Genomic DNA, 72,089 nt, shown 5'->3' with positions numbered 1-72,089 from the left:
TGGAAAAAAAAATCTCGGCAAGTGTACGTCCGGATAACAGAGAGTTCCGGATAAGGGTAGGCCGGACTATATATTTTGAGAAGACGGGGGAAAGGGTCTTGTACGGCCAATCCTTGAATACGGGAATGCTGTATGGCACCAAGATACAAGGATCTCACTACCTAATTAAGTTGTCTCTGCTCCATCTGTAAACTCCTTCAAAGCCAGGCTCGATAAATTCTGGAATGCAGAGTGGTACTGTCATCCTTGGGAATGATACGTGTAGGATAAGAAGTTTTAAATCATGTCCTTCATGCACACTGGGCACTGACACTGTTCTAGCAAACTTTGAGGAGGAAGATCAATAGAATTTGGATGAGAGATTGACCTGGAAACTCGATTGCAGACCTCTGCATTTTTCCAGTACATCCGATAATAGGTAATGTCTTGATGAATTGAGATTGTCCTTGTTTATGGGGACAATTTTTTTTTCACTTACACCTGCGGGATATAGACAGCAATTACGGGATTGAGAGTGCTAAAAATAGATTAAGTGACCTCAATCCCCCCAGTTCACTGTCTATTTTTCACGACTTGCCGTCTTCCAATAATTTTGTTATGAAACCTGATATGTTTACATTGACTAGCGCACTTGATTGGTGTCAGCACTTGACAGGTGAATGACCTTTCCTAGATTTCTTGTGTGGAGAAATCTTTGAAAAATGAGACAGTCCCTGTACACTGGGACTAGTGCTGCCACCAAACGGATATCTGAACGGTTTCCGCCTGCGTGGACGGATAACGGTTTTCATTTTTCGGGTTCGGGTATCCGTGGACACTGATTCACCACTTTCCTGTCACAAAAACTCATTAAATTTAGTAAGACTCACCAACAAAATTTATAAGTTTTAGTCGCCAATATAATCACCAATATCAATTAATCTTCTTCGGTAATATATTCCCGCCGAAAACCATTGTTTTTATATCAGTTTTGAAACATGACCTTATATCAGTTTTGGAGCATGACCGCCCGTAAATGGAGTAAAGTTCCGTTCTGACAACGATGGCGATTTTACTATGGTGTCGCTTAAGATCGTTTTTCTTTCCCGTCTTATGTTTTGATGATTTCAAATGCGTAACTCATCGTATATTTTCTTACCTCGACTTTCAATGCGAGTGAAGAATGAAGATAATTTGAAACCATTTAAGCGTCAAATAAATGTTGACAGGGTTACTCGGGTGTGTGATGTTGTTTCCTGTAATTTATTCATCAAATGCAAAATGAATTCAACTTTTTCTCACAGCAAATTTGGTTACCAATGAAGATGATTATATTTAATATAAATTACAAAACACACATTTTCCTTTATTTCAGTTTAAATGGCATATCCACTATAAATTTTGATAGCCATCATCACGTAAACAACAATACTTAAAAGGCGGTATCGTGCCAGAAAGGTTTATGATGTGCGCCCGCCGAGTATGTGGTCGGTTGTGAATCGACGTGTTTTGCAGTAAAACTTACTGGTAGTGATTAGTTACTGTTACTGTGATTAAATCTTGTCTTGAATCTTTGTTAGAAGTGTGATTATGTTTCAGAAGTTGAGAAATGAGAAGCTTGGCTATAATTTGGGGAATGGGGAGAAACCCGACATGAAAATGAAAATATTCCAAGTATGATCCCTTTTGAAGGTGTAGCAAGTGTAATGTGACCAAATATATATCGGACGATTCACTCTAGACACGTCCAGACAGGACAGCACGTGCGTGAGCTGAATGATGTAGGCCTGTCTGGTTTTAGACTTTTAGTAATAGTAGACTCGCACTTACACTCGCCTCGGTCAAATTCATTGCATCTTATTTCATTCGATCGGAACTAAAAAATAAACACACATACTCTCGCAACCATTAAATGGGATCGTAACTAGGCCCGACTTGTATAACTCAAATAATAGTCATTTACTAATAGCTTACACAGTCATACGATCTACATTTGTAGCCGTAGCCTCACGCTAACTCACATTAGTCAAATCCGATTGCAAAACAGATTCAACCCAAAATATTCAGCTTCTCGTAATTTCGTGGTTTTCAGAAATATTTTAGCTAGCGCACACTGACTCTCGCCATCATCAGATAGGTTAAAAACTCAAATATAACTGAATATCTTAAATATAACTCAAATAAGTGCAAATGGATATTATTTTTTATATTTCAGGGTAAAATTTCGGATACCCGTCCGCCGTCCGGTTTTCAGTGTCGGGTATCCGAATATTGAAATATCCGTTTCAAGTCAGGCCTAACTGGGACAATCCCAATTTTCTGACCAGTGCTTAATAATTCTGTTAAGTTAAACATTCTTGTTGTCTGCTGTCGTGTTGATTATTAATATTGGCATGTATTGTAATAAATGAACTGATTATGATGATTTGTCAATTGATTTCAGATTACAAAGACTCGTGGATTTGCTTGCTGGAATGAATTGTTGATGACAATGGTAGAAAATGGACTCTGCCTCAGTGAATCCAACTCCTTCATTGATCCTTGAAGGTACATGTGCTTGTTTATTTGAATTGATATCCCTAGTTGGGAAGTAGAACTATGGTGATGACTTTACAGCAAAAAAATTATTGTGGTGATAATGATAACAATAGATAATAATTGTAGCTGAATCATCTAAGCAAATTGGTTGTTTGAGTTTCCAATCTCCAATACTTCCAAATGCTCCATATGCTCCAGAATACCGTTAACTGTGTACAAATGAAAGTATGAACAGATCAAACAATGCATAAATCAACTGTTCACAAATGTGTATGTATAGTAAGCATTTGATTTATTGTCTAATTATAACCCTTTGTCTTAACCTCTTGTACACTTCCATTATAATATCATGCTTTCATTGTCCTGTATTTTTATGTATTATATTATATATACTTCATAATTTATCTGAAACCATAAACCCATGTCTTTAATCTTTGTGATTCAACTTCTAACATTCTATTTGTTATCCTTCATGATCATCATTCAACTTTGATAAGTCAAGACTTATTCACCATTTACTGATTTGCATTCTTTGTAACGCAAGTAACTTTTTCATGTAGTAACATGTCTAACATTTATAAATCTTTATTAAGCACCATCAGTAATTCAGTATCAATATAGATTAATCAATCTTGCATCAACCTTCTCAACTTCCTATGTTATGCACTCAATTTATACTACATCAACCTAAGTGAGGCAAACGTTTGTTTGTATTTCTTTCATTCACGTATATTTTGTTGCTGTACAGTAATCTACATTTCATTTGGTATGCATATCAACATTTACCGGTTTACACGCTGCACTGGCTCGCGGTGTAGAATCGCCTTTTTTTTATGCATGTAACTTGCCCCGGCTCACGGGTCAGACACAGCAATTTTGCTCTGCCAAATTTGTACACGTAGAATCAGACCTGCGAGCCGGTGCATACACGGCAATTTTTCTCTGTGTGAACACGAAGTCAAGTTTGCCACCGGCTATTAGTGCGCATTTCTTGACGTAAATTTTATCCACTGATCTTTGTTTTTGCCCCGCAAGCTGGGGCAGCATGTAAACACGGCGCAGGATAATCCGCGAGCCGGGATAGCATGTAAACATGGTAATCGTGTCTGCCCTTGTAAATGCAACGTACATCGGCACATGTAATGTACACACAGTGATTTATCTGTCAAGGTTACATGTATGTAGGTATTAATGCACTTATACTGTACATGGAAAATCTGATCATTGCAACATTTATCTTTTAGATGTTGTTTGAAGGTTTGCATGGTGGCATGTACAATCGCTGATGTGGTTTACGGTACACCATGTGGAGTGTTATCGAAACAGTGGATAGAAGAAGAGAAGAAATGGATAGGCGAGAAAGTGGAGATTTGAGAGTAGAGTATTCTTTCTTGAAAGTAGTCCTGAAAAGGACTGTAAACCAGGAAAGATTGATGAGTTGAGAACAGCTTGAGTAGTAGAGCTAATGAGGAGATGCTGGCTTGAGTCGGCGAGTAGAGATGATGAGTAGTAGAGAGACTCGACGTTTCGGACAGCTTGACTGTCCGTCTTCAGGAGTGAGTGTTCGCTTTCCCCCACGTCCGCACGCACGCCACAAGTACCGCCGCACGCCGAGCGAACACTCACTCCTGAAGACGGACACCTACTCCAAACTCCAAACAGAGACCCAACTCCGGCCAACGAAAGGAAAATCAACCAACAACTGCTGACCCTACACCGATCCGACGCACTACCCAAGGCACTCTACTTCCAACTCAGATCTTCTTCAGCCAAGTCACCAATCCTATTCGGACAACCCAAGATACACAAGCCTAACACTCCTCTTCGTCCTATCATCTCCACCCGCGGGTCACCCTGCTACAACACAGCACGCCATCTGGCCAACATCCTCCAGCCACTCGTAGGTCAAACCCAGCACCATGTCACCAACTCTAAGCAATTCATTGACGTCGTCTCCAAGACCAAGATCCGGCCCTCCGACACACTCGTCAGCTTTGATGTCGTCTCCCTCTTCACCAGCGTACCTGTAGACCAAGCATGTGACATCATCAAGCAACGCCTGATCACCGACCCAGACCTCGCATCCAGATCCACGACCTCCTCCTCACCTGTCTCAACTCCAACTCCTTCAAATGGCGCAACAACTACTACAAACAACTACAAGGAGCAGCCATGGGTTCACCTCTCTCACCAATCATCGCTAACATCTTCATGGAACATTTTGAGCACCAAGCACTCAAGACTGCGGACAAACCTCCTTCACTCTGGCTCCGCTACGTCGACGACACCTTTGTCATCTGGCCGCACAGCACACCCGACCTTCACCAGTTTCTCAACCACCTCAACCACCAGCACCCCAGCATCAAGTTCACCATGGAGACCCAACGCGACAACTCAATTCCTTTTCTAGACGTTCTCATTACCAAGACACCATCTGGATTCCCATCTCACCAGGTGTACCGAAAACCCACCCACACAGACCGCTACCTCAATTCCCGCTCACACCACCACCCATCCGTCCACCAATCAGTCGCCGACACTCTCATCAGACGAGCCCACCAACTCAGCGACAAGACACACTTACAGCAGGAACTCAAGCACGTGACCAATGCACTCACCACCATCAACCATTACCCCAGGAGAAGGATCAACACTCAACCGTCCAGCCACCAACCCAGCACCAACAGCACCGGAAACCCATCCGAAACCAAGCCTATCGCCACCATAGTACTTCCCTACATCGGCAAGACTTCACACCGACTACAACGCATCCTTCACTCTGCCAACATCCTCGTCAGACACCAATCCTCTCGCAAGCTACACTCCATCCTGCACTCTCACAAGGACAAGCACCCATCTAACAAGCAACCAGGCGTCTACAAGATCCCCTGCGACTGTGGCAAAGTCTACATTGGAGAAACCGGCCGAGACTTCGACACCAGACTCAAGGAACACAAGACCCACCACCGACGCAGCGACTGGGACCGATCTGCCATCGTCAAACACGCACAACAGGAAAATCACCGCATAGACTGGGACAAGAGCCACCTAATCACCAACATCCGGCACTGGAATACCAGAAGGGTCAGAGAAGCCATTGAGATACATCAACACAACCTGACCCTGGCCTCCACATCAACAGCATCTGGCACCCAATCCTACGTCACCACCCAACTTCCAACCAATCCACAACCAACCCGCCGTCCACCGTCACCCCACCAAGCCCTCCTACCCAACACAGCAGTCTGATTGCATCTCCAACCAAACCAGCAACTTCGCCGACGCACACACCACCGCCACCGACACTTCGCTACAACCTCCGCCGACGACCCAACACCTCATCCGTACACCAGGCCACCCACTCACTCCCGCCGAAGCCTACCCGACGAGTCCGCCGACCAACACGCACAGAACGCCACCACTGATGTACCTACCACGCCGCCGACACACACACACGCCGCCGGAACTCACCCCGCCGTCTACACACCGCGTCCGCATACCACGCTAACTCGTTTCCCGCCAAAACCGCCGACCCACGCACAGAGCGCCACCTACGACGTCAGCCCGCCGCGACCGCCGGCCCAGCGCTTTCCCCCACGTCCACACGCACGCCACAAGTACCGCCGCACGCCGAACGAACACTCACTCCTGAAGACGGACAGTCAAGCTGTCCGAAACGTCGAGTCTCTCTACTACTCATCATCTCTACTCACCGACTCAAGCCAGCATCTCCTCATTAGCTCTACTACTCAAGCTGTTCTCAACTCATCAATCTTTCCTGGTTTACAGTCCTTTTCAGGACTACTTTCAAGAAAGAATACTCTACTCTCAAATCTCCACTTTCTCGCCTATCCATTTCTTCTCTTCTTCTATCCACTGTTTCTATAACACTCCACATGGTGTACCGTAAACCACATCAGCGATTTATCTTTTAATAATCATCATTACATTTATTCCTTGCATAACTCCTTTCTGCCTTCTTATCATATATGTGTAAACTTACATCATAATACACAACAATGTCTCCATATTAGACAGATTTCATTTACAGGAAATAAAAAAATTGTGCCATTTGCTTATAGCGAATATAGTAGCCTCAAAAATGCGCAATAAAACTTGTCTGAAGTTCTGACCCAATTGTGGCCTGAACTTATAGAGCTGAAGAAGTTCATGATGGCAATATAGTGATTAAAGGGGAATTCAGCCTTGGTCATAAAATCATGTGTTTGAAAGGATGAAAAATAATTAAAACAGAATTGTGAAAGTTTGAAAGCAATCGGACAAGCAATAAGAAAGTTATGGCTGTTTTAAAATTAAGATCCCTAAGACTATGTAGATTTCAAATTGGCAACTGGGTAAGAATATTATGACTAGGGGCAAGGACAACTTTCCCATAGGCCATGTACTTTATTATCAGTGATTTGTGGTTTTCTCTTAAGTACCCATTCCCCTGGGGCAGTAATCTAAATATAGCCCAGGTAGTATATTGTTTTATGTCCTCATGAAAGAAAATATAATTTGAAGAAAAACTTTTGAAAAAAATGTAATTTTAGCCAATTTATGTATTGGAGTAATTGAAAAGTAGTCCTTGCCTTACATCACTATGACATCACGTATGCGGCCAATTTGAAGTCTCCATGGTTATAGTGATTACCAATATTCACAGCTTTTGAAAATTCATAACTTTCTCATTGTTTGATTTTCCTTTTTCCTCTAAAAACAAGTTTTTGTTTGGGTTGGATTCCCCTTAAAGATGGCAATAATGATTATAATTACTAGAATTTTTATGTCTCATAAGGAGGAATTAGGTGGTCTCTGGGCAAGTCCAAGAATTCGCGCGCGTTACGTATGGGACATTTCAGAGGCTTTAATGACCTGAAAAATAGTGTTAAATGACTTTGATTAGATTGAATACCCTAATGATGGTAGACATCTAGGAGAAGAATAATCATGCAAAAAATGGTGATACATGACCTTGACCTTGACCTTTTAGGGAGAAAAGATGTGCCGTTACATATGGGACGCAGAAAAAAGACCATTTTAAAAACATTTTTTTCAAGAACTTTGAGAATTCTCTGAAAGTATTTCATTTGACAACTTGTAACTTTGTGTGATAGAAGTCACAATACTCTAGTATATCTAAGGTAAGTTTCATGTCATAAGCCAAATCCCTCTAATTACAGACTCTAATTAAACAAATTAATGACATGTTACGTATGGGACATTTTGTCCCCATAGAGTACGTACATAATTTTCCCCATAATTCAAAAAATTGAAATAATTTAAAATATGGAAATAACAAACGAGTCTCTTTCTTTTAAAATGTTCTATTGAGACATATTTGATATGACTGAAAGGGAAATTAGCCATTACAACAAAAAAAAATTTCTTGTTTTCATGGTTTCATGAATTTCTTATGTATTTCTATTGTTTTTGTTTTTTTTCATATTTTTCTATTTTCACAATTTTTTCGCTTCTATTGTTTTCATTTATCAGTATTCATAACAAATCAGTCTTTAAAAACTAAAGAAAAGGTAAATAATCACTTTTTAGAGCACTCTTGAACTTTGTTTTTCTCCATTCACTTTGTACACAAATCTCCCCATTGACATTGTGTGTAAATGTCCCATACGCAACATGTTGTCCCATACGTAACAATTTTTTAATTAACTTTTAATTAAAAAAAAACTCTATTTTTGAAACTTTTTGTGGTATAACATTTTCATACTTGATAAATTAGAACTTCCCAGAGATGCAACAATACAAGTATTGTATTATGAGAAATAACAGAAAAAAACATCCTCAAAATGTTACGTATGGGACATTCCATCCTTGGACAAGACCTAATTTGCATAATTAATTAGATGACACCACTTTTTCCCCCAAAAGTAATAAGATGATAGGGGGTCCATGTCCCACCTATGACTAAATCTCAGAAGTTTTGTTTTCATTTTCTATGAGTTTTTATAATTGTCCCATACGTAACGCCCATTTTACCAATTATGCAAATTAGGTGCCCCAAATTAGCATAAATATGCATATTATCAAATTTTTCTTAATGAAATTTTAGAATTCAACATTTGGGCTTTCGTACCCCACCAAAGATAACTTCTTAAATCAAAGATGAAATTTTGCCTTCTAGGGTGACCTTTTCTTGGACTTGCCCCTCTTTGTAAAAAGAAATATTTAGAAATGAACTCCTTGACAAACCTGATCATAAAATTGTGAAAATAAATGATTACCATGACAAAGGTGTTCATGATGATGATGATAATGGTGGTAATGATAATGATGATTGATTGATTGCATTGCATTTATTCTTTTTCATTCCAAAATTTAACAAAAGTTACAATGTATAGCAAAACACAAAAGTATAATATACAGAAATGAAAAAAGGGAACCCACTGGAAAGCAAAGCTTGTTAGTATGGGTTCCCTGCAATAAATAGTTGATTAAAGTATATCTTTGATCAATAAAATTCAAATCGTAAATTAAAAAGGTTTGTACAATGAAAAAGAATACTAGTGGGGTCAAGCTTTTTAAGCCTACTATGTTACAATTAACAAAAAATATTATATCATATATACCCCTGCTGTATAAAAAAAAATACATGAGTTCAGGAGTGTGTGAACAGACAATCACTTGGACAAGACAGGACAGATACTAAAAGCAAAACAAAGACAAAAACAAAAAAGGCACACAAACAAAAACAAAACAGGACAAGACAGAAAAAAAAGGAAAAGAAACAAAACAAAACAAACTACAAAACATAGACAAGCAGGAAAATAAGAAAAGCAATAGAACTAGACATTAAGGTGATAGGAAGAGAGAGAGAGAAAAAAAGAAATGTGAGAGGGAGGGGGAAAGAGAAGAAGGAAGAAAATAAGAAGGGAAGAAGAACAAGAGGTGGTAGCTGCTTATACAGAAATGTTTAAGTTCTGGGGTTTATACCCAAGGATAAGAATTTTCTTTAACCCTCGACTGAAACTTAAATGTGTTGGCTTGTTACGTAATGATTCTATAAGGGAGTTCCAAAGTTTGATACCTGTAAAAATAAATGTTTTATTTAAAAGGATGGTTTTCGCTCTTGGTGGATGAAAGAGCCCGGCGGACCTAGTAGGATAATGATGAATATCGACATTTTTTGTAAACATGGAATAAAAAATATTTGGAAGTTCATTTTTATCTAAACTATACATGAGTTTTCCGAGATTGTATCGATACAAGTCACCAATCTTCAAAATATTATATTTATAGAAAAGTTCGTCAGTGTGTGAACGAAAATCTGCATGACAAATAATACGAATAGCCTTTTTCTGTAAAAGTAAAATTCTGTTCAGGAGGCAGTCAGCACAATTCCCCCATGCTGTTATACCGTAGTTTAAATGAGGCAGGATCAAAGTTGAATACAAATTAAATAGTATATGAGTGGGAAAGAAAAATTTTACTTTGTTTATGATACCAATATTTCTCGAAATAATTTTACAAATGTGATCAACGTGCTCTTTCCAGGAAAGATTATTATCAATGGTTACCCCAAGAAATTTAGTACTGCCAACTCTTTGTAAATTAGTATTTTCAAAAATTATATTACCTGGAAGTTCATCTATGATATTACTAAAGAGCATATAATTTGTTTTTTGGAGATTAAGGGATAGTTTATTAGCTTTGATCCATTCAGATACATGTACTAGTTCGTGATTAATGGTGGCAAGCAAATGGCGTGGATCCTTATGGGAGAAAAAAATATTAGAATCGTCAGCAAACAGAATAAATGATAAATTATTGGAGGACTTACGAAAATCATTTATGTATATAAGAAAAAGTAGGGGACCCAAAATAGAGCCTTGCGGAACCCCACAAGTAACAAGTTTTGTTTCGGAGTTAAAGTTTTCGAAAGAGACAAATTGTTTTCTATTGTCTAGGTAGTTCCTGAACCACTCCAAGGCTATTCCCCTGACTCCATAGTAATTAAGTTTGTGTAATAAAATGTCATGATTAATGGTATCAAAAGCCTTGGAGAAGTCCAGGAACACCCCAACAGTATGTTGGAACTTGTCGATTCCGCTGGCAATCTTATCAACTATTGTTAATAATGCATGTGTAGTATTATGATTTTCACGAAAACCAAATTGCAAGGGATAAAATGAATCATGCAAATTAAAGAATTTCGTCGTACGAACAAATATCAATTTTTCAAGTACTTTAGACAAACAGGTCAGCAGTGATATGGGTCGATAATTACCTAACGCAGTACTGTCACCTTTTTTAAATACAGGTATAACTCGAGCTAGTTTCAGCGATGAAGGAACAATCCCAGTAGACATACATAAATTATAGATATATGCCAAGGGTTTAGCAATGGTATTACAATTCTTTTTTAACAAAATGTTATTGATGCCATCATGCCCCGAGCTTTGCTTATTTTTTAAGCCATGAATTATATCCGCAATTTCTGCCTCATCTGTAGGAGAAAAATATATTGAATTTGGGTTGGGGTCATGAAGAAAATCAGTAAAGTGGTTAGGAGAGTCTGGAATGAGTCTGGCAAGATTTGGGCCTATGCTGGAAAAATAATCATTGAAAGTGTTGGCCAAAGTAAGTGGATTTTCTATAATTTCGCCATCAACATTTATTTTTGAAACAATAGATTTTTTTTAATTACCATGCAAACCATTCTAAATTATTTTCCAGGTATTTTGTATATCATTTTTGAATAATTGAAACTGATTACAAAAATACTTTTTTTTACTTTTCCTAAGTATACCAGTAAGAATGTTCTTGTAATCTTTGTACTTTTTCTTGTTTTTATCACATGGTTTAACAATTGATTTTAAATAAAGATTATTCTTTCTATTAATGGATCGTAAAATACCCTTGGAGACCCATGGGGACCTTGGAATCTTTTTGTTGTTAGATTTTTTTTTTCGGATTAAAGGAAAACAGTGATCCATCTTAGAAGATGTTATGCTCATGAATGATTCAAAGGCATCATTTGCATTTTCTATAGTGTAGATTCCAGACCAGTCTGTGTTTTCTAGCTCTTGCATAAAATGTTCTATATTGTTTTCAGAAAAATCACGTTGTATGTGAAAAGAAGCCGAGTTTGCCGAGAAACCATTATTGAGTTGGAAATGGAGGAATATTGGAAAATGGTCAGATAGATCGGAAAGAATTATGCCAGATGACAGCGCAAGTCGTACATTTGTAAAGACATTATCAATAAGACTGGCCGAGTTGGTAGAAATTCTGGTAGGTTTAGTAATTGCTGGTAAAAAACCCGCAGTAAGAAATGAATCCATGAATTTTTGTATGAATGCATCTGAATCATATTTTAAGAGGTCTGCATTAAAATCCCCTAGTAAAAAGCAGTTTTTATGAAGCATGATGGGGTGATTTAGTAATTCATTGAAATTGTTCAAAAAGTCATCACGAAGATAGTTTGGAGGTCTGTAAATAACCCCAATTACAATGTTTTTATCACTTGGAATAACTACTTCAATAAATAAACTTTCTATAGAGTTATTCATGCGGTTCAATTCTGGCCTCAGCCTATACTCGTACTGTTCAGAAATATACAAACATATACCGCCACCTGTTTTTTCTGTCCTATTATTCGTAATCAAATTATAACCAGGAAGTGAAAAAAATGTTAAATCAGTTTCAGAAGTAAACCAGGTTTCTGACAAACCTATAACTGAACAGTTGAGTTTCGAATTAAGTAGAAGGGAATGCAAAGCATCAACATTTTTATTGGCACTGCGAATATTGCAATGTAACATTAAAAAATCATCTTTACTGTTGTTTAAATGTTTACTTGCAACTTGACTTTCTGAAAAATAATAGGAAGGTGCATGCTGATAGGTACTATCATTTGGATCGGAGACAGAATCAAGATTATTGTTTTGGGAGTTCATGGACTGGGCAACTAAATTGTGAAAAGCTTTATTTGAATTTTCATTGAAATTGGTATCTAGATCAGACTGAAAAGCGTCGTATAATTCATCATTATCCAAGTAGTGAAATGGAGCATTGGTGTTAGCAGCCATAGTTAAGGAAATAAAAGTGGAATAGAATGTGAAGAACAGTTACACAAAAAACAAGACAAAACAGGACACACAGTAACACATGAACAATCACACAAAAAGGCAAAAAACAAGAAAAAACGGCAAATGTGCTTGATTGGCGGCAATAAACAATACATTAGGCATTGGCCAGCTACCCCCAATTAACATATAAAAAGAAACTAAAAATAGATCCGAACGGGATCCTAAACAAACCGATGACATATCATGACCTTTTGGAATGATGGTCACCATGGTTCAGAAACCAAAAAGAAATATACATCCCGGTTGAGAAAGTCCTCAAGAATCAAGATGTTTAACATTCATTCAAATAATGAAAGATGAACTTAATAGAATTTGAGCATGCATGCTTAGCATAAAGTCTGCAAAGACCTTCTACAGATTATAACTAAGTGCATCATTCTAACCCTACAATTTAGGCAACAATCAAATGTGAAAAAAAAACGCGATGCTCGTGATTGTGAAGAATTCAAATCATAATCACATAGTGATTTCGTTGCCATGCGTGCAAAGCAATCAATAGCGAAATAAACGGGTGCCGTACCTATAAACCTGTCATAGCTATGACCGTACGATGCAACATAAATACGGCAAGGAACCGAACCACACAAGAGCATGAGCAAACCAGCACCCCTTGTTTTATGAGCAAGAAAAAAATGATTTTAAAGGGATAGAAAATGCTTGGATGTTCCAGGTATGATTGACGCACTGAGTGGGCCTACACATTAAAAAAAAAATTATACAACGCTGTTCACCATATGAACCACACAGCAATCGCTCAACAAGTGTTTACAAAGTCAATTTTCAATATCTGATCTTCATGAAATTAAACATGATTGTTTAAAAAGTTAAACAAACACTGCAAGGCTCACATAGGAAACAGCGCCGCACAAAATCTTAAACAGCGTTTTTACTGTGTAATACATCATGCATTATATTCAATTTTTAAAAACACTGGAAAAATCAAATGATCCCTCAGACGATCATTAAAATGTAATGAAATGACGATAGCAGCTCTCTGTGGTAAATGCAGATAATAGATTATAAATACAAAATGCACCATTTTTATGATACTAAAAATTATATGAAATACAACTCAGTATGTTATGCCTAAGAAGGTCGAGGCTCGTTAGCAGTGTAAAATGAAAACTTTGATTCAATCTCTAAGTCGTTTTTAAATCAACATGATAACATGGTAAAATTAGGTTTCATAGTAGATTTCAGTATCATTTTGATGATATATGATGTGAGAGAATTTCCAGAAGGGGGAAGAAAACTCCATATCATCAATCTTCTGTACCACCTCATTTTAAAGTAAATCATAACATCTGGGAAAAACTATTTGCTAGGCAATGTGGCTGGTGTAGTACACAGTAAAAAATATATATATATATACAACGCTGTCCACCATACGAACCCTACAGCAATTGTTCAAACAGTTTAAACAAGTGTTTAAAGTTTAATTTTCAATATCTAATTTTCAATAAATTAAATATGATTGTTTAAACGGTTAAACAAACACTGCAAGGTCCATACAGTAAACAGCGCCGTATAAAATCTTAAACAGCGTTTTCACTGTGTATCATTCAATACAAGGTAAGGGAAACTAAGAGAATATAAACTCTGAAAGAAATTTGAACAACATCTGCTAAAAATACTGGCTTTAAGACCAATAAACAACCATCAATCAGAAGAATATTAGAACTTATCTCCAGTATCACTTTGGAAATGATTAGCCATGTGGAGATAAAGACCTAAAGAAACAATATTCAACAATGTTTTCATTAAAAAATCCAACCTTTCTACAACATCAAGGAAACCTGCCTATGAAAAGCTTGACCCCTGCTATTGAAGGAATGGAATTGATGTGGCATATAAAACAAGTTAAAGAGACATGGGCGGAAATCCCAGGGGGGACAGGGGGGACGTGTCCCCCCTACTCAAAATAGTAGGGGGGACACAATATCAAATGTCCCCCCTACTATTTTTGGTCTTTTATGATGGTAAGAAATACATCATTCTAAATCGAAATAAAACATGTATTTTGGGACGAGTTGGGACGAGATGACCGTACTTTTGGGATGATAACCTTTTTTTTGCTTGTCAAATTTTCCCGCCCCTTGTCCCCATAGGCGGATCCAGGGGGCCGAGGGCCCCCCCTCCCCCCTATTGGCGGAGCAAAAAAAAAGAAAAAAAAAGGGAAGAAGGGAAGAAGGAAAAAGGAAAAAAAGGAGAGAAAGAGAGGAGAAAAAAAGAGAAGGACAACGAGTGCATAAAATAAGACGAGGGGAAGACTTGGAAAATAAAAAGAATCTTTCGTGCCACCATATAAAATTTTCGCTCGCGCTTCGCGTTCGCATTGCCTGTTAGGTGATTTACGTATCTTGTTCAATATGGAGCTCAAATATCAAGTTTGGAAGTCAATATACAAAACATATTTCATCTCGGAAATCGAACTTTCATTATTTTGTGTGATTTACACATTAGGTTTTTAAAAAGTGCTCTGTAAAAATGTCAGTTTTATGGTCTGAATAATTTTATCAACATTGCTGCTTGCGCTGCGTGCTCGCAAATTTTGATTTATCAGGTACTTATTATTTTTGTGTATTCCATAAAGTCTTCAAAATATCCTTTTTCAGGTCTGATTGTCAAGACGTATCAGCTAGCGCTGCACGCTGGCATTTTTATTGGCGAGTTATGTATGTTTCAATATTGATTATACAACAAACTACTTAAAATCCCCTTTTCATGACAGTTTATCAAAAATTTTAGCTCGCGATTTGCGCTCGCATTAATGGTTAAAAATATATTAACTGATGCATCCTATTCATAATTACAAAAGTGAAATTTCCAGTTTTATGCCATAATATCATCAGATTTCGCGCCCTCATTAGGCATTAATGAATATGATATTAATTTGATAATTAAATTGTCCCTTGTGTTTCATCTCGCGCTTAGCAAGAGGAATAGGAAGATAGTCATCATTTTCATGACATGTCGTAAGGATGTCCCGGTCCTATGTCAAAACTCAAAGTAATAATAATGAAAATTTTAGCACTTTTTTTTAAGTGCTATCCATATCCACCTAACAATTTTCCTACAAAGTGCTTGAAGTATAAAGCTGTAATTGACTCTTTTTTCAGATCGGAATATCAAAGTTTCATGATTTTCCTGATTAAAGATGTATTTAGAATGCCTAGATTCTAGGTCAAAATATAAAACACGCGCGCGCATGTTTATTCAAATATCTGTCTTGTATCATTTTGTACTTCTTGTTATGAACAAAATACTGGCAATTGCCAGTGAAGTTCTAATAAATTCAATTCAATTCAATTCAAATACTCAACTTGTTCTCTATTTAAATCATTACCCAGTTTCAATATCAAAATTTTTCTGCTCGCGCTTTGTGCTCGCATTATTAATGTAGGAAGACCCCTATTACTCATCATCCTTTTCATGATTTACAAAACATTGATTTTGATTGATTTATTTTAATTTAAACACGGTAAATAAACAGAGTGGCCCATTTTTAGGTCTAAATCTCGATTTTTTTTTCTGCTCGCGCTTCGCGCTTGCATCAATTGTTGAATTATATAGCTATCCTGTTCACAATTACAAAAATTGATTAAAATTTTCCATTCTTTCTTTAGAAATTTTCAAAATTTTTCAGCTCGAGCTTCGCGCTCGCATTCTTTGATTGTTGAAATATGTAACGCCTTCATGGCTAAGTGCAAGCAGTCCTTAACAGGTACCTTTTCAACAGGTACCAGTTCAAAACGTATATAAAAATGTTCTGCTCGCGCTTTGCGCTCGCATTATTAATACTCATCCTTTTCATGATTTACAAAACATGAATAGAGTGTCTCGTTCAGTAAATATAATAGGATTAAATCTCGAAATTTTCCGCTCGCGCTTCGCGCTCTTATCAATTTTCTACTTATATACCTATTCTGCTTGAGTTACAAAAAGTGCTTAGAATTTCCATTCTTTAGGTGAAAATGTAAAAAAAATCAGCTCGCGCTTCGCGCTCGCATTATTTGATTGTTAAATGCTAACTGCACGCAGTCTTTAACAAGTATCTTTTCCATCAGTTCATTTCTACTCGCGCTTTGCGTTCGTAGTAATTATTAAGTTGCATACACATTTTTTTCAGGATAACAAACATTGCCCAGAATGTTCAAATTTTAGTCAAAAATACATAAAATTTCCAAAAAATTAGCTCGCGCTTCGTGCTCGCATCATATAAATAAGGATTATGGAATTATATATGAATTTATAAGAATAAAGCTAAGAAGTGACTAATGAGAACTACCCCTTCAAAGAAACAAACACAAATCATCTTCGAGCTGCCGATTGGTGAAAATATGGCTGAAACAAATTTCCGCCCCCCCCCCCCCTATTGGCGAAGGCTGGATCCGCCCCTGTGTCCCCCCTACCTTTTGGGAGAGATTTCCGCCCCTGTAAAGAGACCATCATCCAGTACATTTAAACCAACCTCGAGCATAAGTTAGGTATTCTGTAGTATGAAGACACACAAAAAATAAAAAATAAAAATCCACAGGGATCCGTATTAAACACCATTCATCTATGGTAAACAGATGAAAACTATACCCAAGCGAAAGGTACATATTTTTAAAAATTTGTTTGCCATAAAATAAGAGTGACATTTTTATGTAAAAAATGATAAATTTATTTTATACAGTATCATTTCATCCTAATCGCCAAAGAAGACAAAATTGGTTTTTACATCACAAAATACTACATTTTAGGAAAACATTGTAATTCAACTCATAAGAAATTATTTTAGAAGTATTTTTTGTGTGAAGATACACATCTACAGTTGAAAAAAAATCTACAATTATCAAAATCGAAGACCGCCTTTATAGGAACAACTTCAAAATAGCTGCACTGGGTAATGTTTGTTTACTGAGGAAATAAAAATGGCAGAACCATTTAAAATAAATCGTTCAATCAAGTGACCTTAATCCTGTAGCATTTCACTTCGAATATCAAATCAGGAAATAATTATGTGTAATAATGACATGAGGGGGACCGTAAGGTTTAAAAAGAAAGAAAGAAAAAAGTCTTTCTTCTCTTAAAAGCGGAGTAAAATGTTTCTTTTAGCAAAAGTATCAGATATAAATTGCATGAGACCAATACTTAAAAAAGTTTGTCCTATGTTACCGAATTAATTACTCAGGAATAAATTAAATGAGAACTATCATCCTGTACATTCTTATTCCAAAACAACATATTCGTTTCTACTCTTGTGTAAAGACAGAATCTTACAAATTACACATTAATACAAACTCAAAACATCAGTTTCGAAATAGTTCCAAAGTGAAAAGTACAAACTTGCTGAGAAGACCTTTCTTTCTCCTTTCTTTTTTAAAGATGAGGATCGGGTTTAAAAAAAATACAACGGACATAGTCAGCGGAATAAAAAGAATCAAAATATTAGATATTAACAAACTTCACGTGTAATGCCAATATGAAGTTAGGTGTATTGACAGTTACACGAAAAAAATGCATTTTTTTATAGCAATGATCAACTTCATGCTTCAATTGAGAAATTAAAATGAAATATCCTGTAGCCATATTCCAGTCTTCTGTTGTAGCATCAAATGGGCTCAAACTTCAATCCGAGTATGACTTTTTTGTAGAATGTAGGTTTCATCTCGACTGAAATATAAGATGAGCAATTTTCAGAGGCCCTGAAAATTTCCTGCCATGAATGAGCTGAAATAACTTTTCTACTGACAGAATCAGAACATAGGCTTTCGCGAAGGTAGCAATAAACAGGTAGATTCCAAAACATTTCAACTTTTTTTTGAAGAATATCATAACGACATTGAAAACACTTTAGCGGTAGATATTATTTCCAGTTAGAGCACATTCAAATAAATTACTCTCTCCACTCAACCCATCTGGCAGGAGGTTCACCGTTGTTGCTTCGTTTCCTGGTGAGCAGAAGTTTAGGAATCTTATCAGATTCAAGTTGTGCGACCCTTTCAGAAGTGTCGGATAGGCTAGCCGTAATATCGGTAACAGATGACTTAACTCCCTCAAGTTCATGCCTAAAACCGGACAGTTCCCTTAACACGTGATCAAATCTCTCATTCATAACTTTGTTGATAGAAGAAAGCATACCTTTCATTTCTTGCTTGAAAACATCGAACTGTACAGAGAGTGGTGGGTCCGATCGCTGAAGCTCGGCGGAAGGGCTGGGTACCGCGGAAGCGGACCGTGGTGAGCCGTAGTTCGAAGCCTTGCCCGACACATCAGAATCATCGGCCACACCCAGATTCACCAAATCTTCTTTTCCTGGCTTATTTTGACGAGGGTTGTTTCGAAGCTTGTAGTCATTTTTACCCTTCTTCGTCTGACTATTCATAATTACTAGTTAGATAGGTGCAGAGACTCAGGGGAGCTGAAAAAATGCAATTTTAGTAGATTTTCTCGGAAAGCCGCCACATAAAGCTGTTTATCCAAAGAGCGCCATCAATGTTTTTTTTTTAGCATGATGGTATGGCATTGATTATGATGATAAAGTTAATGGTATGGTGATATAGAATAACGGTGATTTGAGACGATACAGGGGCAGAGAAAGGTTTTGAACATGTGATGTGATATAATATGAGATGATTATGCTGTGACATATTGAAAAATTCTTTGCTCAATGATCTTAATTGTTGATCATGATTATGAGAATAAATGATGAACATGACTATGATGATGATCATGATAGCAATGATGGTATTGATAATGATGATAGTACATATGGCATTGATAATGTTGATGGTATGGCATGATTATTTTTGGTGAAGATGTCTTTTTCCCCATAGGAAATACACACAAAATGAGAAAATTTGATTAAGATGCAGTTGTATAATGCATTATTATGCATCAAGGAAGGTGATGATGATGATGATGATGGTAACGAAGATGATGATGATGATGATGATGATGGTAATGGTAATGGTAATGAAGATGATGATGATGATGATGATGATGGTAATGGTAATGAAGATGATGATGATGATGATGATGATGGTAATGGTAATGAAGATGATGATGATGATGGTAATGAAGAAGATGATGATGATGATGATGGTAATGGTAATGAAGATGATGATGATGGTAATGGTAATGAAGATGATGATGATGATGATGATGATGATGATGATGGTAATGGTAATGAAGATGATGATGATGATGATGGTAATGAAGATGATGATGATGATGATGATGGTAATGAAGATGATGATGATGATGGTAATGGTAATGAAGATGATGATGATGGTAATGGTAATGAAGATGATGATGATGATGATGATGGTAATGAAGATGATGATGATGATGGTAATGGTAATGAAGATGATGATGATGATGATGATGGTAATGAAGATGATGATGGTGGTGGTGGTGGTGGTGATGATGATGAAATAATCATTAGCCAGTTATACATGTAGTTGATGTGACATTGAATACTAGTTAGTAGTTTGTACATGCAGATCAACAATTCTATGATCCCAAATCATCTCCCAGTTTACCGTTTTTTGTTTTATCTTTCGAACACATTCTCATTCTTTAGGATGTTGTGTGTTCTGTGACAGTTCTGAGCAATCAGTTCAACGTTATGGTAAATTCCTTCACCATGAAGAAAGTGGAATCTGTGCTCATTACTATTGTATGGTGAGAACTTTAATTTATCTTTTAGATACAGTTCTGTTTTTCATGGCGTTTGCTTGTTTCAATGGAAATTCTTCACATTACAATTTACAGGAAATAGTTTTCTTGATATCATATCAGAATTAGCTCTACATTTTTGTCTCGCCTGCATAGCAGATTGAAACTATCGGTACTGCTTTTCCAAAGGTGGCAGTGCCAATATTAAAATCTGCAAGGTTACGTTTTTTTTTTTTATGTCATAGCTTTGAAAGTACTAGGACCTAGTTCATGAAACTTGGACATAAGATTAATCAAGTGTTACTGAACATCCTGCCTGAGTTTCAGGTCACATGACCAAGGTCAAAGGTCATTTAGGGTCAATGAACTTGGACCATGTTGGGAGAATTATTTTCAAAATCTTAACCGAAGGTTAAGTTTTTTAAATGACATATTAAACTTAAAAATGTATATGGACCTAGTTCATGAAACTTGGGCATAAGGTTAATCAAGTATTAGTGAACATCCTGCTCGAGTTTCAGGTCACATGACCAAGGTCAAAGGTTATTTAGGGTCAATGAACTTTGGTCAAGTTGGGAGTATTTGTTGAATTACTATCATAACTTTGAAAATATGGATCTAGTTCATGAAACTTGGACATTAGGTTAATCAAGTATCACTGAACATCCTAACGAGTTTCAGGTCACATGACCATGGTCAAAGGTCATTTAAGGTCAATGAACTTTGGCCGTGTTGGGGGTATTTGTTGAATTACCATCCTAACTCTGAAAGTTTATGGATCTAGTTCATAAAACTTGGGATATAAGAGTAATCAAGTATCACTGAACATCCCCTGTGAGTTTCAGGTCACAAAACCAAGGTCAAAGGTCAGTTAAGGTTAGTCTAGTTAAGGTCAATAAACTTAAGCCATGTTGGGGTAATTGTTTAATTGCCATCATACATGTAACTTTGAAAGTTTATGGATAGAGTGAATGAAATGTGGACATGGGTGTAGTTGACAAGTCTTAAAGGTCAAGTCCACCCCAGGAAAATACTGACTTGAATAAATAGAGAAATATCAAACTAGTATAGTGCTAAAAAATTTCATCAAAATCGGATGTAAAATAAGAAAGTTATGACATTTTAAAATTTCGCTTATTTTTCACAAAACAGTGATATGCACAACTTGGTGGGTCAGTCGATGATGTCCATCACTCACTATTTCTTTTGTTTTTTATTGTTTGGATTATTCAATATTTCATTTTTTATAGATTTGACAATAAGGAGCAACTTGACTGAAACATATAGTATTAAACAATGCTAATCCGCCTAATGCCACATGTTCAGGGAGGAATTAATCGCTGTATCACTTGCCAATGAGGAGAAAAGTAGCATATTTCATATTTGACATAATAAAATACAAAAGAAATAGTGAGTGGATGACGTCATAGTCTCCTCATTTGCATACCAGCCAGGATGTGCATATAACTGTTTTGTGAAATAAAGCAAAACTTTAAAATGTCATAACTTTCTTATTTTACATCCGATTTTGATGAAATTTTCAGTGTTATGCTTGTTGGATATTTCTCTTTTTATTCAAATCAACTTCTTGTTGGGGTGGACTTGTCCTTTAACTTAGTCACCGTTCAAATGTCATTTATGGTCAGTGAACGCGGTATTATGTCATTATATGAATGGTGTTTTTGTGAATGATTATTTTATAGTAGTTTTCAAAGTTAGCACTGCTGCTATATTAAATCGCGTAATGCAGGCGAGACTGCCAGAGGCGTTCCACTTGTTTTAGAATTTCACTAAATATTCATGAGGATGGTTCTTCATTTTTCTGCTTTTACAACATGAACTGAATGTCATGATGAACTTTCTTTTGAATATAATGATGCATTTGTGTGTGTTTGCAGCTATTTGCTTGTGGACTCAGTCAGCGTGGTGAAAGCCATGAAGGGATTGAGGGATTCTTAATCAAGGATATCTTAGCTGAGAGAAAAAGGGCACAAAAACTGGTAAGTCAACAATAAGGAATTTCAGTATGAGCATGTGCAGATAAAGGTCAGCAGAACTGAAACCCATCAATATAAAGCTCTTTGAAGATTGTGTGACATACTATAGCAATGCTCAATTCATAAAACATGGATTCAGAACATTGAACTTCAATTAGTATAAAAGAGGCCCGTATGAAATAACTTGTCTCTTGTTGCCCATATCTGGCTGCCGTTTTTTTCTGTTTGTGACTTTAAGTTACTTTGACCCACTGCAGTTCTACAGTAGAGTAACAGAGGAAACAATGCGTCCATGTCTATGCATAAGGATTATAGAGTTATTGGCCGATAAATTGAAGCAAGGAAATTGAGAGATCCTGCTCAGTACTATTATTTCCATAGCTTTACTTGGTTAATTAAAGGTTTGAATATAGATGCTATCTAGCCCACTAGCCCAAGGGGTGGGGGCCTATTTAGCCCCCCTAACATTTTTTTACCATTCCGCTGCTGGATTTAATTTTTTTTAAGCCCTGAAAGTCTTCTAGTTTTTATTCCCCGTGGCATAGTTATTTCGGATGAAAATTTATAATCCTGTGTTTATCATTGTATTTTACTGTAGAAATGTAAGTACTGTAAGAAGAAAGGAGCTTCAGTAGGTTGCTCAGTGAAGGCATGTCATCAGATCTATCATTATGGATGTGGTGTAGATGAGGAAGCAATCTACCTATTCTATGACAGTTTTGTGTAAGTTTTCTACTACTTTTCTAAAGCCTCATTTAGATATTTTGTGGTGTGATAAAACCAAGTATTTTTTACCATAGTATTTACATGTAGATGTAGCCTGCATATTGCCTTACTATTACATGCTTCAAGTCTAGAAAAAATTATCTAAAATTGCATGGTACATGTAAAACTTGTGACATGATAATTTAGTTGTGATGTCATGATCCATGCTACATGTATGAGGGAATATCGCAGTGACTTCAAAAGTCATTTTCAATCGCTTCACAAGTTTATCTGGGCAACTTTGGACATATTATTGTGCTGTTGGTCTACTTTTTCTTTTTGCTTGTCATATCTCATTGTTTTTATTCACAAAATGTTGCTTAGTTTTGTGTACGATGTCAGATTTGATTCAAACTATTGAATTGTTTTAAACTATGCTAGGTTTCCAAACTTTCCATTATCATATGTGGACCTGGAGGCATGAAAGATAAAACAGTTTGTGGAAAAAGTATTATTCAGTCATGGAGACCAAGTCGCGGACAATTTGTGTGCAGATTTTAATTGTGATTGTGCTATTAAAGGAGAATGAAACCCTTGAAACCAGCTGAATCCATATCAAAGAGAAAAATCAAAGAAAAATATTGGTGAAAGTTTGAGGAAGACTGAATGAATAATAAGAAAGTTATGAGCATTTGAATATTGAGATCACTAATGCCATGTAGATCCTCCCATTGGCAATGCGACCAAGATCTGTGATGTCACACACGTACAACTCCCTCATTACTTTAGTACTTATTTCACTTATATTCTCACTTTTATAGAGTCTATCACAAGGTGCGGTGTTCTCTTTATGAGAGGACAAGTAGAGAGGTTTCACAACATTATATCATTGATGAATCGTTTGTCATATGATTAGAATGAGCAATAAGAGATGTTTTGGGGAATATTTTCAGCGTCCAAAAGGGGAGAGTTGTTCATCTGTGACATCATAGATCTTGGTCGCATTGCCAATGGGAGGATCTCCATAGCATTAGTGATCTCGACATTCAAATGCTCATAACTCTTCTATTGCTAGTCCTATTTTACTCAAACTTTTGTTGATCTTATTCTTTGATTTTTCTGCTTTCACAAAAGCTAACTTGCTCCAAGAGTTTCATTCTCCTTTAACAGCCAAAATCTGAAGGGGGGTGTCTCAAATCATCCCTCTCCTGGCCAGTCTTTATGAGAAAGGCAAAATGGAAATTATTATTATTATTAACTCAGATCTTACTGCGCGAAGCATCGTCCTGTTCAGAAGGTATTACCTTCCTCTTGCTCACCAAGTAAAGGGACATGTCCAATATGTATGGAGCCTGTAGAGACCACACCAAGCAATAGTGTACTCAAGACACCATGCTGCAAAGGTACTTGGCTCCATAGACAATGTGTCCAGGTTAGTAAACTCCAGCTTTGGGCTGCACGATAATGTAAAACAAATCAATTTCGAAATAGCCCCATACCATATTTCATAGATCTCCTGAATAAAGACATGCCCAATCAATAAACCCATTACTGATTTGAAAGCAATACCATAAGTACTTACATATCAGGTTTGTATTTTTATTGATCTTTTACAACTTGCTTATTTTTTTTTAATTCTTACATTACCACTTCTTCATTATCTTATGTACATGTATATTAATTTGTATTGCCTTAATTAGTATTCTTGCCTTATTAACTATATACATATTTCTCATGTAAGTTTTTACAAAGGTTACTGCTTTTTAATGTTTGAAATATGTAATGAGTCTTTTAATTGTTTGTACCTTGTATATATATGACCAATTTTAGCCATTTGGCTGTGACTCATGTTTTTAATAAACCTTGAATTAAAAAATACCTACATGTAGGGTTACACAATGATACCTAGGGTACAAGCCTTGAAATAAGCAGCTGCAGACCAGGGGCAATTTAAAAAAAAAATTGCTCCCGGCTCACGGGCTTTTTACAGGAACCGGGGGCAATTTTCTGGAACCGGAGGCAATTAAAAAAATATATACATAACGGTGAACCACACCGCAAATTTGTTTATAGTAAGCGCAGCTCCTGCAATTTTTTAATTAGTACATGAATAGCATGCTAAGTATTAGGCTGACATTTAAGAAATCAGATTTAAATGTTTAAGTGTGTTTTTACACCCTCACTCCACATCCCCTTTACAACCACACACACATGGGCTTATCTATTTTTCATCTTTAATGAACCACGAACAATGAACCCCCCCAAAAAAATCTAAATAAATGAATAAAATGAAAATATAAAAAAAAAAGAGAGAGATGGAGAAAGAGAGAATTCAGATCAAATAATAATAAATTTAGAAAAAAAAAATAATTTTTAAGTTTTTTTTTTCATGGTTAGAATCACGGATGTGGGTGAGTGTTTGTGTGTGATTGTGACAGTGAGGTGCACTTGGATTGTATATAAATTATGTTAAAGAAATGAAATCAATATCGTACTCAGTCTATTCAAATTCCAGCACATAGCCACAGGCTATGTACATGTATTGTAGGTTCATGTACCTTAACTTAAGTTTTTCACAAGTTATTTGAAAACGCAGATCTCCACAGAAAATGCCTTTCATTCTGGGAGAGTCTAAATTCAGGATAAAAGACTCGCACATCGTACGTGCTGTGAACAGGGATTTATCTCCTGTGCAATTCGAATTACTATGTCGCAGAATTGTGATATCCCAACTGGAAATGTGTGCATTAGAAATTGCATATGGTGAAGTATGGAAAAACCGCTACTGGAAGCACGCGCGCACATGTATTACAGAAAAAAAAGACGGACGTAGCTCACTTTTTATGGTACCCCGGTACCGGTACAGAAAAAAAGACGCACTTGGCAATTTGAAATTGTGCTTATCATAAATTGAAAGTTACTTGATTTTGGCTTTTCAGATATTTAAATTACATGTATGATATGGCTTCACTGCTCACTCACGGCGGGCGCAATTACCTGGAAAATATTTGCGCCCGGTCGTCAAAATTTTGATGATTTTGGGGCTGTATGGGCGTAATTGATGGCTTTATGAGCGCGAATTTGCGCTCAGCGCCCGCTTATTTCAAGGCTTGCTATTGTAGATACTTTAGCTATGATACCAACTTTCCAGTGAGCCCTACATAACATACATTTACCCATTTTTGTATGCTGATCTCCTGACAAGAAGGTCTTTGTTATGACATTACTAGTGATCAGGATCTACCATAAATGAAGTAGGTGCTCCACCAATGAGTCACCAGACTCACCATATCTGGTATAGTGTTCTATCAAAATATTCTATCATTAAAACTTCAATGACTTTGGGATGAGGATGTAGTACATGTCATGATTGATATTGTAAATGAGTCTTTATTTTTCAGACATCATTAGTACTACATGTTGTAATAAATGAATGGCAGTAGGTTGGAATGGGTAGACATCCTACTCATCAGGTTCTAATGGAAAGGGTCATGAGTGTCAAATCTGACCAAGATTGTTCAAATATCTTTTTATGATTTTAATGAAGCTCTTTGAATTGGATTTCAAGAGGAATTAACACCCCCCTCCAAAAAAAAAAAACCCTTTCTGGGCCCCATTGCATAAAAGTTATGTAACTGTGCCATGCAATGGTAACTTGCATGGAATCCTTGATTTTGATTGCCTGTGGATCATCATTACCATGGTAGTTATCATTGGAATGCAAAGTTAATATAATAGTATCTTTTATGCAATGGGGCTCTGGTAGGTTTTTATCAAAATTGGATGATAGTAAAGACATAAAAAAAACTACCAGTAATTGTTTCATATGTGTCTTCAGATGCAAGCTTTGAGTGCTGGTTACTTCTTCCGATGTGCCATCTGTAACAATGAGAATGAGTTTCAAGACGAAATGAAGAAATTTGGTATCTACCTACCAGAAAAGTAAGGAAATTGATGTATTCTATCAATACATTAATGAGTTTTTAGGACTTTGTCAAATCAGAAATATTCTTTCTATTTTTTAATAAAGGTTTTATCAGATGGAATGCAGCATTCTTATAAATGGATGCCAGGAACAGGAAAATGCACATTGATTTTCATGTTCCAACTGAATAATAATAATAATAATGTTTGTAAGTTCTGCATATTATTACCCTAGTCTAGTTAGTGTACAACATGGACATTTACTTACAAATTAAATCCTTTTGCCATTAAAATGGTATAAGCATGTAATTTTCTTTCCAAATTCTTTGATTTTAACAAAAGTTTACCATTAACTGCTTCTCTTAAATCAGTATGTGACTTTTAAACCTTAAATCAAGAATTGAGCTGTGGACATCTGGATTTCCTCATTTTCTTTTTTGCATGAAGTGAATTTGCTACAATGCATGTTTTTTAATATTTGAGATCCTATCTGTTAAATAGACAAAAGTACTATTAGAATATGACCCTTTTCAAATGATATATAATTGATAGTCTTTGTTTGTTTTCCAGGGATGCTGATTGGGAATTTGGAAGTTCAGCATACCAAGAACTCTATGAGAGACACAACCAATGTGATGTCAGTAAATGTAGATGTCCAAAAGGCAGAAAGTATTCTACACAATCAGGGTAGGTTGTCTTTCATACACTATGGTTTTAATCTGATTTAGATGTAATAAAATACAATACTCTGTGTCAGAGGATATAAACGAAACAAATATACTACTGGTACACCCCTTTACCTTTAAACCAAGAGTACTGACGTAATGACAGAGTGCATTTCATGTATGTTGTACTATGCACAGTAAAGGGACTGCCATTTGACTGGGAGTTCTTAAACATGATCCAGAAAACCAAAGAATATTATATCACTCAGTTGATGTATTCCTCATGATATTTTTTGTTTTCAATTTGATTTTTTTTCCATCTCAGTCAATGGGAAATTGTACTATGTGATCTATGCGGTTCAGCTGGGTGTCATGTGTCTTGTGGTGGATTACTAAGTGCTTTAGATGACTGGGCATGTAAAGATTGTACTTCAACTTTCACCAGAGGTATGTCTACAACTACAAAAATCCAGTTATAGTAACGTCCATTTGACCTCTCAGGTGTTTGTATGCATAAATGAAAAATGTTTGTCATATTCCAGTAGTAAGTGAGTGGGCAATTCCATGAAATAAACAACCTTTATGTATTTCCACCCCCCTCCATATTTTAACTTATTTTATTTTATTACCTATTTCTTACATGACATAATAATTTACTCTGATAATCTCACAGCATGAGAACTTTACATACGAGCCAGATTGGGAAACAAGTGAAATCAAGGTCCCCACTTAGAAAGAGTTGCGCTTGATCTGATCAATCACAACTATGGAAAGCCATCAACATCTAACATATATGTTTGTTCAAACTGTTTTCTAGAAATAATTTATATTCATACGTTCACTGTTTTCTTGACAAATATTTGAGATTGATCGGATCAATCGTAACTCTTTGTTAGACAGGGCTCTCGATGAACCCACTGATGGGGGGAGGGGGAGGGGGCTGGATGTTGATATTTTATTGAATTGCCCAAATGGGTAATTGTCCTGTAAAATATGCATGGTAGACCTATCTGGTTGATGGGTCTTTTTCAAGCAATCATACTAGAGTTGCCCAATTGTGCTTTTGTGTGTCAGTAATTTTTGGCATACTCAGGTTTTTAGTCTAAATTCCCATAGTGATTGGTCAAGAAAATTATATTAAAACATTCTTAATCTGCGGTGCATATCAATGAAGTATTTACACTTTAACCCTAAAGCCGCTGGGGGGGGGGGGGGGTTGAATCAACGCCCCCTCAACAATTTCCGCGACAATTCCGCTGCGTGAAATTTTTCGACCGCGCCACTTGCTGACTTTTTACTTTGAAGTCTCGCGCATTTTTTAGACCAAATTTATGACCTGGGTATGCGGTTGAAAAGTTACGCAACATTACATAAGTGCATGTCAGACCCAAAATTGCTCCAACACGTGATTCTGTGTACAGAGTCAATGTGAATTGTGTTTTCTCATCTTATTCATAAAGATATGATTATTTTTACTGACGTCAGCCAAAATTAATTGATTCTAGCATAATTATGCTTCAAAAAGGTTCTTCTATAAATTTGGCAAAAAAAAAGAAAAACAAAAGAAATTCCCCAAATGCATAAGAAATTTATTTTCAAACCAGAATTGTTTTCATTTATACTTGTTAGCAATGGTATAAAGGTTAGTAACACCAATAATTAGCATTCTAGGAGTTAGTGAATTAGAGCAAAAAGTATGTTTTGTGCATAATTTAGCATAATTAATTTGTATTTAAAAAACCTTGTTATTTTGGAAAAAATAACCATACAGCCTTGTAGAACACACCCCACACTATTATCATGCCAATTTTCACAATGCTCATGGGATCGGCAGCTGAGATCTCGGGGGGGGGGGGGGTGTGGTTGAATAAAATATTGACAGAATATAATACTTATTGAACACTGCCTTCTTCTATAAAGCTGACAGATATTGTCTGTCACAATAGTGCTGTATCAGATAAGAGGGTGATTAAACAAGCTTACTGTGCTGAACATTTCTCATAATTTAGGAAATAATAATAGTTTAAAGAACAAATCAGATCTATTGTAACTTGTTGGAACAACTCGGCTATCGAAATGAACTATGAAATTCGAGGTAAACATTTAAAGTTTTGCTTAATTTCACAAAACAGTTATATGCACATCCTGGTCGGTTTGCAAATGAGACTGATGATGTCATCCACTCATTTTTTCTTTTGTATTTTATTATATGAAATATTCTAATTTTCTCAGTGTCAAGTGAAACAAAGATTAATTCCTCCCTGAACATGTGGAATTAGCATTGTTTTAATACTGTATGGATCAGTCAAGTTGGTTCTTGTTGTAAAAAATGAAATATTGTATAATTCAAACAATAAAAAACAAAAGAAAAAGTGAGTGATGGACATCATCGGCTGTCTCATTTGCATGTCACTGAGATGTGCATATAACTGTTTCGTGAAAAATATGCGAAAATTTAAAATGTCATAACTTTCTTATTTTACATCCGATTTTTATGAAATTTTTAGTGTTTTGCTAGTTTGATTTTTCTCTATTTATTAAAATCATCATTTTTCTGGGGTGGACTTGACCTTTAAGGGATGAAAAAAAAGGAATTCTAATAAGTCACCCCGTTCTTATACCATGCCGTCATATCTTTCACAGATTTTGATCTACTTTTCTGCAAAATTTGACTTCATTTTGTTTTGTGTAGTTCTATACACTCTCTCAAGCATAACCTCAAGGAATAAAAGCGATTAAAAAATATTATTTTACTCTGTTCATGGCTGCATGTAAAACAGATCTCGCGGTGGTCGTGGCATTCAAGGGGGGGGGGGGGTTGTCGGGCAAGGAAAAAAGTTAGAAAGGAAAAACATCAAATCAATCTCCACTTTCATGTGCAAGTTATTTTTCATGATATTATAAAGTAAGTGATGCTGACTGAAGTGAATACCTTATTCAACAGTCATAATTATTGCCATTTGCTTAAGAAGGCTTGTACCTATATTTAGATGTGGGAGAGGCTTCAGGGTATTTCATTTTTATAACATTTTTTAAACATTTGTTTTATACCCATTGTATATCTAGTATGGTATGATGACAATTAAACATGATTAGAAAGCAGGCCTGAGTCATATTAATTTTGAAAAACATTTAAACGCCATTTGAAAACGGGCAGTTAGGGTTAACTGGCAGGGGGACAAAAGAAAAAACCTTCCCCATAGGTTTCTGAAATTTCACATCTTTACATATATGAAGTACTTATTTTCCATATTTGCTTGAAATTATTTTGTTTTAATTGGAAACTATCAAGAAAGTAAGAAATAATCCCTTCATTTTTTACACTGAAAGATCCATTTCAGTTGATGTCAAGCTCAATTTACTGACATGAATGCAGGCCTATACCCCAATTACCTTCCTCACGATCATTGCTGGGCGCACGTGATTTGCATAAACACTTGAAGCCAAATAGTGTATAAAATTAACTAATTTTGAAGCCAAAATCTCCATCATTACTATTATTATTGGTATGGAAACTTACAAAATAAAGGTAGTAATAAATTTATAAACCATACACTAGTCCAATTATTTACATCCAAAATGAAACAATTCCAATTTAAAACTCACCTAAGATTCACCTTTTTATCATGGTTATGTCAATAAAAAAACACACTCCAAAATCAACGTCGAAATTGATCCTCACGTATATCATGTATTGCTTAAATCCTTGCTACGGTCCTACATGTTTGAAACATAATTTGAGTATGTTTCGAGATTGCAAGCAGAGCATTCACCGTTGCATGACATAATTTGATGTAATTTCTCGCTCTACGTTGAGTCTCATTTGTGTTATAAAGACCTATACAAGGCCTATATGATTTTCTCTCAAAATTAAAGACCAGCAAGCGAACACTGTCACCAGATCATGAATATGTATATATGCTTTCCATAAGCATGAGATTTGCGCTACTGTTGTGTCATCAAATAATTGAGGGGTGAGCCTTGTTTGAAATATAAAATCTCATAAAATGTAATGTAATATTTCTTATTACATTCTGTTTCATGAAAATTTCAGCACATGAAAGGCCACCGAAGTGCACAATAAGACAGACAAGATTCTTACTTGGATCTGCCAGGTGTCGATGTGTATGAGAAATTCTTTGAGAATCTAAAGTACTAGGGGCGTTAATGAGATGCAAATTAGGGCCTTCTACTGCACCTGGATGTCTACATGTGGGACTAGAATATCATATTCTTGCAAAGAAATGTATTTAATGCCAATAGATAAGAATGAGTTATTGAATCATTTATTTGAACTTATTTATGCTTTATATTTATTTCAGGTTTTATGGAGCAAAATGCTGCCAATGAAGGATATGATACTTCAAAATCATCATCTTCCCTTGGAACACAGCAGAATAGAACCCCAGGTCAGAGTGGCACTCGAGCAAGATCAGCCATTAGGTCCCAAGGGAAGCGTCCACGTCCTCCCCCAACAACACCCAGACCTGTAAAGAAGATGAAACAGAGCAGTACCCCAATCATTCCACCTTTATCACCTGTGTCTACTCAACAATCTTCTCTTTCAAGTTCTCCAAAATCTACACCCTTTCAAACTATGAAGTTTCCTAGAGTGTCATTGTCACCAACATATGAGTGGGGAAATTCTGGGCATGGCAGTTCCCGAGAATTATCCGTTACCAAGTGCAGGGAACTGCTTCCACAGTTAGATTGCTACGTGACCCTGGAACCCCCATCTCAAAACATAAATCTTCCTAATCTCAGCATGCCATCTCTATCTCCAGCTGCCAGCTCATCCAAGAAGAGCAAGAATAGCAAGACTAGTAATAAATTGAAATACAAGAAGGCCAGGAAATTAGATCTTAATTCTTGTAGCCTTGCAGGTGAGACTGGAGCACAAGAATCATCATTGTTGAGTGAAAAGGGTGATATCCTTCAATCTGCTTCTGGAAATATGTCAACACAAACTAACGTTAATCATTATACTAGCAACCAGTCATCTGTGAAGTTGAGCTGGGGTAGCAGAATCCTGGATTCAGTTGGATCTTTCCTGTGGAGGAGGAGGTCACCATCTAAAGCATCAGCTAGTTCAGGAGAAAGCCAGGAAACGCAAGCATCCTTGAATGACAGCAATGGCTTTCATAATTCAACCCAATCAGAGAAGCTGCTGGACTCAAATGCTTTACTTGAATCTTCCTCCTGCTTAGATTCTCCAGAATCCAGTTCTCCTGTACCTCTCTCAAAAGAGATCAAGGAACAGATAGTTCCTGTAGACACTGAAAACATTCCAGTCAAAACTAAAAACATGCTTCATTCTCTAACGTCCTGGAAAGATGATACAACATGGAAAGAAGCCAAACAGGATCTTGTTCAGTTATTTCAGGTTGACGGTAGGGCTACAAGAAGTGCTTTGAAGAACGTTGAAAAAACACCATCTAAATCTACAGGAGAGGAAAGAAAAGCCAGTGGTTTGAGCAGAGAAGACAATGCTCAGCAATTACCTCTTCCGAATAAACATTATGATACGAAGAACAACAATGGTCATGCCTCCTCTCTCCAAAAATCTATCTCTCCTTTACCGCTCTCTAAAGAGATTAAGGAACAAATAGTTCCTGTAGACACGGAAGGTATTCCAGTCAAAACTAAAAACTTCCTTCATTCTCTAACGTCCTGGAAAGATGATACAACATGGAAAGAAGCCAAGCAGGATCTTGTTCAGTTATTTCAGGTTGACGGTAGGGCTACAAGAAGTGCTTTGAAGAATGTTGGGAAAACACCTTCTAAATCTACAGGAGAGGAAAGAAAAGCCAGTGCTTTGAGCACAGAAGACAATGCTCAGAAATTACCTCTTCCGAATAAACAATGTGATACCAAGAACAACAATGGTCATGCCTCCTCTCTCCAAAAATCTAACTCTCCTTTACCGCTCTCTAAAGAGATTAAGGAACAAATAGTTCCTGTAGACACGGAAGGTATTCCAGTCAAAACTAAGAACTTGCTTCATTCTTTAACGTCCTGGAAAGATGACACAACATGGAAAGAAGCCAAGCAGGATCTTGTTCAGTTATTTCAGGTTGAGGGTAGGGCTACAAGAAGTGCTTTGAAGAATGTTGGGAAAACACCTTCTAAAACTATAGGAGAGGAAAGAAAAGCTGGTGGTTTGAGCAGAGAGGAGATTGCTCAGAAATTACCACTTTCCGGTAAATCATGCAATGCTGAGAGCACGTTGTCCAATGAAGATGATGCAGATGTTGATCAAATGAAAATACCAATTTCTCATTCACAGGAAGTAGAATCACAAATAAATCCATCAAACTCTACACGACAAAAAAGAAAAAAAGGTGAAAGTTTGCTGAATGATCTGACATCATGGAAGGATGATTCAACCTGGAAAGAGGCTAAGCAAGATCTTTCCTTACTCTCACAGGTTGATGGTAGAGCAACAAGGAATGGATTGAAGAAAGATGGGTCAACGCCAGCTAAGAGAAAAGAAAACGAGATCAATGCAAGCTGTCCTGATATCAATCATAAACCAATTGTTTACCCCCAAAGGATATCTAATATTCAAAGCTTAGCATCTCCCAAGGTTGACTCTCATGGTAATTCTGAACCTGCTAGGGCTGCTGTTAATTTGTCAGAGGAGAGTGAAACCCCTGTTGTTGCATTATCTATCGAAGGCCTACGGCATGTGCAAAGCAATTTGGTGAAAGATTTGACATCTTGGAAGAATGACACATCTTGGAAAGAAGCAAAGCGTGATCTTGATCATCTATTTCAGATTGATGGGAGAGCAACAAGGAGTGTTTTGAAAAAAGATGGAATAAAGTTGGCAGATGATACAGCACTATGCTCTCCATCGCCTAAAAAACAGAAACTTACCCTTCATTCACCTTCTCCCCTACATCAATCATGTCATAGATATCGCACCCCGAAACGCGATTCATTTACTGGCAAATGGAAAAAATCAAAAGGATCAACAAATCCGAAGTATATGGTCAAGCAGAAAATATCAGCCAGTGATGCTCCTGCTAAGAATTCCCATCCAATTTCCTGCAACAAGCAGAGTAATAAACCACAGGAACCAGACAAGCCAACAAATTTGACAGTTTCAGCAGAGGGATCCAAAGAGCTACATGCTCTTACTTCATGGAAGGATGATATTACATGGAAAGAAGCAAAAGGTGATCTGGTCAGCCTTATTCAAGTTGATGGGAGGACAACAAGAAGTGTCATAAACAAAGATGCGAGGGCAAAATCCACCCCAATAACAATCCTTGATACCACAGGCATTGAAATGCCATGTGATTCTGGGCTGACTTCCTCAAAGAAGAGTAACAAATTAGACCCAAAACATGATGAAGATGGTGCATGTGCAACAGGAAACAAGGATTCTGGTGAAGCAGTATTAGATCATGAAGCAGAATCATCTGTTGCATCCATTAATGAAATCAAAGAAACAGGTGAAATGAATGTGAATCGTAGAGGATCATCCAGTGTAAAGAGGCATAAGAGAAATTCCTTGGGAATTCTGACTGCTTGGAAGGATGATCAAACCTGGAAGGAATTCAGAGATGATATGTCCAAGTTGCTTGAGGAAGATGCCAGAATGACACGTAACAAAGCACAGAAACATGGTCTCAAGGGTATCAGTTTCTCTCCAAATAAAGTTGGAAAGCAGACCATATCCCCTTGCATAATCAAGGATCGAATGCCATCTACCAAGCTCATTTCAGCAGAGACAGTTCTCGATCGATGCTCACCAAAACATACAAGGCCATCAATTGAAAATTCTTCTAAAAGGTCAGGGAGGCAAAACCAGGCATTGAGTGGTTTAATGGCAGGATCTAGAAATGGAAATTCACAAATGGAGAAGCCAACTTGCAATGATATTTCACCTCATTCCTCCAAAAAGATGGAAATCAGTGTAACAGGAATTGACATTGCATGTAATATTGGTACAGAGGAAGCTTGTCAAAAGGGAAAGTCAAGGAAAAGCTTACTCAAAATCTTTGCTATAGATAATGATGTAATGTCTGAGAGCAGTAGAGGCAAGAGTGAGCATGGTGATAGGGAATTTCCTGATAAAACTGCCAGTGGTGTACATAGAAATGAGAAAGATGCCCAGCTTGATGTATCATTGTTAACAGAGGAAGAACTAGAGGATGATACTAAAGTTAATGAAAGCCCTGGTAAAATCCACAAGAGGTCTAATATTGTTTTAAACACTGGCAAAACTTCTACCAAGTCAGCTGACAGTAAGAGTAACTTAAGTTTGCAAGATGTAGGGAGACATGTGCAGCTGATTGATCGATCATCACAAACAACTGCTAGTATAAATGAAACTGAAGCCTATCTTGCTTCCATGGGCCAGCATTACAGAGAACCAGGTAATCTGTCTTCTACACTCATCCAAGATGGAAAACTAAGGAGTAGATATACGCAGACATACAATGTGATGTGTGTAACTCCCAACATAGAGCCTGCTCCCAGCAGTGAAGGCGAGTTATTCAATAGAGAACTTGCAAAATTGCCTGAAATGAGTGATGGAAAAATCATGCCACAGAAAAACAATCGGCAGTTAAAAAATCAGAGAGAATTTCCTCAATTGACACGGGAAAAGGAAAAGGGAATTAAAAAGAAAGAAAAATCTGATAGAGGACAGACAGACTACATAACCACTCCACAAAATTCAGCAGCGGCTGAAGGTGTAATGGATTCAGGTGATAACCAGACTGCATTCACAAGTTCAGAAGCAGAGTCTCAAACAGGAAAGATGTGCAGAAGTTTGTTGAAAGAGGAACTAAAAAAATCAGTTCAATCTTCAAAATATAGAAGAACTAAAACTGAACTCTTGAAATTGTGGACAGGAGATGATGTGTGGAAAGAAGCAAAAGATGATGTCCAGATTCTCTTAAATTCTGAAGAAAGAATGAGTAGAAGCACCAGAAAGGAACCAAAGCCTACCCACTCATCGCAAAGTCCAACATTGGCCCAAGGAAAGACAGATATTGGCTCTTCAATGGATACCATGGGGCTAAATCTATCAAAAGATTTACGCAAGAAGAAGTACTGCTGTTCACACATGCGGAGTCCCTGGAAAACTACATCAAACAATGCCATTACCCATGAAACATTAATCGAACCTGATGAATGTCAGGAACCCTCACCTGTGTTTGGGAAAAAGTCACATCCTGCCATCAACAGAAAATCAGATGGTGAAAAAGCACATTCAATCTCCAGAAGTGATTCTAAACAGCGAAAGAGTACACAAGATATTGATTTTCAAATCTCTCCTGAAAGCATGAACAAGGTGTGGAAGCCTAGAGTTTGCTCAAGTGTTAAAAGAAGTAAAGAAGATGGGAAAGTTGACAGCCCATTATCATGTTCAAAGGAATCCACTACTTTGAGACTGCATCTTATTGCAACAAGTAAGGCAAATAATCAAAGTCAGGAACATACAGCTAAAAATATTGGAAGACCTAGAAAGGAAGCTGAGTCTTCTGAGATTAAGGAAAATATGGGAAGGCAGAGAAAACAAGTTGCGGATGTCGCAGATTCTGATATAAAAGAAAGTCCTAGCAAACAACCAAGTGATACTTCTGAGATTAAGAAAAAGATAGGAAGGCCTAGAAAGGAAGCTGAGTCAGAAAAGATGCAAAGGTCTTCTGAGATTAAGGAAAATATGGGAAGGCAGAGAAAACAAGTTGCGGATGTCGCAGATTCTGATATAAAAGAAAGTCCTAGCAAACAACCAAGTGATACTTCTGAGATTAAGAAAAAGATAGGAAGGCCTAGAAAGGAAGCTGAGTCAGAAAAGATGCAAAGGTCTACTGAGATTAAGGAACATATGGGAAGGCATAGAAAACAAGTTGTGGATGTCGCAGATTCTGATATAAAAGAAAGTCCTAGCAAACAACCAAGTGATACTTCTGAGATTAAGAAAAAGATGGGAAGGCCTAGAAAGGAAGCTGAGTCAGAAAAGATGCAAAGGTCTACTGAGATTAAGGAACATATGGGAAGGCATAGAAAACAAGTTGTGGATGTCGCAGATTCTGATGTAAAAGAAAGTCCTAGCAAACAACCAAGTGATACTTCTGAGATTAAGAAAAAGATGGGAAGGCCTAGAAAGGAAGCTGAGTCAGAAAAGATGCAAAGGTCTTCTGAGATTAAGGAACATATGGGAAGGCAGAGAAAACAAGTTGCGGATGTCGCAGATTCTGATATAAAAGAAAGTCCTAGCAAACAACCAAGTGATACTTCTGAGATTAAGAAAAAGATGGGAAGGCCTAGAAAGGAAGCTGAGTCAGAAAAGATGCAAAGGTCTTCTGAGATTAAGGAACATATGGGAAGGCAGAGAAAACAAGTTGCGGATGTCGCAGATTCTGATATAAAAGAAAGTCCTAGCAAACAACCAAGTGATACTTCTGAGATTAAGAAAAAGATGGGAAGGCCTAGAAAGGAAGCTGAGTCAGAAAAGATGCAAAGGTCTTCTGAGATTAAGGAACATATGGGAAGGCAGAGAAAACAAGTTGCGGATGTCGCAGATTCTGATATGAAAGAAAGTCATAGCAAACAACCAAGTGATACTTCTGAGATTAAGAAAAAGATGGGATGGCCTAGAAAACAAATTATGGAAATTGCTTATTCAGGAAAGAGAGAAAGCCCACACAAGAAACTTGTTAATGCATTTGACAAATCTTCAAAGACACCAAAGAAGAGAAAGATGCCTGGTGAGGAAGAATTATTGGAGAATGTAGTTGACAGAAGTATTAAGAAAGCTAAGAGGAGGTTTGAATCAGATACAACACAGTCAACTTTTGCCAAAGCAGATGACTTAGAATGCAGTGTAGTGGCTCTCCAGAAAGATGTACCAGTTAGAGAGGAAACTAGTACCTCATCTACTCAGACATATGCAACGGTCAAGGAAGTGGAGGACTATGTTACTTCAAAAGGAAAAGTCTATTTGGAACCATGTTTTGTAATACCCAGACCAAGCCTTATAAAAATAAAAGCAACTTGTGATATGAGAACCCAGACTTACAACTTGGAATTATCACCCTCCTTGGAAGATGAAGTCAAGCCTGTGTACCCACCCATTGAGCATGATAAAGGGGACGCCAAAAGACCTTCAAGAACACCACAGAAAATGGTGGAGAAGAGATGTGTTAGTAAATCACCTTCGATTCTTGAGAAGTTGAATCCTCACGAACTTTCACCCATCCTTTCAGCGGTTCCATCTAGCACAGGTGATTTCCCTTGTGCAGTAAGAGCTCATTGTTTATGTCAAACAGATGTACCAGTGGAAGAAGTTGAGGCTCATATTCAGGCAATGGGAGAATGGTACAGGGAACCAAGTATCATTGTGACAGGATCACAGGATGGAAGAACAGAACCAAAGAACAGCGTCAGAACACAGACATATAATATGAGCCTTCCAGAAAGAGAACTTCCATCATTCAAAAAGAAATGGTCAAAAAGAGTACAAAATCAAATGAAATCTACACAGACGCTGGCCACACTGGAGGAAGTTGAAGCATACGTTGAAGCAAATAGACACATCTACACAGACCGAAATTATTCTTCAACACTGAGCTACTTTGTGAGTGGCTCATCCCTTACTAGACACATGCCAACACAAACCTTTTCTTTTGTTTTGGATAAGGAGTCTCCTGATAGGTATTCAACAAGTGAAAAGCAGATAAGGTCTGAAGATATCAAAGGAAACTCTGAAGCTGAACAGAGAAAGGGTCTGAATGCTACAGACAATACTCCTAATTCCTCAAGACAACTTGCCAAACCTGAAATAAGGAATTCAGTGAGTAATAAAAAGCAGATCAGTTCACTTCCCAATCAGCGAGGTAATCAGCTACAAGAGAAACCACCTGGGGCAGATTGTCAGGTCGCTAGCAATGGTATCTCCCATAGATCAAACAAGAATTCTCTGTCTTCTGGACTCAATACTAAGAAACAAAACTGGTTCCGTTTGAAGCCCAAGAAGTAATCTCAAACAGGATCATCATTATATCCCTTTTTTATCATGAATTTGTATTTGAAGATTGTGTCTCATTTCTAGCTTGTTACTGTGTAATATACATTGCATAGAATTGTCTTATTTCCTTTTCAAGATTGACATTCGAAATTGAATATTTTTCATTGTTATCAAGAATTTTAGTTTCCAATCATGGCTGTGGATATATTTTTAACTTTTTTGTCCTAACTTGATTCATGAATCATTGGTGTATGTACTTATTGCTCATAATCAAATGTCATTTTTTTTTTTTTGGGGGGGGGGGTTAATTTGGGGGACCTTTTATGTTGGAATATGCTGAGGTTGTATGCCACATCTACAAATAAAATGATGTTTTTTTCATTTACTCAGAATATGTCTTTTGAACCCTCTGAGTATTTTGATTTTTTCTCTTTAAGACAAGCAGTTTCCCCGAAAAGGATTACATACTTGTACATGTTCTTGATATCCTGAATTTAGCCACTTTATTGCAAATTTTCATTTGATGAAAATATAATTTGTCTTAGGCTCATAACTATGAAATATAAAAATATCTCTGTTCCTTTCAGTTTCGTAATCTCCTTGTCATTAAGTAATTTACCCAGATATAATGTTAATCTTCCTCAGTAAAATATATTGAGACCACCACTAAAATAGCCTCAATTATAAGTCATGGGATTTCGTGAAAGGCAGGGATCCTTTAACTGATATAATACCATGTAAAATTTAAGTCATTCTCCAGTTGGGGATATACATGTTCAATTATTTAATTATTCTCTTTTTTTATATGTATTTTTAAAATAATATTTATTGACGGTTTAACATCAACACTAATTGAAAACATATCAACAGGTGTTCTTAATTACCCCAAGTTGAAAAGAGATGTTTATGCCTATTAGATATATGATTTTATCATGTGAAGTCTCTTTGTCTCATGGTTACCTTTGCCCTTCTCCCCGGACCGTAGCAGAAAGGTTACATGTATATTGGTTATGTTTCCAGACAATGGTAACGACCTTGGTAGTATTGCTCAACATCCAATCAAAATCAAGGATACTATAGAAGTAACCATTGGATAACAGAGATACCATAGTGCAACTTTTGTTTATCAGTTTTGTGGTCTTACTGCTGTTGAATTAGGGAAAGGAAAGGGAAGTGATTTGATGCCATGTACATATTAATTAGCTGGACCTTAAAGATGCAACTGTATTACATGGATTTCCTCTGCTTATCGCAATGCTCGGTTCCAGCCAATTGTAATGTAATTTACTCCTGTTGTACATGCTACAACTGACAAATTACACTACCTTAAACACATCCCCTCAGATCTCTAAATCACAGAAATTTACATGTGTTTCTGCTGTGTATAATACAAATTATAAAAAATATCTTTCTTTTTTAGTATTCAGATTACTGAAGACAATTTAATTTGGGGGAAATGAAGACTTGTGTTTACTATTGATAATGACTAGTCAAATATCATTGGCTAACCCATAATTCCATTTTCTATCCATACTTTATTTTGTAAGATCCTGGGTTGTCAATGATTCTAGAACTCAGGATTACCTGTCTGGAATAATGTGAGTCACTTATTTTCTCCAAGATTTCTTTGTAATTGCGTATGTATCCTTTTTGTCAATAGATTATTTTAAACTAGTGAAATTTGTTATTTTTTTCACAAGTTGCTGAAATGTCAATAAAAACACGACCTATATCTGTTTTGTTGAGTACATGATGCTACAGATATTAGCTCGCTTTCCAAGAACATTCTAGACAAAGTCGTTACCTTCAAACATATTTGTTTTCTAAATATCTCATGAAATCAGTTTAATCTTTTTAAGATAATTCTTGATGTGGACATGACTGTAAAACATGTTAAATTTATTATGAGCTTCGGTAATATTTTGTTAATAGTTTTTTGCTCTCTGATTTGAAACAAGATTTCTTCAAGATTTTCTTAAATTGATAGCTTTCTGTTTTCTCCCTGTGTGTTGAACTTCTGAAATAAAGGTATTAATGAAATATAATAATGAACAGATGATATAAAGAAAGTAATGAAATAATTGAAAAATGGTTGAATTTTAACCAATAAAATTCATTTAAATTGCCATTCTTAATTCAAAGAATCTGTCTTTGATGGCTCTCCCCTCTCTCCCTCTTTGTATACCCTGACAAACAAAGTTTGAACTTAGGAATCGGCAGTCGGGCGTGTGGTCAGTTGCAAATCATGCTGGTCAAACCACTTACTCAGTTTTTAGCCAATTCTCAAATTTGGAACACACGTTGGCCTTGGGGGTAAAGATGTAGAAGACATATTTTTCACATGTGTTAAAATTTCCCAAAGGAAATTGTGTTGCCATGGTAATGGTACATTTTTGCAAAAAAATAGGTAAAATCTTGTGGTTCAAACTACATCTGTTTTAACTAATTCTCATGAAATTTAGCTCACACATTGGTCTTGGGTAAAAGATGGGCAAGACATTTTTTCCATGTTTTGGAAACTGTGTTGCCATTGTAACAGCATATTGTCAGGAGAAGGAGAGATTTGACTCGGGAAGTTGTATATAACACTTGTTTGGCACAATCTAGTATAAGAATATTCATCGACTTAAGGTCAACTTCTGCAAGTTTACTGTATATACATGTAGTTGTTGAGTCTCTGAAAAGAATAGGTTTTCATTATTTGATCCTAACAAATATTTAATGATCATTGGTAATTTACATACGATGTGTATGATTTTTGGTGTATGATTATAAGTATGTATAGGATCACGTTGATGTCAGAAAATTGGTACATGCTATTTTGTATGTTATACAGAGGGCTTATATAATTTCAACAGTTACATGTATGTGTTATAAGATTTTGTAAAGTGCCTTGTGATCATTACCAAAAAGGTTAAAAAATAAATCTCTAATGTTAATCATATTTCAAAGTATCAGTGAACAAATTTATGGCTCTAGAAGAACCCCTACAAAATAGCAAGGGTATTGGACCTCTTTTACAAATTGATTTGTATTAGAACTGATATTCAAGAAAAATAATCTTCATGCTTCTTTTTTTTCTTTTTTACTGTTGATGATTACAGGGGCGTGTTGCATATAGGTTAATTTAGACCCAACTCTGAATATAGAAAGAATCATTATTTCAACCTATTGGTAGCATGCACCTGAGTCATGTCTTTAATATTTTGTAATTATTGCAGAACTGCAATCCTCCTTTCTTCACACCTCAGATTAGGGTATACCAAACATGATTTCAGTGAATTGAGTTACATTTATTGTATCCCCCGAACAGAGTTCGGAGGATACTATGGATTTGGCCGCATCCGCCGCCGCAGAGATTTTCTTGTGAGCACTCTATCAGCTGCATTTCTTCTCCGATCATCTTCAAACTTGGCATAAAGGTAGAGTATGGTATAGCAAAGCCGCCTATCGATTTTGGTGTGGGCGGAGACATCGTTGCCATGGTAACAAGAGTTTTTCTCTCGCCCACCAGAGGTAAAGGCGAGACTTGGGGATCCAAATGTCGTCCGTCCGTCACAAACCTAATGACACATAACTCCACAACCGTAAGTCGCTTTTCAACCAAACTTGGATGGTAGATGCACTTGGGGACCTGCATCTTATGCTGCAGTCGGAGGTCACATGGTAAGGTCAAAGGTCATTTTTAGGTCAACGTTAAAGTTTACATGCAAAACTCTTCTGACACCTAAATCCGCAACCGTAAGTCACTTTTCAACCAAACTTGGATGGTAGATGGACTTGGGGGACCTGCATCTTATGCTGCAGTCGGAGGTCACAGGGTAAGTTCAAAGGTCATTTTCAGGTCAACGTTAAAGTTTACATGCAAGACTCTTATGACACCTAACTCCGCAACCGTAAGTCACTTTTCAACCAAACTTGGATGGTAGATGGACTTGGGGGACCTGCATGTTATGCTGCAGTCGGAGGTCATATGGTAAGGTCAAAGGTCTTTTTCAGTTCAACGTTAAAGTTTACAATTGGTGATACTGGACAATACTTTAGGTTCTGCAGAGTCACGCTGCTATGTCATATTATTGTCATCAAATTTGGTACCCACAGGCAAAATGTGGGCAGGGTCATTGTCGCCATGATGATTGTATTTATTTGTCAAATTTCTGTGTGAGCTCTATATATCGCAATGACGGATGACACGGTGGGTTCGGGGGATACATGTGCTCGGCTGTGCGACCCGCCGAGCATCTCTAGTTTACACTGAATTAATTTCTTACAGAGTTGCAACCTGAAGGTGGTATTAGTTAATAACCATGATTGATCATTAGTTTAATTAAAGAGACTTGATAAATGCTGAATGGCCAAATACATAAATCAATATTCTGGTATGAATGGAGTTTGTCACTCGAGTGTAGTGAAAGGTTGGGAATTTGGTTGTATGTATTATGGTGCAAGTGATATAGAATGATTGTAAATATGCTTAAAATGTGCATGTATGATGATGATTTTGAGGTTTGGTAAATATGTTAAACACATATCTTTTCTTACTTGCTTATCTTAGATTGAAGATAAATGTAAATATCAGTCTTGAATAAAAAAGGGAAAAGTATAATAAATGCAATGGAGGTAACCTCAGGATTTTTTTTTATTCTGCTTAAATCATGTCCATTTTTCTTTGAAATATCACATAGAATTATGAAAATTATGAAATGTAATCATTTACTTGGAGTACAATGGTGTGGTAGGGAAATATTAATTTGATAATTTGATGAGATTTTAGAAGGTAGTTATTTATGTAGACCATTGCCTTCACTTTGATAGTGCCTTTTCCTTTATTTTCATAATGATTCTGCATTTCTCGTACATGTATATTTTGTTTTGCTTGTGCATAAAAAGCCTGAAGATATTACCGAGAAAATAAACATGCATGATTTTATGTTTTGAATAAATGGCATGACTAATAGATTAAACATGTGTTTCCTTTTTTTTTTTAGGAAAGCAATAAGTGTATGAGAAAGTCTATCCTTGTCTGATTGACTTTGACGTACCCTTATTTGCTTGCTTGAATGATTGATTGAATTCTTAATAAAATCATTGGATACCTGATTGACTGATTGGATTGAAACATTTCATGTTTCATTGGTTGACTGAATATACTGTGTAATTAATTGATGAAATTGCTGCATACTTGATTGATTTAACACACACTTTGTTGGTGGATTGATAGAACATCTTATTGATTAAATCATTACAGACTCTTGTTTGTTAACTGATGGATGGAATATCTTAGTGAATTGATTTTTAATTGACAGGACAGTGCGAACTTGATTGGTTGATATATTTAATATATCATTAAACGATTGAGCCATTGCATCATGGTTGGAAGATTAATGGATTGATTGATTGAATTCTATATTGATCGATTAGTTGATTGATTGGATACTACATCGATTGAATACTACATTGATTGAATACTAAATTTGGTTGGTCGGTCGGTTGGTTGCATTTGGGCAGCATGTTTACCTTTGCTGTGCAAAAACTCTCTTCAATTAATATTTGTAAAAAGTAAGGATTTCCCTTCCATCTCAAATCTACTTTTTATATTCCAGATGAAAACATTTTGTTTGCCAGATTTTTTTACTAGTATCTGAAAAAGTTGTTGTTTGCAATTATTGTTGTGGAGCGTTGTGGCCCATTGGATTAGTCTTCTGACTTTGAAACAGAGGGTCGTGGGATTGAATCCCAGCCATGGCGTAATTTCCTTCAGCAAGAAATTTATCCACTGTGCTGCACTCAACCCAGGTGAGGTGAATGGGTACCCGGTAGGAAGAAATTCCTTGAATGCTTTGAGCACCTAGGCAGCCCAGCTAAAGCCGGGGTAATAATAATAGCAGGGCCTGCTGGGAGAACAGTTTTCAGAACTGAAGTGGCTTCCCTGGGTAAATATACCTACTGTATATCATTATCATTCATACTTGCTATACCTATTAGATGGGAGTTTGTTCTTTGGTTTGGAAAATTTAAAACTAGCCCGGGCTTATCTTGCACCCTTTGTGTAATACATGCAGTAAAATGTTGCTCCATCTTAAGGCCCTGCAGGCGGGTCTGCAGGTAGATTCAATGGCCCGTCTGAAGTCCGGTTTAACTAAGACCATAGTTTTCAATTCAATTTTATTCAACCATAAAAATATGTATATACAAATCATACAGTGTACATAATTATGTAATAAATGGTACAAAATATGGCTAGGACCATAAAAAAGCAAACTGCTTGTAGAGAATGGCCCCCAAAACAATTATAACATTGACAAAATTTACAATTAGAAACATAAGTCTTAACTCTGTTCTAAAATTACGGGGAGCCATATATGTCAAAATTTTAATTACATTACATGCTACTTCTGCTTTTTCCTAAATCTTCAACGATGAAGACAATTATCTTATTTATCCTTGCCAGACAGTTAGGAATGATTTGGGAGCTAGTCAAATGAGCTGATTCGTAGAATCTCTTCTGTTACAGATTTGTCACAAATTGGCTATCTAACTACAACTTTAGACCAGAGTCTAGATTTAACCTGACTTCAGTCCAGGTATGGGGCAATATCTTTTAAAACAAGCAGCCTGTTGCATAATACTTTTTACCTGAGAAAACTCCGGTAAAAACTGAAAACTAAGGTTAGTCTGATTTCTGCCATTGACTTTAATACAGGGCAAAAACTCGGGTAAAAAATACCCGAGTATATAAAAAGAAATAGTGTTGTAGCGTACACTACAGACGATTATCCAAATTAAGGTGAAAAAATTTCATGATAAGTTATATAGACACTAAATTCTTCCCTTTTCCTCCTTGTTCCCTCTTTGACCCGCTCCCCCCGGCCCGGCCCCCTTGTAAAAATAATGCAGGAAGTCCTTGCCCTTTAAGCTTTATCCCAACTACGGTGTAGGATGGGGAGTCGGGTGTCCGGACACTTTATATTTTTTAAGCCTTCTTTTTTGTCTTTGGATTACACTAAAAATAAGAATTCAATAATTGTAATCATCTTCTATTTTGTTCTCTGTAATATTTCCTAACACTTTGTACTAAAAATTGATGAAACTTCGCTTGTAAATTTTTCCAAATTACTTTCTAAAATTGATCGTCCGGACACACAACCTGTCCGGACACACAACAACTGGCCGGGGTACGTACTGGTACCTGCGGCGGCCCGACCAAGTCGTCTCTAGTCTTAATCCACAAAGTCTAACGTTAGGCTTAAGTCGTCGTTGTTGGCTGTTTGGTAAGTCATATTTTCATTATTTCGTTAAATCTGTCATCACTGAATTGATTGATTTGCCGTATTTTAGGCTTGAATTTGATGGAACGATCTGAAGGAAATTTACTTTCACTTCAATTTTCATGTGCCGTACCGTAAACGTTAGGCGGTACGGTACCATACCGTACTCGTTTATCGTCCTGCCCGGCCGGCCGGAAGGCAGAGCCAGTAAACGCCCCGAATGCCTACCAAGTAGGATGGGGGGTCGGGTGTCGGGACACTTTATATTTTTGAAGCCCTCTTTTTTGTCTTTGGATTACTCTAAAAATATGAATTCAATACTTGTAATCATCTTCTTTTTAGTTCTTTATAATATTTTCTAACATTCTGTACCAAAAATTGATGAAACTTCGGTCTTCGCTTGTAATTTTTTCCAAATGACTTTCTAAAAATAAAATTGATCGTCCGGACACACAACTGCCCTGGGTATACCAACCGCAAACTGTCCCTGGGCTGGGCCTTGGGAATGGGATAGCCAGGAGGCTTATAACGTTAGAGTAAAAATCATTTACCCAATACGTTAGTATTTTAGTAAATGATTTTTACTCTCTAGAAGCCTCCTGCCTAGGCTGGGACTGGCCTGGGGGCCGGGGCGTGGTTAGACAGCTGGAAGCTGTTTGTTTCGAGGAGTTTTTTAACAATATACCGGTATTCTTTTTTTATTTCTCATAGTTTTACATAACCCGAGCTCGGTATTTTATAGATGGCAAATATAGCGATCTTCAACGCTTATATATAAGCGTCGAAATTTGTAGCCATCTCCTTGTATTAGTCTATATTATACGACGTGTCAAACTGTAGCGAACTAGTTCGCAATTTTTCAGAAAGATCTCCTCTATATATATACGAGGGGCATTGTAGCGAACTAGTTCGCTATTTTTCTAATCTCCTCTATATATATACGACGGGAAATTGTAGCGAACTAGTTCGCTATTTTTCGGATCTCTTCTATATATCCAAGGAGGAATTGTAGCGAACTAGTTCGCTATTTTTCGGATCTCTTCTATATATACGAGGAGGAATTGTAGCGAACTAGTTCGCTATTTTTCTGATCTCTATATATACAAGAGGGGGAATTGTAGAACTAGTTCGCTATTTTTCGGATCTCCTCTATATATATACGATGGGCATTGTAGCGAACTAGTTCGCTCTTTTTCGGATCTCTTCTATATATCCAAGGAGGAATTGTAGCGAACTAGTTCGCTATTTTTCGGATCTCTATATAATTTTATAGAGGAGATCCGAAAAATTGCGAACTAGTTCGCCAAAATTTCCCGTCGCATATAGATCCGAAAAATAGCGAACTAGTTTGCTACAATTCCCCCGGGCCTGGTGTATGAGATCCAAAAAATAGCGAACTAGTTCGCTACAATTCCCCCTCGTGTAAATATCGAGGAGATCCGAAAAATAGCGAACTAGTTCGCTACAATTTGACAATATGGCACCAATATATACAGCCAAAACCTGCAGATTTTCACTTTGAAGCCTTCACAATAATGTAAGCTTTGGAAAAAATGCCAAGCTAGTTCGCTACAGTTTGCCATATTGCATAGTATGAGATCAAAAAAATAGCGAACTAGTTAGCAACAATTTCCGGTCGTGTATATGTAGTCAGATAAAAAAATAGCGAACTAGTTCGCTACAGCAATGCCCCTTCGTATATATATTTATAGAGGAGATCCGAGAAATAGCGAACTAGTTTGCTACAATTCCCCCTGGTGTATATATCGAGGAGATCTGAAAAATAGCGAACTAGTTCGCTACAATTCCCCCTTGTGTATATATCGAGGAGATCCGAAAAATAGCGAACTAGTTCGCTACAATTTCCCGTAGTATGTATATAGAGGAGATCTGGAAAATAGCGAACTAGTTCGCTACAATTCCCCCTCGTGTACATATCGAGGAGATCCGAAAAATAGCGAACTAGTTCGCTACAATTTCCAGTCGTATGTATATAGAGATCTGGAAAATAGCGAACTAGTTCGCTACAATTTCCCGTCGTTTGTATATAGAGGAGATCTGGAAAATAGCGAACTAGTTCGCTACAATTCCCCCTCGTATATATATATAGAGGAGATCTGGAAATAGCGAACTAGTTCGCTACAATTTGACACGTCGTATATTATAGACTAATACAAGGAGATGGCTACAAATTTCGACGCTTATATATAAGCGTTGAAGATCGCTATATTTGCCCTTACCGTGTAATTCACCATACCCACGGTAGTACTTTAGCTTTAAGTATGGTTTAAATAATTTTAAGAATAAATAGTTAAAACAGAAATTAAGCACTTACCACGATTATATGGATGAAGGTCTAACGAGTGGCAGCTTCCTGACATCCCGGGGGGGGGGGGGGGGCACTCGGCCAAAAAAGTGGTAGGGGTGTGCCGCGGACGAGACAAAAAACGGGGGCCTTGGAACGGGCTTCGGAACTACAAATGTTTGTGAAAACGGGGGGCCTTGGAACGGATCGCCAGCGTGTGAGTGCGTATGCATCCCTGAGCATGATCGGTTAAGGGTTAGCATTGAGGTGAATTTTTTTTTATAGATATTTCTATCAAAATTGCTTTTAAGATAATCTTTGATATCTCAGGTTACAAAGAACTCAGTTTCATGAAGATTGATAAATCCGAAAGTACTGGAATAGTCCATTTTATTCGTGGGGGTGCTATTACCTCTCATCACGGACGGACATTTTTACTTAAATTAAATTCTCTCTAGTTTTATTGTTTTTAAAGTTATTCTAATTTGGTTTGGATGTTCTTGCACTCTGAACATTAATCTATTATCAAACATAAATTAGTAGAAAAAAAATTTTGGGAAGTACTTTTTTTTTGGTAGGTGTGAACATTTCCATTTTGAAATTTCCATCCGTGATGAAAAAAAATATAAAAAGTTTTTTTATTTTTTATCAGAATAGAAATAAAAAATAAAAAGGTGTAGAGGTATCTCACTAAACACTGTACATCATTTTATTTGAACATGCATAGCTGAAATCCATACATTTTATCCATATCATAATCTCAATCAAAAATGATCACGGACGGACATTAATTTCATCACGGACGGACAATGTAAATTCACTCAAATTCAATTCACTCTAGTTTTATTGTTTTCAAAGTAATTCCAATTTGGTTTGGATTTTCTTGTACTCTGAACATTAATCTATCATCAAACATAAATTAGTAGAAAAATATGGGAGGTAAATTTTTCTGGTAGATGTTAACATTCCATTTTGAAATTTCCGTCCGTGATGAAATTAATGTCCGTCCGTGATCATTTTTATTGAGTTTATGATATGGATAATATGTATGGATTAAGCTTTTTATTCTTTATCAGAATAGAAACAAAAATAAAAGTGTGTAGAAGCATCTCACTAGACACTGTACATCATTTCATAATTTATATCTACTAAAATCCATACATTTTATCCATATTATAAATCAATCAAAATAATCGCAAGACGGACATTAAATTCATCACGGACAGACAATGAGCAAATACTGAGCAGATTATGAATTTAATTTTAGTTCCAATTTGCAGTGAAAAATGGTACTGAGAATTATTCAGAACTCAAAACGATGGAAACCTACAACTCTTTACAATTTTTGTGAAATCCTTCTTTGGCTGTTATTTGGGCTTAATTGTTGTAAGGAAATTTTTTTTAAACATAATTGGAATGCAGATAGAGTTGGAAGCTACATGTATGCCAAAAAGCAGGAAATTAAATAGAGCAAGAATAAGTCAAAAGCTACATATTTCATCAATTGAAGCTTGCAGAAAGTGATGGAAAAGAAGAAAGTAGAATGCATATTCTGATAAGCAGAAAAAAAAAAAATCCTTTTTTCCATACTGTACAAACCTATGGATTCACAATGCTTCTAATACCCTTTTCATAAACCCATCCTCCAATTAGCCGCCTAAGAGTAATGCGGATAATTCAATAAAAATTGCGTTCACAAACTCCAAAAATTATCCGCATTATTTTTACGAGGCCCGTCCTGAAAAAGGCGGATTATCGTCATGGCAACCACACACACCCCCTCCGATGCGGCTGTGTTGGAAAAGGGTGACCTTGTGACCGCACCATGGCAATTATCCGCATTACTTTGGAATGCGTTCATAAAGTCAAAATCTTGTCCCGATGCCGCTATTATGCAGATAATAGCAGCATCAAATAATGCGGATAACTCTGGTCCTCCTACGATTTTACGACCAAATTATGCTGCTATTAGCCGCATAATTGTGTTTATGTGTCCTTGAGGCTTGTGAAAAGTACAAGAATTCCTTTTTTTTAAAGTCCATTTTGGAGCTAATTTTGAGCAAATTGCTGATCTGGTAATCTGAAAATGCATACAATTCATATAAAGCTTGCACTGCAGTGTTTAGAAGTTTAATTGGTATTTGATTTCAATTTTGGATTCGGTCAGGGCCTAAATACATGAGGACTGTTGATGTGAAGGGGTGTCTCCACTTTAATATGGACAAAAGATGAATTTGAAGAGAGCCTGGACAAGTGTTGTGCAGGGGCCGCGGAAGCGGGGGGCTGGGGGGGCTTCAGCCCCCCCCCCCCACTTTTTTCCAAAACCGTGTACAAAAACGTAAACATGACCATATGATTGTGATTTTTTGCATGGTCAGCCCCCCCACTTTTGGCTCAGCCCCCCCCCCCCCCACTTTGAATACCGTTCCGCGGCCCCTGTTGTGGTCGTACTTGATCCACCAAACAAGCATAATGATCAGCAACCTGTGAATCTTATGGATTTACTTAATGGACATAAAAAAATATGTGCTCTTCGAAAATGAATGCCTAAAAATGTATGAACATGTATCATCATGATATATCATAAAAAGTATCAACATGATCATTGATCCACTGGATGTTGATTTGGTACCAACTATTCTCTAAATTGAAAAGAAGACAATGTGCATTAGGATATTTGATTTTGAAAAGAACTGTGTTTAAAAGCAATCATATGCCTTATTTTGTGTGTCTAGCATAGAAACCATGTTGCTACAACTTAAATCAAGTTGTAGCAACTTGATTGTGCAACTAATATTGTTTAATCATATATAAAAATGTACAAATCATCAATACAATAGCATTTGTTCCCCCAAACAAGTAATAAGAACTTCTTACAAGGTACTTCCAATGTATTTTAATTGTGTCCGTCCGTGATGTCCGTCCGAGATGTCCGTCCGAGATGGAAAATATTTGCAATTCTCTCAGAAGTTTGATATTGGTTAAGAATTCAATATGCTGAACATAGAAGCTAACATACCTGAGTATGAGTTGCATTAACAATTATTGGTCAAAGTTAAGCTATTTAGATAGAAACAATAAAAATGTTCAAAAATTCTGAAAACCACATTTCTATCATGTCCGTCCGTGATATGGCACATTTAGTGGCTACCTATGTTTGTAGGTAACCATGGCAACAAACTTTTTTCATCATTCAGCATACTTTGTCCTACCCTTCACTATAAAACACAAAGGAACCATGTTCATCTTATTCCTAATTTGTTACAAGCCTTCAAAGTTTTCAAAATCTATCAAATGTCCGTCCGTGATGAACCGATCATGCTCCCCTATGGAAAGGGCATGCGTGCATGATCCGGCTAGCGCGGCCTCCGCCGGGTGCGCTCGAGCAGAGACAATGGTCGGACAGCGCTCTGCGGCCGCTTTTCACCAAAATTGCAGCTCATTGTAGCAGATCAATGCGACCGGAACGGCGTAACGAAAATATGCGAAGCTTTGGAGCGGATTTCTTTTTTCTCGATAAGAAGAAAATGCTATGCTTTGGAGCGGCTTTCTTTCTTCTTTTTCTCGATAAGACAAAAATGCTATGCCTTGGAACGGAAATTTGAGTGTAAAAATGGGGGTCCCCTCCGCGGCACATACCCACTATGCATTATATACTGAGTGCCCCCCCCCCCCCCCCCCCCGGGCCTGACATCGAGGCACAGACTGGAACCTCAAAAAACAAAAAGTTCTGTCGCGGTAGCTCTCCTTCTTTCAGAATTCATAGCAAAATGGCCGTTCGAGACCAGTACCGAGGGTGTAGGGCACATGCGCGAATTTGACAAAGTCTATATGCGCTAGTGCTATAGCCTCGGTCTCGATCGGCCATTTTGTTTTGAATTCTGAAAGAAGGAGAGCAACCGCGACAGAACTTTTTGTTTTTTGAGGTTCCAGTCTGTGCCTCGATGTCAGGAAGCTGCCACTCGTTAGACCTTCATCCATATAATCGTGGTAAGTGCTTAATTTCTGTTTTAACTATTTATTCTTAAAATTATTTAGACCATACTTCACGCTACTACCGTGGGTATGGTGAATTACACGGTAAGCCCCAGGACTCGTCCGTGTAATATTAGGCAGCTGTTACTCTCCAAAATGGGGTAGAATGGGGTCGCAATAGCACCCCAAATAAAGGGGGGAAAATGAATTATGCACTTACCTCGATTATATGGATGAAAGTCTATCGTGACACAGAATCCTGACATAGAGGCACAAACTGGACCCTCAAAAAAAGGAAAATTTCTGTCATGTTCGTTCTCCTTCTTCAAAAATTGAAAATAAAATGGCCGATCGATACCCAGAATGGAGGTCTAACTTTGCCTTTTTTGGGGAGGGTCCAGTTTTGTGCCTCAATGTCAGGATTCATGATTTTCATCATTGTTTCTGTAAATATTTTCCCAATTCCAAAATATTTATTTCACACTTTTTTGTTTTTTTTTCCATGTTTTATAATTTGCCTTGTCACTTTTACCTAGGCCTACATGTAAGTAAATTATATTAATTTATTGGTGGCAGTATTGTATCGATTAGAAATAACATTTGGAAGGTATTTGTTGAACTACACTGTACGTTGTAAATCAACACAGTCATTTCAGTTATGATTTATGCTGTGTATTATGTACATGTTTTCCACAGCAAGCTCCTTTCGATTTACTGTTTATCATGTATTCTCCAAAAATCAGACTTTATTGTGACTTTTGTGAGCATAGTAAACCACCATCTGTATCAATGGCAATCCATCAACATTCCCTGTCACTGAAAACAAAACTCTAAATATTGGCAGTTATACTTAAAGTGAATGGGACAGTATGCAGAAGGGTCATTCATTGAACTAGTAAAGTTCTTCCTTTGAAAGAATTGAGAAAACCCTAGAGGCTTGGAGATTGGCTCTTAGAACCCTTTCAATTGAGATGTGAAGAGCAATTGTGAAGCAAGTCAAGGACCTGTATTCTCTTAGTTTAGACTTAAGTTTTCCTTTTAGTGGAGTCTTTCTTCAGTAGATGATGCACATGTACAGTTGGATAGTGATTCAGTAGATTAAGGAAAAGAAGAAAAACTGTCTTATTCTGAAAGGTTAGTACACATGATGTGATGTGAGAAATGCGTTCAGGCTGCATGAATTTTATCAGTGAGATTTGCACTAATGCATTCCTGGACTAATACATTTCGGGTGACATGTAATACTCGTAGTGGAATATTAATAGCATTTGTCTCTCATAAAACTATGATCTGAAAACTGTAGACAGTAGAGACTAATGTGATTTTCCACCCATAAATGTTAAGAATGTATTGCTTTATTTTATTGTGTGTGTGTAAAATACCCATGATTATCTGCTATGCTATGCTTATTTTATTTTTTATTTTCCAGGCAATTGTATCTATGTGAGCTGAGAGATTTTAGACTTTGCAGTTCTCATTTTGAAAGAAAAGAGTAGTGACTGACTGACTGACTGACTGTACAGTTTAGTCAGAGATTTTTTGTTGTTGGATTTATTGCTGTACGCATAGGGAATAATAGATTGAGTGGTCTGTTCTCATTATAGATGCACCTCCACTATCCATCCATGGGTTGTGTATAGAGGATATTGATTGGGACTGCTTGATTGAAGGTGGGGTCATACTGAGCTCTCTGTTCAAGCAATACACAGTATTTAACCAACTTACAAATTCATGGTTTTCAGAAACATTTTAAGATTTTTTTTAAAGATTACGTTCATGCTAGTATCATAAATTTAAGAAAATACAGACTTACACTGTATGCCAAATAGGGTGTATTTTGAACTATTTCATAAAGATATTATATTCCTGCAGAAGGATTGGTACATGTTGATCAGGGATTTTAGTACTAATGATTTTATGATGTTTTGCATGGCATGTTGGCTCATTGGTAGAGCAGCCGGTTCATACCAGATTTGTCAAAATGGGACCTCCTGCTTTGTTGTAGCTTAACACTTGGCTATATACATGTATTGGGGACACATAGAGCAGTTCCATATCATAAACTGAAGTTACTAACAGCCATCATCATCAGCATCTCTACATTGTATGTCTCAATATTGCTTGATTTCAGTTAAGTTTTCTTGCCTAAGGCTATGCTGCATACTGCACTGAAATCAGTATTGCTCAATAAATAATCTATAATTCCTGAATTGCACTGCACATACATGTAATGCTTCACAGCTGCAATGTGTAGGAATTGAAATGAGGGAGTAATCAGCAGTGTCGATAAAAAGATAATTTTAATGCTCTCCCGGTGTAGCTATGTTCTGATTCATGATTCATGTTCATGACAAAATTGTGTGAACACACAAATCACCTTGCAGATCCGTGCCTGCTTTAATCTTCTCTTTCATCACTGGCAAAGTAGAATGCTAATGAATTGATGGAATGTGTTCTTGATAAAAACAGAAAACAGTGCCTTGGGTGCCTCCTCACGTCTGTGTCATTGCTCATTTGCATATTTCACGATGGTCAGAAATTGAAGCATTTGAAGCCAAGATTGAGTAGTTGCAGTGAGCAATAATTTCAAGAGGAAAACAGTTATCACACTGATCTACATCTGTACTTGGTTATTTCAAAGCTATATTTCAAGTACTTTCAGCGAGCAAATTCGATTTGATAGTCTGTAGAATGATGAAATCTATGCTAAGAAGCTACATGTAACACACTAAAGATTACCAACACTGATATGCTGATGTGTGAACCTTTGTTATTGCTTGGAAAAGACCCTTTTTTTCACATTTCTCAGCAGTTACAAATTTTCTTCCAGAATTATTTAGCACATGATTTTTTTTTTACACTTGGGTTGTCATTTCACTGGATACTTTTTGGAACTTATTTTGAGAATGTTACAGATCTGAAATTTGCATTTAATTTAAAGGTCAAGTCCACCCCAGGAAAATGTTGGCTTGAATAAATAGAGAGAAATCAAGCTAGCATAATGCTGAAAATTTCATCAAAATTGGATGTAAAATAAGAAAGTTATGACATTTTAAAGTTTCGCTTATTTTTCACAAAACAGTGATATATGCACAACTACGTGAGTCAGTCGATGATGTCCATCACTCACTGTTTCTTTTGTTTTGTATTGTTTGAATTACACAATATTTCATTTTTCATAGATTTGACAATAAGGACCAACCTGACTGAACCTTATAGTATTAAACAATGCTAATTCCACATGTTCAGGGAGGAATTAATTGTTGTATCACTTGACAATGAGGAGGAAGTTAGAATATTTCATATAATAAAATCCAAAAGAAATAGTGAGTGGATGACGTCATAGTCTCCTCATTTGCATACCAGCCAGGATGTGCATATAACTGTTTTGTGAAATTATTAAAGCGAAACTTTAAAATTTCATAACTTTTTTTATTTTACATCCGATTTTGATGAAATTTTCAGTGTTATGCTTGTTGGATTGTCTCTTTTTATTCAAATCAACTTTTTGTTGGGGTGGAATCGTCCTTTAAACATGGTCATAGCTTTTTAACTTTCCATTCCCCATTCACCCCAGGTGTCCTTCATCAACTTTCTACAAGTGTCTACCCAACAAAATTTGGGATACCTTGATTTAACACTACACTCAACCCTAAACTTAACCTTAAACCTAACATTAAATCCGATTACAACCCTAACCCTTTATCTTTACGAAATTAAGCCCGGAGCAATTGCCAAAGGGGGGGGGGGACAGATGTTGTGTCACCGATTATAAAGTGAGATAATTCATTCACACAGAATTTTATATCTACATATGTATGAGTTATGTGAAAATGATACCAAGTGAAATAAAAACAACATTTTTTTAAATGCTTTCAATCATGTAAGTTTAACTTGTAAGCCCTACTTAAAAAAATTGAAACTAAATACTGACTTTGTTGAATCATTGTGAACCATCAACCTGGTACATTCTGACAAGCTTTATCATGGACATCAAATTTATTTCTGGTTTTATTGCGTGTAGAAACAATCTCTTGAAAGAACATTGAAATGATCAGAAGTTTGAATTGTTTATAAATTAATTCCTAGCAGCAAAGATTTTTTGCCTCTGTTTGGATTAAGAAAAAGAGTTGTAGTTCATGTTCTGTTAGATTTAAAATTTATTTTAATACCATTGCATGAAATAGACAACACATTAAATTTTGTAATAGTTTTATACATGTACGGTATTATTGGTTGGATGAAAAAAAATATTTTCAAGATTTTAAATTTTCTCAGTTTCCGTTCATTTTTTTTTTTTTTTTTTGGGGGGGGTATGGAATATGGATATGGCATAGTAATTTGCTACATCTGGTACATTCCTAATACAAATTAAATATGACTGCCATTGTTCTCGTTTATTCTTGAGTGTTTACTTGACTTAAGGGGAAACCCCGGTGTAGTGGTCCACCTGCACTCAATCAGTTATATCGGGAGGAGAGACCTGGGGGTCATAGTGATTCAGTTCGCTTTTTGCCTCCCAGGCACATGTGACGCCAAACAAATAATATCACAGAGTATTCAAGAAGGAACATCATACTGAATAATAATAGGACTTCCCAAATTTCTCTATAGGGCAATTACATAAAATGATCAACCTTTTTGTATGTCCGACCCCCATTTTTCTCAAGTCCTACTTCACTTTATAAACTGACCAAGTCATTGTCCTTTGAGAACATTACAGACTGTCAAAAGAACAAGAAATTAGAGACAGAAAATTTCATGAAGGTCCCACCTATAGGGGGACGGATGATGTACATATGTTATGGAATTGCCCTATAAAGCTATAAAGTGTTTGTATTTATTTGCTTAAAATGTGTATTGAAAGTAATTTTTACATGTTCAAATAATATATATTTTTGTTATCTTACATGTATAATTATTCATACTTTTGGCATATCAGTACAACAAATAGATAGTGATTATATGCTTCATTTCAAATTCTATTACTAAGCCTCTTTTTTTCCTTTATAACACAGGTTGGGTATTTGCCAGGTTTCATGGTTACCTAATCCATCATCATCTCCACCATTAGCAGTCCACTCATCTCACCATCATTCCTGTAATCCATCTGGTTACCATGGTAATAATCAGCATGTGATGTAATATATGTCCGATGGGGCAAGTGTGCCCAGCCAGTACTCCATCCCAGCAGTATGTACCTACTAACTGCCAAGGTGTCTCCACCAGTACAACCTATGGTAAATAAGTTTCATAATAAATACAGTCCACTTCAAATAGGGAGTTGACACTTTGTGAAGTACTTTGTCAGATGAATTAAAAATAATTCTGATGTCAAATTTAGCAGATTTGTTCAGATTTGGCTAAAATACATTCAGAAACATGGTTTAGTGAATGGATTATATAAAATAATTTGAAAGTGTAGAGTAATGAAAATTAGATTAATGCTACATCTACTAGTACTGTGCACAGTTGTGCAGGAGCTGTCCTGGGTGTTGATGAATAGCATTGGTTAGAAGAGACAGTTGATATGTTATCATGTGTGGTTTCATTTCCAAAAAGTCATCAGAAAACACAAATGAGACTAATAATCTATTTTATATATATTTTTTTTATTTTTGCCATCACTTCTGAATTGTATGATTAAATGATAATTTTTTTTTTTTTTTTTATTCCCCAGCTTACATTGTATACTTGCCTGGTCACTATCTTCTTCATTCAAAACACAAATTTCATCAAAATTCTGTATCATTTGATTAAAAGAATAACTACAACATACAAATTATAAAAGAATACAACACAATCACAACATTGTTGTCTTGAATTAATCAGAAAAAAACCACTTGAGATATGTATTATTGTGAAGTGATTAAGGTAACCTGGGAAAAGATTCAAATTTGTGTTAAAAAAAAAGTATTTATTTAATTTTTGTCTTTTCAGTAAAGAGAAAGATTGAGACGAATCAGCCATGTGTGGAATCCCGACTGATATCACGAGGGGCGTCGTGTACTCAAGATGATATAAGACGCTCACTTAGGGTAAGGGAACCGTTATAGCTTTGATTTGCTAATCAGTGTACAATCTATTAGTTTACATGTACAAAAGTGCTAAAAGCCTATTTAACTTATTCAAAAAACTGTGCAAAATTTAATTTTAATATTAAAGGTCTAGTCCACCCCAGAATTCTTTTGGATTTTAATCAAATAGAGAAAAATCCAACAAGCATAATGTTGAAAATTTCATCAAAATCAGATGTAAAATAAGAAAGTTATGACATTTTAAAGTTTTGCTTACTTTTCACAAAACTGTTATATGCAGAACTCAGTGACATGCAAACGAGAGAGTTGATGATGTCCCTCACCGTTTCTTTTTTTATTTTTTGAATTATACAATATTTCAATTTTACAAATTTGACAAAAAGGACCAACTTGACTGAACAATAAAATGTTAAAACAATGGTAATTCCACATAACCAGGCAATATTAAAACTTCTTTCACATTACCATGAGGAGACAATTAGAAAATTTCATATAATAAAATACAAAAGAAATAGTGAGTGGATGATGTCAATTAGTCCCCTCATTTGCATACAGACCAGGATGTGCATATAACTGTTTTGCAAAATTAAGCCAAACTTAAAAATGTCATAACTTTCTCATTTTACATTGGATTTTGATGAAATTCTCTGTGTTATGCTTGTTGGATTTTTCTCTTTTTATTTAAATCAAACTTGTCCTTTAAAAGATTAGAATTGAATATTTACCAAGCTATGGCAATATTAGCTGCTATTCATCTGTCAAATTGTTTGCAAATTATGGACCATACATTTAATTTAACAAACTAAGAGGAAAAACAAACAGTTGCATGCTTCTTTCATGACAGCTTCCTTTATAGAAGTCAAATATGCACATGCTATAAAAGTCATACCATGTTTGGTTTGCATGTTGCTCATGTACCCAGGAATTAAAAAATTGAACACTCAGTATCTTTAGTGATCACATATCACAGAGCCGGAAATAAAGATTGATTTTGAAAATTTTTATCAAATTTCAGTCATATCAAGAGCATAAATATTGCAGGTATTTATATATATTTTTGTTATTTTTGAAAATTATGTTTTGGAATTTGACTTTTTGGTGTGAAAATTGCCCTTTTTCTTGTGTTTTGTTGGTTTTCAAATTTTCTTTTTTTTTTCTTGTTTTCTTGTTTTTTTTCTTTTTGCTTTTTCAGAAGGAGAAAGAATTGCAGAAAACGTCCCTAAGATCCAGCAATATATCAGAGGGCAATAAAGATGATGAATGTCTGCATCCCAAGCACAGGCATTCATCACGATCCATTCAGAATCCAAGCATTGAAAGACATAGACCTGATGGTCAAGACTCACTCAGGAACAAAGAACATCGGGAGAAAGACAGGAAAGGAAAGAAACATCGGCATCACAAGCATGGGCATGATGATGCCCTCCAAGTAATCCGAGATGAATTTGAACAGTTTGAGCGCACACATCATCATGAAGCACAAAGAAACCATCAATACCATAAAACGCATTTACTTCATCAAAAAGGTGCAGTATTACATGTAGAGTCACATGTTGTAGCCAAGCAAGAAGTGTCAACAAGACAACAAAATAAGCATGATCCCCAACATCATCAACATGATAAGGTTGTTCGGCAAGAGAATGAATTCAAAATTGCCGAAGTGAACAGAAAAGAGCGTGATAAATTCAGACATAGTCCTCATGTTGCGTACAGCTCCCAGAATGAACATAATGCCAAAATTAGTGCAAGAAAGAACCATCTGCCAAACAATAGTCAGAGCATAAGGTCTTCTGAGAAATTGCAGAAAGAATGGTCTAACAGAATGGAGGCAGATTCTTCAAGAAGTTCTATGAAAACAAAACAAAAAGAGAAATCAGCTAGAGGGTCACAAAGAACAAGAAAACTAGAAGATCCTGTTTATAGTTTACCTCCCATTATCAAGTAATTAAAAAGCACAAATATATTACCTTGAAAGTAGTATGCTTTGATCATCGGTTAATTTGCATTATTCATATTACAACTCAAAAGATACATCTATGAGGTATTAAAGGTCAAGTCTACCCCAGAAAAATGAGAAGAAAAAAAAAAAAAAATTTCACATAATGATATGCAAAATAAATAATGAGTGGGTGATGTCATCATTCCCCTTAATTTGCATATCGACCAGGATGTGCATATAATTGTTTTGTAAAATTAAATGAAACTTTAAAATTGTGTAACTTTGTTATCGACATCAGATTTTGATGAAAATTTCAGTTTTGTGCTTCTTTTATTTTTTTTTATTTTTATTCAAATCAACTTTTAGTTGGGGTGTACTTGCCCTTTAAGGGTTATGATAAAAAATTATATTTGTCAGACTAAAGTAAAGGAGGACTGAGACAGTATTGAAGACAGCTATCTTCATCAGAAAAGAGTTCACATTAAAAATACATTTGCTGCACACTAATTGATCCAACTAGATGTAATTTTTTATAAACAGATTGGAGTTTTTCATTTTGGAAATTCAAGTATTCTACTTTGATGCAAGCCTTGTGATCAGATTAAAGTCCAAATGGACTTCAAGTTGCAGATGATGTCATGACGATTTGGAATTGATTTTGCTTTTAATCTTAAAAGGAGTCTGGAAATAGACTGGAATTTCAATTTTAATATCCATACCATTATTCAGTACTTTGATCATTAAGTTTTTATAGGTTGGAAACTTGGAATGTTCATATCAAATGTAATGACCATTTCTTTGAAAATTGGATCACAACAGATCTAAAGTCCTTCCACTTCTTTGATTTCTTGGCTAAAGAAAAATTGCTGAATTCACTTACTTCCACCATGATTAGCAGGACATTTGAGTGTGTATGAAAAGTTAGATTTTGTTCACATCCATCTCTTGCAACACTTTAAAAACTGTAATAATTCAGAAAAAGGTACTAGAAGTTTATGATTACAGTTGCCATACTATAGTCTTAGTGTAATTGAATTATTGCTGGGTTTTTTTTTCCTCACTTTTTTTTTTCATTTCATTTTTAAAAATGGGGTCCAGTGTAATTGCAAAATAGTGATTGAATTCAGGGAAATTCCATAAGACAATCATCCCTTTGGTATGCCCAACCCTTATTTTTCTAATTGCTCTTTGTGAACTGCTTGTTTCTAATGATAATTTTAGAGCATTACAGCTTTTCATATGAACAAGAAAGTAGGGACAAGCCATTTCTAGGTCACACATACAGGGGTTGAGAGGGTTGGAGGTACATAGTTTATGGAATTGCCCTTCATTATTGTTATGAGCTGTGACAAGATGAACTTTTCCAAGTGTTTTACACACCAAAGACTAAGAAAATTATTTGTAATTTAATGCTGAAATTCAAATCCCAGTACAATCATTATGCAATATATACATGTATGTCCTTCACTGTATGTAAAAATGTATTCAATTTTCATGCATATAACTACATATATCAAGGAATTTGATATTAAATATATATGTGAATGTTTTCCACAACTGAAATTTAATTTCAATCATATTTCTGTTCATAATTACATATCACAGAAACTGAAATTCATTTAATTTAAATTCCATCCTTTCAATACTTATTAAGATATTTATTTTATTTGATATAAATATTAAGTATTAATATCAAGGGATATTTATAAACCATCAAACTAACAGTGTTTATTACTAGCCATTCTTGCCCACTATAAAGAATTATGTTCATTTATCAGTTCATGTACATACAGATTCATGTATCTTACCAACTTTATTGCAACAAAACATGGTATTAATTGTTGTGTTATAATTTTGTGGTATTTTACTTGATTTTTAAAATATTGATCCTAAGGTTTGTATTGTTTCAATAAACTACAGTGTAGCAAGTAGTTTCCCAAAACATCACACTGACCACTTTAGACAAGCTGAAGATTTTTTTACTTGTACTTCTCAAAACATGTCAGAAACAAATATAAACAAAAAATGAGCTGAATAAGAGGGCATGATAGATTTGACACTCTGCTTGTGTTTTTTTTTTTTTTTTTAATTCTTACGTTTTGTGAATAGCAAGTAAATAAGCTTCAATCTGTAATTAGTGTTATGCTAAAATTCCATTAAATTCAACCATCAAAAATATTTTGTGGTACTACCATTCATCTTATCAGTAGCTTCACAGTTTTTCACTTTATGTAGGCCTATATAAATTTAGGAAGATAGATGCAATAATGCTCACAGTTTGCTACATATTTTAGCTAAATTATTTGTTCTTGCTATTGATAGATGACTGTAGATGTTTGTATATACAATGTCAGTGTAAATTCTTTTTAGCCTCTTATTAAGCCAAATATTAAATGGCTATCCTGCCAGTCACAGATGGTGAATTTGATTTGGAAAAAAAAGGTTTATTAAAATCAATTTTGATAAGAATTTCATGTTTTATCAAAATCTTATCAAATTTTGACTTAATATAAGTAAATACACATGCATTGCATAATATAATCTGAAACTTTGCTTCAACTTTGGCAATGAATAGACTTACTGAAGGTTGAATAGTACTGCAGACTGCTAAATCATGAAATGACAATACATGTCTCTTGATCATCATTCCATGTTGATCTCCAAACTGGCATTATTTCAATATAGCATATAGTTTTAAAGATAATTTCCCTATGTTTTGAAAAAAAATATCAAATTTATTCCTTATCTTTAAAGGTACAGCTCAAGATATATCACTGAAAATATCACATTTTTATTTCACAAAAATATAACATAAAAATAGACCTCATGATGAATATATTGCCTTTTATGTATGAAGCATCTGAATTGATCAAGCTTTTTCAATCTTAGCCAAATTATACCCTTTAATTGAATATATGTAAACAAGACCCAGATGTGGTGTGTATAATGTCATCTCTTAGAGCAGTTAAATGTGCATATATTGAGTGCTTTTACTCCAGTCGTGCATTGCAAAATACATGTGCTTCAAAGAGCAAGGAAACTTTGGCTAGTAATATTTATGATGTATGTACTTGTGAGAAATGGCCGAATCTCATGTAAAAGATTTATGTTGAGTGTACTAAATACTTCTTACTACTGTACATAAAACATTTTTATGTATAATATTTGAAATTGGAGTTTGTCAGACCAGCACTTTTTAATGACATTCTTACATTAAAAAGCATTCGCACTTCCATTTGCAATAAATTTCAGTCATTAAGATATAATTGTAATTTGATGCTTGATTTTATATTTGTCTACCTGGAAAATGTTTTCATGCCAAACATGGGATTAGAATTCAGGAATGCCGAGTAGTTTTTTTTTGGGGGGAGGGGGTTATATTAAGTAACATATAAAAATCTTTCAAATTTATCTTTTCCCTGTATGTTTTAAGATTCGAGAGGATAGCAAAAATTAAAAGTACCTGTTTAAGGGTTGTTATACAATCCGGGTTTACCTAACTGTCTCATTTGACTAAAATAAAACTTTGAAAAAAAGAAGCTACTTACTTTTTCCTCAATTTCAGTGTATGTGTTGTAAAGAAGTAAAATAAATTTATTTTTATTTTACTTTATTTATATAGGTTCAAAATTGTGGAGGAGATAGGGAATGATATCAGGGGGAAAAATGCTCTGAGCTTCTATGATTTGAACTGATGAGTATAATTATTATCATTAAAATAACATGACAAATGTTTCAAATAATGACAATATCTGACAACGGTTCAATTCAATTAAAGGAGAATGAAACCCTTGAAACCAGCTGAATCCATATCAAAGAGAAAAATCAAAGAAACATATTGTTGAAAGTTTGAGGAAGATTGAATGAATAATAAGAAAGTTATGAGCATTTGAATATTGAGATCACTAATGCCATGTAGATCCTCCCATTGGCAATGCGACCAAGATCTGTGATGTCACACACGTACAACTCCCTCATTACTTTAGTACTTATTTCACTTATATTCTCACTTTTATAGAGTCTATCACAAGGTGAGGTGTTCTCTTTATGAGAGGACAACTGGACAAGTACAGAGGTTTCACAACATTACATCATTGATGAATTGTTTGTCATATGATTAGAATGAGCAAAAAGAGATGTTTTGGGGTATATTTTCAGTGTCCAAAAGGGGAGAGTTGTTCATCTGTGACACCATAGATCTTGGTCGCATTGCCAATGGGAGGATCTCCATAGCATTAGTGATCTCGACATTCAAATGCTCATAACTCTTCTATTGCTAGTCCTATTTTACTCAAACTTTTGTTGATCTTATTCTTCGATTTTTCTGCTTTCACAAAAGCTAACTTGCTCCAAGAGTTTCATTCTCCTTTAAAAATTGTTTATTAAAAATACTTTTTTTCCAGCCAAAGCCAAATTGCAAAAGTTTACATTTCAAACAAATCATCAATAACAAGGTAAAATAACCTAGTACTACAAGCATATTTAAATATAGACATATAAGTTATGTCATAAATAAATTTAAATCGATACTCGTTGATCAAATTGGAAATTATGCAAAATACATGTAAATATACCTAATGTGTTCTCATGGTCATTTTAGATTTTCTCATTTGTAAGAAATAATTCAATTTTTACCTGATATTAGATTGTAAAAAAAACAATACAAGAATATGGGTTTAAGTGGGTGTGTTTGTAAAGAGAGACAGATAGAGCAGAGAGATGGAATGTGAGATGTAGAAGAATAAGAGAAAAGCTAGAAAAGGCAGGAAGAGGGAGATAGAAGACAAAGGGAAAGAGAGAGAGAGGATCACACCCAGCTGTGCTGAACAATAATGATTTGTGTGACAAATGGCAAGGCATGATAACTTAGAGTTATAAATATTACATGCATATAGTGTTCCCATTTATTGGCTAAGAATAAACTTATCCGAGCTGAGATGAACAGCTCTCCAATATGAAAAATCTCCAGCACAAAATAATAGGGGCTCCTTTTTCAGCTTTTATCTCCCATTTTAGACATCAATAGTGTATCAAAAAAATAAACAAAACAATACAAATAAATAGTGGCAGTGGTGGGATCTATTAAAGTTCACATCTACAGTAGATGATATAGGGCTCAGTTTCATCGAACCGACTATTGACAATTAAATGCTACTGTCATAAGCTACTAACATTGTGTAGATATTTTTTTGGAAAAGGACAAACTTTTAGATTTGAAGCATTAGTTATGCATTTATAATTATTATGATACAGGGTCTTGATTTTATTTGGGAGATATCTCAAATGCTTGTTCTACAAAGTGAGTTTTGTTTATTTCCCTAATTTGTGAATCTTGGTAACTAGCCCTACTTAATTGTGAGATAGGGTGATGTTTCCTAGGTAGTGCATACCTCCTGCATACCTTCTTCTTCAAAAAAAGGTCTCCACTTTCAAAGGGGGGGGGGCACATTTTTGTTTTAACAGCATTTTTACATTACAAATTTTAATTTTGCATCTCAAAAGGGGGGCAAGGGCCGGCTGTGCCCCGCCTGGATCCGCCAGTGCTGATAATGGTTCTCTATCATTCAGATCTATAGCTCACATCTCCCTCCACCCCACACAGGTGGTCTTCTCTATCACATGCGGGCAGGGAAAGAGCATATTTTAGAGGCTGAATTAGGGTTTTACCATTTATTTGTCAAGAATTAGTTTTTATTCAGAGATAGTTAGAAATCTCTAGACAAACCTAAAGTTTTGGAGATATGGTTTTGCTAGTTTCCGTCCAAATACTTGTGATGTCGGGCATAATTTGCTGGCTTCCCCTCCAAAATCCTGGGAAAGAGTAATTGCTAGGGATGGCAGCGCAGGGGGGGGGGGGGGGGTTTACATTGAAAAAAAAAGGAGGAAAGTGGGAGGGAAAGGGAAAAGGAAGGAATATAACATAAAAGGGATAAAAAGAAGAGGTCTGACGGGATGTGTAACTTCATGATACAAAGTATACTTTAATTGAGAAACAAATATGACGTCACCCCGTGACCTTTAGGTTATCTCTCCCCCCACCTTCCATCCCGTTGATTTGCTAATTTTCCTTCCAAATACTTGTGATGATGGGCATGATTTGCTAACTTCCCCTCCAAATGCCTGGGAAAGAGTAATTCAAAATTGCCAGGGGTGGCAACACAGCAGGGGGATTTTAATATTGAAGAAAAAAGGAGGAAAGTGGGAGAGAAATGAAAAAGGGAGGAATGACATAAAAAGGGTAAAAGAGGTCTGACCGGATGTGTAACTTCATGATACAAAGTACAAATGAATTGAGAAACAAATGTGACGTCACCCTCGTGACCTTTAGGTTATCTCCCCCTACCCTCCATCCCGTTATCTTCATTTATTTGCTGAAGATATTCAGAATAACCTGTTATTTTTCCGTGCAATTTTTTTTTGGGATGGATGGTTGATTCATTATTATTCAAATGCAATAGTAGTGATATAATTGTTTTGATTATCACTGATTTTAACCAGGGCCCTGACTGAATTAAGCCAGCGCAGAAATCCAGTGCTTGATGTGGGTGCGTTTCATTAACATTTTTGTCTGAAAAGGCAAGCTGTCAGATCTTACACCTTTCCTTGAGTTTGATTTAGCTGGGAAGCATTCATTGGTCTAATCATTATAGGTCCATGGTCTAATGCATGCCAATTCATTACCAACTAGTCTACATATCATTTGGTCTATCATCCACATGGTCAAATTGCCATTCCTTCCACTCACCATTTTGTCTAATAACCAGTTGGTCTAATAGCCATTTAGTCCATAAACCATTTGGTCTATAAGTGTGAATTGGGCGAAATTAATGAAAAGGATATGGGTATTAGCTGGTTAGAAGGAAATGGTCATCCTGGTCATATACTAACTGGTGCACTAGACGAAGTGATTATTGGACCAAATTGTTGTTAGACGAAATATTGATGGACGGAATGGCAATAGACTAAATGAAGGTAGACCATGTGATGTGTGGACGTCTGGACGGGATGGTTATATGCGAATCGGCAGTTCACCCTTTCATAATGTTCCCCTGATTTTTTTTATTTCTTTCTTTCATTTTACCAACACCGTATCTATCATGAGGCACCGCATATATAAAAAGGTACGGTACATGCTGCGCTGGGAACGGGAACGCGAACGAAGGATCAAGTTGTTCAAAAATGTTTACTGTTCTCCCCCGAATTACAAGCTTATCTACTAGAGCTTTTTCTTGCTTGACCACCTATGGAAATAAAGTGAGTATATTGACAATGTAAGTCGACGGATTGGGGAACTTGCGATAGCATCCTCTGCTTCGTACTGCTTAGTTTGTGACTCAGTCACACAAGTCACAACGTCAACGGCATGGAGCACGACCTGGACGCCTGGCCTGGCGGCAGGGTAACCCAGGGAGCTGTGAGCCGGAGCCCAGGACTGGGCCGGGTACTACTACTACTAGTACTAGTACTAGTAGTAGCCGGGGGCCGATTGCACGAAAGGGTCTTTCCAAGGACCGTCTTTCGTGTCGCCCATCTTTTATGATGCGCTATAACTTATAAGCGGGGTGTTTCTGAAATTTATGATAAACAAATAAAATTCGTAAGCTTGCTTTTAAATCAAATTTTATACAATTTTAAGATATCACATCATTTTATAAACAAATATTTTGTTTATTTTAACGGACAAATAAAATATATTTGCAGATAATTTATTTGAAATGCGTTTCACATGGCGTATCATAAAAGATGGGCGACACGAAAGACGGTCCTTGGAAAGACCCTTTCGTCAGTAGAGGCACACGGCCAATATGGGAGACTCTCTCCAATAGGGGAGACAATCTCCCACATTGGAGACTTGCTTTGCAAAAGGACAAAAGAAACAACACCAACAAAAGCATGATTTTTTCCACCCAAAATTTTGTCTCACTGAGGTCAGAAGCCCATTTGTTTTGTGTGTGATTGACAACAAAAATCCTTATCAAAACAAAAGGAGACAGTGAATTTTTAAAGTAGACGGTGAAAAGGGGTAATTTTTCATGAGGAATCTGCTTATCACATTTTTATTTGCCGCCAAGGTAATCCTTTAGCAGCAAATGTAAACAAAGGAAATTGGTCTCCAAAACTGGAGACTGTCTCTGAAATTGGATCCCCAAATTCTTTACAAAAGTCTCTGATATTGGAGATAATCTCCCACATTGGAGACAGTCTCCAATATTGGCCGTGCGCCTCTACTGTTCGTGCAATCGGCCCCTGGAGGCGTCTGGGGAGTGAAAGTAATATACTGTACGTATGGCAAGGCTCGACATTAGCGGTGGCCTGGGGCCACCAGAAATTCACCTCGGGCAACCATTATTGAAAAAATATTAAGTTTTGGTGGCCCGAATCGGGCAACCAATAATTTTCAGAATAGCGCAATTTTTCTCCCCATTTTGCACGCATTTATCAACTTTCTACAGTTCAAATTGCAAGCCAGTTCGTCATGCGCCCTTTTTGGTGATCTACACACAAACACACACACAAAGTTGGCCTACCGCTATAGCATTAAGTAGCTTTTATCCAGCCGGCCGCGCTGGCCGGCTGGCGTGAGCTTTGCATGCTTGAAGCAGCTGTGCGTTAGCAGCCTATTCAGACTCAGGGAGCTGCAATACGAAATGTTGCTGCCAAGAAATCTTCCACAGAACTGTGAAAATCCAAGTCAAAGTCACATTTTACACCAATGAAATGCCCTTCTACAGACTTTTTTGCTAAAATCTGGTGTATCCTGATTATTTGCAAGCATTAAAAAGAGGAATCATGACCTCTCTTTTGACTAAAAAAGATCGATTTCCAAATGAAAATAATACACATAAAAACACATAGGTGAATACATCACGTTCCCACCTGTGCATTTGTATGAATGTTGTTACTTGGTTTCTTTCGAAGCTGTGTCTTTTCCGGTCTTTTCTAGCCAAAAATAAACAGACAGTTACTTTCTTTCTTGTTCATAAATGACTTCTTAAACAACTCTTGAGAAAGTAAATACTTTGGGAAGGCATTTCATTAATATGAAATGTGAATTTTTCCAACATTTTGGCAAATAGAGGGAAGGAATTTTCTCACACTTTTTTTGCAGTTTTATTACTTTCTTTCATTTTTTTTTACTGTGGTTAAACCATTTATACCCATTTATTCATTTTTAATGTTTTTCTTTATTTTTTTGGGGCCACCAAAATCTAATATCGGGCCACCAAAAAAAATTATTTGAAGGTTTTGGTGGCCCGAACGGGCCACCACCAAAAAAAGTTAATGTGGAGCCTTGCGTATGGTCACTCCCCTAACGCCTGGCATTGTGAACTATAGGCTCCTACGTATCGAGGGAAAAGGCAACTATAATTAGTTCAAGTATAAAAATGCGTCAAACTGCTAGTTATGTTTAGAATCTGAGGTCACGACTGCTGTACATGGGTAAAAACATTGGTTGGCAACGTTTGGCAAAAAATTGATAGTTATGGTTACAAAATTACGAATAAATTATATGAAGTAATAAAAGTAGAAGAGAGTTTACTTACACTTGTTGACATCGCCATCTTTGATCCTTTGTTAATTTAGACCTAGTTACGTGACGCGTATAGAGGGCGGCAAAATCATGAGCGGTGCTAGATTAAAAAGTGCTAAAATGTCCCGCTTCAACCACTGAACTAGAAAAATATGTGGAAGTCGTGTACACCCAAGCAAAACATCGCCGGCGAACTCGATAAGTCACGTGACCGCCGCCATTTTGCTAGGTCAATTGTTCGAGAACGCGCCGTAGAAGGCAAGATGCAATATGTTTTCTCTATGTATGTGACCATACGTACAGTATATTACTTTCACTCCCCAGACGCCTCCAGGCTAGGTACTAGGCAGACATTAGAAAGCTGGCAGCCGTCTGTTTTGAGGAGTTTTTTAAAACATTTTTATTATCTTTAAATTTCTCCTCGTACACGGTACACAGACGGCTCGCTATCGTGCAGCTACCATGGGTTAACATAACCCAGGGAGCCCAGGGGCTTACCGTGTATTTGACCATACTCACGGGACAAGGGTGATTTATGGTCTAAATATTTGGAAAGAGTTCCATATGCACCCCCCACCAAAAATAACAAAAGATTGTTGAGACTTCCGGTTCGTTCACTTCAGATTTTTCTATCATTTTTTTTACTGTTGCTTACCTTAGTGGGGACTCGAATTCACCTTGGTTGATCTGCAGTCAAGACCTTTCCCGCTATGCTAGCGAGAAGCGCTGATACCGGAAAGGGTATTTTTACGATTATCAGGCGATAGTTCGACTAGTCTTGACTCGCAGACCCTTTACTGACTAAATAAACCGATGTCTATGGACAATTACGCGCACAAGATCTCGCTCGAAATTTGACTGAATAAATGTATTTCCACTTCCCCATCATATATGTTCGATATTAGGGCTAGATATATTATTCTGAACCTTCTCCATCTTTTTATTTTCAATTTTAGTGGGGGGTGCATATGGAACTCCAAATATTTCTCCAAATGAATTGTAAAAACAGAAATTATGCACTTACCACGATTATATGGATGAAGGTCTAACGAGTGGCAGTTTCCTGACATCTGGGGCCCGTTTCTCAACACCGTCATAAGTCTAACTTCTTGACTAAATCGGAGATAGTGAGCTACTTGTCCGCTAACCGTTTCACGAAGCCCTCTTTACCAAGATCGGGTACAACAACCTCACTAAATATTTATGACACCTCCGAACCTGTCTTAACTTCTTTCTTAATGACGTAGTGGCATCACGTGGGTAGACTATGACATGCGAAAGTGCCTAGAAATTTTAGTTATAATCTTACGTAATCAATCATAGTGGTTGAAATTACATCACAAAACAAGTGGGTTAATGCATTCAATGATAATTGTAATACAAAGAAACTATAAAAACTGTTGGTAAACGCCACAAAACCATTCATTTTGAAATAGTAAAATGATTTAATCGATAAAGATT

At 36.3% G+C, this 72,089-nt stretch overlaps 4 protein-coding genes across 4 annotated transcripts in view; all 4 read left to right on the top strand.

The window, feature by feature from the left end:
• The first annotated feature begins 4,689 nt into the window (after positions 1-4,689).
• Positions 4,690-5,766, top strand: LOC135154600 (uncharacterized). The gene has a single exon (XM_064101335.1). The coding sequence runs from the start codon at positions 4,690-4,692 to the stop codon at positions 5,764-5,766; it is 1,077 nt and encodes a 358-aa protein (XP_063957405.1).
• A 12,770-nt stretch (positions 5,767-18,536) lies between these two features.
• Positions 18,537-44,535, top strand: LOC129265183 (uncharacterized). The gene is made up of 8 exons (XM_064101546.1): positions 18,537-20,297; positions 22,190-22,291; positions 22,887-23,011; positions 24,257-24,425; positions 26,832-26,935; positions 27,488-27,604; positions 27,908-28,029; positions 31,905-44,535. Exons 1-8 carry the CDS (start codon positions 20,295-20,297, stop codon positions 39,581-39,583), a joined length of 8,421 nt encoding a protein of 2,806 aa, XP_063957616.1. The 5' UTR covers positions 18,537-20,294; the 3' UTR covers positions 39,584-44,535.
• A 9,624-nt stretch (positions 44,536-54,159) lies between these two features.
• On the top strand, positions 54,160-64,368 carry LOC129265184 (corepressor interacting with RBPJ 1-like). The gene is made up of 4 exons (XM_054903196.2): positions 54,160-54,253; positions 58,138-58,359; positions 59,060-59,157; positions 60,350-64,368. Exons 2-4 carry the CDS (start codon positions 58,275-58,277, stop codon positions 61,100-61,102), a joined length of 936 nt encoding a protein of 311 aa, XP_054759171.2. The 5' UTR covers positions 54,160-54,253; positions 58,138-58,274; the 3' UTR covers positions 61,103-64,368.
• Positions 64,369-68,202: 3,834 nt separating this feature from the next.
• The window catches only part of LOC129265631 (large ribosomal subunit protein uL4m-like), a 19,392-nt gene continuing 15,505 nt past the window's right edge, over positions 68,203-72,089 (top strand). Inside the window, exon 1 of the mRNA XM_064101405.1 lies at positions 68,203-68,350. Coding sequence (XP_063957475.1) covers positions 68,276-68,350 — 75 coding nt within the window. The 5' untranslated portion in view covers positions 68,203-68,275. The remainder of the gene's footprint in view (positions 68,351-72,089) is intronic.

This window comes from Lytechinus pictus, chromosome 7 (genome assembly GCF_037042905.1).
Source record: "Lytechinus pictus isolate F3 Inbred chromosome 7, Lp3.0, whole genome shotgun sequence".
In the NCBI taxonomy this organism is placed as follows: Eukaryota; Metazoa; Echinodermata; class Echinoidea; order Temnopleuroida; family Toxopneustidae; genus Lytechinus; species Lytechinus pictus.
The sequence above is the reverse complement of the archived record's forward strand: the minus strand, read 5'-3'. Positions and strand labels throughout refer to the sequence as shown.

Coding starts and splice junctions, on each gene's coding strand:
- LOC135154600 (XM_064101335.1), top strand. CDS start 4,690: ATGGGTTCACCTCTCTCACCAATCATCGCTAACATCTTCATGGAACAT.
- LOC129265183 (XM_064101546.1), top strand. Junction 27,605..27,907: donor AAGTATTCTACACAATCAGG/GTAGGTTGTCTT, acceptor TTTCCATCTCAG/TCAATGGGAAATTGTACTAT. Junction 28,030..31,904: donor TACTTCAACTTTCACCAGAG/GTATGTCTACAA, acceptor TATTTATTTCAG/GTTTTATGGAGCAAAATGCT.
- LOC129265184 (XM_054903196.2), top strand. CDS start 58,275: ATGGGGCAAGTGTGCCCAGCCAGTACTCCATCCCAGCAGTATGTACCT. Junction 58,360..59,059: donor CTCCACCAGTACAACCTATG/GTAAATAAGTTT, acceptor TTGTCTTTTCAG/TAAAGAGAAAGATTGAGACG. Junction 59,158..60,349: donor ATATAAGACGCTCACTTAGG/GTAAGGGAACCG, acceptor TTGCTTTTTCAG/AAGGAGAAAGAATTGCAGAA.